This window comes from Miniopterus schreibersii, assembly GCF_964146895.1.
Source record: "Miniopterus schreibersii genome assembly, chromosome: 10".
Lineage (NCBI taxonomy): Eukaryota > Metazoa > Chordata > Mammalia > Chiroptera > Miniopteridae > Miniopterus > Miniopterus schreibersii.
The window spans coordinates 11,213,073-11,285,161 of NC_138110.1; the positions used below are offsets into that span (position 1 = coordinate 11,213,073).

Genomic DNA, 72,089 nt, shown 5'->3' on the forward strand with positions numbered 1-72,089 from the left:
GGGCCCAGAGACTGAGGTGTCATGGACTAGACTCTTCTCCCCTCTCCCACCTTTCTGAGGCCACTCACTATGACAGAGCCCATCCAGAGCCACATATAACATTATGTGGTTTTTCAGCACAATACCTATTTTAAATTCAAAAAAATTATGAAAGTTCATCAAAGTATGGAATAAAGAAATAAAGAACAAACAGTAATAGTTTGTGCAAGTATCCTGGAAGTTGTTAGGTGACATTCTTCTAGGCTTTCCACATCAATAAAAAATACATATAATGGAAAAATCACTGTATATCAGCCTATGTAACCTGAAAAGTCAATCTCAGTCTATGTTACCTGAAAAGTCATCCTTTCTCTGTTAGTCTCAGTTTCCCCAACTAGGGACAACAATAGCTACTTGCCACACAGGGTTGTTATGATGTTCAAATACACTAATAAATATTTTTAAAACTTGATAACTCTTGAAATGTCATTAAATTTTATTATAAATTAAACTTCTAGAGGGCAAGAATAGTACCCATACATGTGGTCTCTGTTATGTTTGACTCGTGAAAGGATGAACTCTAAAAGTAATTGTGGAAATGTATGTGTGGTTACCGATGGTAAAGAAGAGACTGTGTATGGCATGTACTGTGTTATTTTAATTTTAATGTATTATATTACTTGAGCCATTACCCACTTTTAAGAAATATGGTTTGCCCAAAAGTGTGTTCTTCTTTCACAAGATGGCAGTTTTCTTGGTGTAAAGATGTAAGTAATTTGACTGACCCACAGGGGGCGCAGGTAAGGCTTCGAGGCTCTGGAGACATCTTTGGTGATTCCATACCTTTTGCATCTGTTCTGCACTGTTTCCTCTGGCACCAAGGAGGATCATACTTAGAGCATAAAGCAAACTCAGCGGGGAAAAGAAGATGTTATCTCCCACGTGGTTATTGTTCAACTCTTTAAACATATCAAGGCAAAATTCAAGGTTTGCTGTGCTGAGGGAATCCATTTTATGCCCAGCACTACCTGAGGACAGAAGGGAAAACAGCTCAGAATATTACTTGGAGGTATAGATAATATATGAAGTTCAGTTATTACATTTCATGAATTAAAGAGCCTAAGCACACTGCTTCAGAAATTAGAAAATGCTAGAGAGGGGAATTCACAGTAGTTTAGATTCTAATGAACAGAAAATTTACTATTCTTTTCAACCAATACCTCAAAGCTATCATTTGTGTACATTTAAAAGTGACCTGTGATTCTTCCGGAGCAAAAGAACAGAAGGAATTAGATCTTTGTGCTTTGAATTTTCATGTTTTACGACACTACTCATCCTGGAATTTGTGGGGAAAAATTCTTGAACTACACAGGCTCAGCCAAATGAGATACTTTCCTGCTAGACTATCCACCAACACAAGGAGAGAACACTCCCATCCTGGTCATTCATAACCGAACAAGGTAAGAATCGATAAGGTAAACTTGGGCAAGCTTCTCTGCTCATTTCCTCTTTGAAAGTAAGGCAATGCTAACAAATAGGTCATGCAAGAGAAGCTGCCCAGAGCCCTCAGCCCTGGGCCGCAGCCATGGGGCCAGTGAAAGTGGTGGACCCAGAAGAAGAAGACCTGAGAAAGAAAAACATAATGCTGAAGTATGTGCCACCTAAGGACAGCGCTATGTCGGGAAGGATTTGTTTTACTCAGCCCCGCAAACACTTACTGATCACCCCTGACTATAGGGGGTTGTAGATACAAAACTTATTGAGCACAGTTCTTGCCCGCGGGAGGTGTCATTTTCCAGGAACCTCCATCGCCTTCAAACACATTTCTTCCTTTAACTTCTAGGTCATCATTCTTTCTTGGTTCACCCCTCGGTCCCTGGGCCACTCCTTCTCAGTCTCATATGCTATATCTTAAATCGTGGGCCTCCGTTCACACTCAGGCAGGTGATCTCATCCAGTTTCAAGCTTTAAGTGTCACTGATACGCTGTTAGCTCCCAAATTTATCGTGCCCCTGAATTCCAGATTCATATATCTAACTGCCTACTGAACATCTCTACTTGAGTGTCTAATATGTGTCTCAAATTTAACACGTCCAAAAACTGACTTCCCGAACCTCTCTCCAGCCTGCACCCCAGCAGCCTTGGTCTTGGTCTCTGTAAATGGCAGTTCCGTTCCTTCATCTGCTCAGACCCAAAGCCGCGGGATCATCCTTAAACATTGTCTCATTCTCATCGCATTCCATCTACCCCAAAAATCCTGTTTGTCTGTCTTCAGAAATACTCAGCTTCTCCCCATTTTTCACCCTCGCCAACTGCCACCTGGGTCAAAGCTGTCACCATCCCTCTCATGAGCTATTGAAACAGGCTTCTAACTCATTTGCGTACTTCAGTCCTTACTCTCCTCCATTACGTTTCCTAGAGAAGACCGAGTGGTATTTTAAAATACCATTTAGCTATGTACTAACTGCAGAACTGCCTACAGCCTCTGCTCAAAAATCCTAGTTGCTTCCCTTTCTCTCAGCACAGAAGCCAGGCTCTTTTCTGTGACCAAGGTTCTTCATGATCTGGCCCCTGCAACCTCTTAGTCTCATCTCCTACCAGTCTCCCACCAGCTCCCTCTGTTCTAGTCATGTCACCTCCCTGCATTCCTTCAACATGCCGAACAGATTCCACCTCAGGGCCTTAGCATGTTCTATCCGTCTTCTGGGATGCTCTTCACAAAGATATCCAAATGGCTCACTCCAGCAGGTCATTTCTCTCTGCTCAGATAGCATCCCTTCAATAAGGCTTTCACTCACCACATCCCTCCAGTAATCATTCATTCTGTTACCCTAATTTATATTTATATATTATATATATACACACACATTTTATATAAATATAAATAAATTTACATTTATTTATTTGCCCTTTATATGTACTTATTTGCCATATATATTATTCATACATGTATTTATACAAATATAAATGAACTATATATATTATAGTGTATGTTATATACTATACATATATTTATTGTCTTATCTCCCCTCCCTCTAGAGTACAACTTCCATTAAAGCAAGGACTTTGTTTTTTTATGCTTCATTTCAGCATCTAGACCAGCCCTGGCTAGTCACTCACTAAACATCTGTGGAAGGAAAAAATGAAGGATGACATTTTAATCCAATTTCTTGGATATGCCAGGATATACAGGTAGAATGAGGTGTGAGCAAAAGCTACACTTGATTAAAGAGCAAGCTGCCCCTCCCTCGGCTCACTACAACCCTGTCCAAATGCCCTATTTTGCTACTCTTACCTGTTCCCCTTTGACAACAAGCACAGCTGAAACCAGAAAGCGGAGAGGCACTCCTCTTTGCCTTTGCTGCTTTCTGGGGTGAGATTGGAGCCGCGTCCCTGAAGAGGAAATATAAAGCCTTCACTTTTTGCCCCTCCCTTTCTATTTGTGTCCTTAGTGATTCAGCTCTGCACCTGCTGGGAGGTAAGTTCAGCCCTGAGAGGAAGTCCCTCTAAATGTCACCAGAGACGCTGGTGATGCCCAGTGCTTTTGGGATGGCCAGTGCTTTCTGGAGAAGCGCCCAGTTCTTGAACTTTTTCTGCTCTGTTAAAGGGGAAACATTGACAAGCCTAATGTATTTTCTATTCAAGAAAATAAGCCAACTGTCTAAAAAGGGTAACCTGAACACATTCAAGTGGGCAGGTCCATATTTCATGTTCTGGGGATTGCCTGTGTCAGCAAGCAAGGCACAGAGCTACCCAAAGGGAAAGATTCCAGCCGGGATGGACGCTTCCTGGCCCGAGGCACACTCTCCCCAAGATCTTTTGGGCTCCCCTGCATGGAACACATGTTTTTACTCGGAGCTTCAACAATCTGTTGGCAGGTAATTCCTGTCCCATAAAAAGAACAGAAAAAGGAGCTCCGGCAGGAGCTATTCTGTGGTTTCTGTTTAAAAGCTTGGTAGAAGCAATAAGCCAGCCCTACCTAAAGTAAGTTCAGAGGTATGATTCAGAACTATTTTAAAAAGATTATAGATTAGGGGTAGGGATGAAAGCTGGAGACAAAACACGTCTGCGGTGTGCAGCAGCCAGAATGAGCACTATGTGACAAGCCTAGCTTCCCAAAGGCCAGTCCTGTCCTTGTTGCACACAGCCTGGCCTCCGGGGGTGATTGCAGTGCCCAAGGTAAGCCACGCTGGCCGAGCGCAGGGCGCGTAGGTTATGAGAAAGTCCTTCACGGCCAATGACTTCTCTCTTCAACCTCAGTGTGCAACATGTCCTCCCTTAGACAAAAGTAAACCTTTTTACTAGACACAGGAACTAGAAAAGTTAGTTTTAAAATGATGGCCCTAATATCCACTGTACCCATAAAGTTTTCATAAAAATAGCTATATGCCACCAACCACAAAACTAAAAGGAGTCCTGAATCTGTCCCATCTTGCTCTGCTCAGAACCAGTGGTTTTGTTTGTTTGTTTAATATGTCTTTATTGATTTCAGAGAGGAAGGGAGAGGGAGAGAGATAGAAACATTAATGATGAGAGAATCACTGATCGATTGCCTCCTGCATGTCCCTTACTGGGGATCGAGCCCGCAACCCAGGCATGTGCTCTAACTTGGAATTGAACCATGGTCTCCTGGATCCTAGGTTGATGCTCAACCGCTGAGCCACGCCGGCCAGGCTCAGAGCGAATGTTTTCTGATGTGGGCCCATTCCAGCTGGGAGGTTCCCACGGCTCAGAAGCCTCAGGTCCATGCTCCGGGCCAGTCCTCTACCCCTTCATCTTGTTTTCGTCTCCCCTGAGATCCAATAAAAAAAAAAGGACTAATTTTCTTAGCTTTTGGGCTATCTAAGAATTGGGCTGATCAAAAGAGGTGTTTTTCATCCTTGGTCCCCATTGTACTCATATTATTTTTCCTGTCAGAGGGGAAGCTCTTGGGCTCATTGGATTTTCCTTTCCAGGTGGAAGGACATCCATTGTATAACACTGTTTGCCTCTCTTTACTTTCTCACTCACTCCTCCCCACCCCGCCTAGTGTTTTAACCTTAGACAAAGTCTTGAATGCATGTAATTTATTTGGGAAATTGTCTCAGGAAATAAAAATAGAAGAAAAACAGGAGTGGAACAGGAAAACAGAGAAAGCTCTGCAATGATTGTTATGTTGGCCACTGGTACCTGTTCCCATAGACCTTCAGAAGACCCTTATAAAATATATCTTAGAACTGTCCTCCCAGGGGAAAAATGAGGGAAGCCTTTATCTGTTGGCTTTCATACCATTGGTCAAGAATGACCCCACAGGAATTAACTCAGGTTGCACTTGTATGCGTGTCAAGCATGCTCAACCCACACCAAGGCATCAGGAAAGCTCTGGAGCTAGAAGCAAGATGTGAGGGGAGGTGCTGTCAAGTTGAAATTATTTAGAGCTTGTGCAGAACTGATAGCCTTGTTAGCAGCTAGGTTAAGAGATGGGACGACAGAATTTGAAGTGACTCAGAAGAAGTGGCCAACATATCTCATCCACGCCATGGTCTGCTGGTGGGTCTGGGAGAGGAGATGCCCTCCGGTTTCCCTATGTGGGTGCCAGCTGTCTGAAGGAAGCACACATTCTAGACTATTCTTCCTGCCCTACGCTTTCTGGGGCAGCACCCTCCACTGAGAGCCCAGTAACCTCTGTGGCTAGGTTGGACGTCTGTTTAACTCTGAGAACCAGAATTAGAAAACCCATTGTTGGCTCATACCTAATCCTCTCTCCCAACCTACCCTTACCTTCTTAAATACAGGGTGTCCCCCCAAAAGTGTACATACTTTGAATAATTGTTAATTCCAATAGGTTAAATATGAAGAGAAAGAAACATCAATCGAGTTAGCAGCTGTGAAAGTGTGTATACATTTTGGGGGGACAGCCTGTATTTTGTTCCCCATCTGCCTGAATTCACTGACTTTCTCTCAAAACTTTTCAAGATTCAAGTGAAGTGAGAAATATTCTTTTTTGGGCCTCATAGCCTATGACCGTCAGCATGGGCTGGAGAGCGGGGTGCAGGCTGGATTCCTGCCCCCAGCTACTCCCTCAGCTGGGTCAGGGCACCATTAACACCACCTGTATTTGGTGGCCTTCGCCAGGAGCTAAGGGGGGGGGGAACCAGGAGGTCCCCAGGAGTGACGTCAGCAGACCTTGCGTGAATGGGTTCGAAGCCCGAAGCCCCGCTGCATGCAGGTCCTATGAGAGAGCACACCCTTTAAGTGAGGTGGCAATCCTAAAGGAAGCATCATTGAAGGATTATTTTATGGGCGACTTTAGCCTATCCTGACTGATAGGTGTCCATAACCTTTCTCCCTCCCTGCTTTCCCAGAGGAAGACTGTCCCGAGGACAGCTGAGCTGGGACCACCTCTGTGATTTCAATGAGATGATGGGGGTGGGAGTGGGGTGGGTGCCAAACGCAGAAGCAAAAGGTTCACTGGGGAACTGAGAACCTCTGATGGGAACGAAACAAAATAGGGTTGGACAAAGAGGAGCCTGTTGAGACTGGGTTCGTTGTTTTGGGCACTTAGAATGGGAGGGAGGGTGAAGGGTATTCCTGGAGCATCTGTCCCGCATGGGGTGCAGGGATGGAGAATGTTGATTTTCTGGAGTTTTCATTTGCATTAGTTTTCATTTGTGGCGTTACTGTTTTATTTTCCAGGAGGCACATAAAGAGCCTTTCAACCATAATGAGCAGCTCTAAGGACTAGAAAAATGAGTATTTTGAGCCTTGGATAGGCCTCTACGCTTGAATGCCATCCCCTTCTGTAGGGTGGCCACATTTAGCAGGTGAAAATGCAGGGTGCTGAGTTAAATTTGAGTTCCTGATAAATGTTGAATAATGTTATAGTATGAGTATATCCTAAATATTGTAAGGGACGTATCTATACTGTGTCTAGGACAGATTTACACTCAAAATAGCATTTGCTGTTTATATGAAGTTTAAATTTAATGGAGCTTTCTGTATTTTATCTGGCAGCCCCACCTATTTGGCATTGCCTTGAGAGACTGTGGTAAAATATTTGCTGACATTTGTTTGAACAAAATACAGAATTAAGGAAGGTCTGCAAGGCAGCCTGGTGTGAAGCTGGCGGCTAAATTTTTGTGATGAAGGAAAACATAAAGTGGACACCAAGTGGCTGTTGTTGAGGGAAAGAGGGAGAAGCACTGATGGGAGAAAACCATTCAAAGAGAGGTAAGGGGGTGGGACACAAAGCAGCAGGAAGAACCAACTTCACACTGATGACAGATGGCTCTTCCCAAACACAAGAGCAGAAGAGGGTGCATACTTATTTAAATAAGTTTGCATATATAACAGTTAAAAGTTTGGTCTAGACTGTTAATACCTCCTGGGCAGGGGCTATGCTTTGGCTAAATGCCTGGCATGTAGTAAACACTCAGTAATCACGTGTTAAACTCAACTGGCCATCTTTTTATTGAGTGGAAGGGAAAGGGTGCACTTTAGGCTGGGGTAAGACAAGAAAGGAAGGGTTGGAAATGCCCGTTAGGAAAACTGGAGAGCGGCCAGATCAGGAGCACACCAAAGTCTTCCCCACTGACTGCCAGGTGAGGAGGGTCCACAGGGGATCAGTAACATAAAGTGAGAATGGCATTCCAACAAGTACATTTTGCTGTGATTTGCACCTCCCAGGCCTTCCAAGTCCTAGGAATGCCATCCTCACAACCAACTTGCAGAAGTTTCCATTTTCTGAAAGGATGTTTTCAAAAAGGCAGCACTTTTTTCAATGAATCCCTATAACTCTTATTTTCCATTACAGATAACAATTCTTTCAAAAGAAGTCATGCCATGTGAAAACCAAGAGTTTTGGAAACAACACTTAGGGAACTTTCTCCTTAGTTAGCTCTTGACAAAGACCCAGTTGTGACAAACTGGAGTGTGAAGCACAGACCCAAGGAAAGTAATCAGCTATCTCACTGTTTTATTTTCCAGGAGGCACACAAAGAGCCTTTCAGCCATAATAAGCACTCTAAGGACTAGAAAGATGGGTATTTCAAGACTTGGATGTGCCTCTATACTTTAGTCTGTACACTTGGAATATATCCTTAAGTAAGTCAAGAGGAATTCACTACCTAAAACCGGTCTTTTTAAAAATCCTGTAAGTTTTATCAAAAGCCACTATTAAGAAACTAGGCAAGCCACAGTTTGGGAGAACCATTCACAACACATATACCTGAAAAAGTGTTTGTATATAGAATACACAAAGAACTACAACCCAAAAAAGCTAGAAATAATGGACAACATATTTGTGCAGGCATGTCACTTAAGATTATGTATACATGGCCAACAAGTACATAACAAAGTGCTCAGCATGATTAGTCATCAGAGAAAAGCAAATTAAAACACAAAGACATACCACATCACACCCACTAGAATGAGGAAATAAGAAAGATTGACTACACCGAATGTTGGCGTAGTCAAGAGGAGGAACCACCAGGACCCTCCTACCCTGCCGGTGGGAATGCAGAATGTTACAAACACTGGGAAAAGTGCCAGCCTCTTAAAAATAGTTAAACATGCATCTCTCCTGTGATCTAACAAGTCCTCTCCAAAGTACTTATCCAAGAGAAATGAAAACATCTGTCCACAATAAGCCTTGTTCAAGAGTGTTGGTAGGAGTTTTAAACGTAAGAGCTAAGCACGAGGTGTCCATCAAGAGGAAAAAGCGTAAACAAACTGTGGTGCAGTCATACGTCGGAACACTACGCAGCATTAAAAAGGAACAAACTGCTAATACACGTGATAACACCGGGTCGGCCTGAAAAACATTATGCTGAGTCAATGAAGCCAGGCCCACCCCCACCCCTCAAAAAATAAGACCAATAACTACATAGGCAAGTACATATGGTAACAAAAATCAAAGCAATGGTTGTGTCTCACGGAGCAAGAAACTTCCTGGAATAAGAGAAATGTTACATTTCTTGATAAGATTATGGGTTATGTGAGTACACACATTGGTCAAAACTGATTAAACTGACTGATCTGAGCATGCAGTTGTAAGAAATAATAGAGATCCCGTGTATCCTTTGCCCAGTTTCTCACAATAACACCTTGCCAAACTATAATACAATGTCACAACCAGGATATCGGCATTATCAAAGTCAAGGTACCACCACAAGGATTCCTCATGTTCTCCTTTTAAAAACACACTCACTGCACCCTCGTCTCATCCTTTAACCCTGGCAACCACTCTGTTCTCCATTTCGATACTTTTGTCATTTCAGTAATGTCATATAAACAGAATCGCATAGTACATGATCTTTTGGGGTTCACGTTTTTTCGCTCAGAGTAGTTCTCTGGAGTTCCACCAAGTTGCTGTGTTCTTCAATAGTTCACTTTTATTTCTGAGCAATGCCCATGGTATGAATACACCACCATACGCTTAACCGTTCACTGGTTGAAAAACATCTGGGTTGTTTACAATTTGCAGATATTACAAATAAAGCTGCTATAAATATTTATGTACAGGCTTTTATATAAACGTAAGTTTTCATTTCTCTGGGTAAATGGCCAATTTCTGGACCATATGGTAATTTCATGTGTAGTTTAGTTTAGTTTTTTGTGGGTTTTTGTTAAGAAACTGCCAAACTGTTTTTCAAGTGTGGCTGTACCATGTTACACTCCACCAGCAATGTGTAAGTGACCTAGCTCTCCACATCCCCACTAGTATTTGGTGTTGCTGCTATTTTAGCCATTCCGATAGGTGTGTAGTGATATTTTGCATTTCCCTAGCATTTAATGACATGGAAGATCCTTTCATCTGCTTATCTGCTATCCGTATATGCTCTTCCTGTATATGTCTCTTCATGTCTTTGCCCATTTTCTAATTGGATTGCTTGTTTTTTGATGTTGAGTTCTGAGAAGTCTTTATTATTCTAGATACTAGTACTTTGTTGGATATCTCGTCTTTCCACCCTCTTCACAGGGGTTTTCAAAGACCAAAAGTTTTTAATTTTGATGAGGTCTAATTTATCAACTTCTCTTTTTATAGATTGTGCTGTTTTTGTCAAGCCTAATAACTCTGCCTCCCAAATATTTTCTCCTGTCCCTCTTGCCCTCTACAGACCCTACAGCTTCTTTCTTAGAACTACAATCTCTCATTCAGCTGCCTTTCTGCCTATATCTTGGCCAGGGCACTGGGAGATTGGGTCCAAAATAAAATGGAACATCCATGGTGCCAAACCTTGGTGTCTGTGGAACCCCATTAAAACCCTCCTCTGATAGCCGCAAGCCTGAATTTTAGAACATTCTCACTGGTTTGACTAATAGGCTGATCTGCTTTCTGGGTTTCTGAATCTCTTAAAAAATCCACAGCCCTCCACCCCAGCCTGGTACCACTCTCAGTTTCCAGGTTCCTTGGGGACTGGATTCCAGTGTTTGTATTGGTGACTTAGGGGGACAAAGTTCAGCTTCCCAAAGAGAGGCTTACCCAGATCACACACAGGTTGGCAGTTGGGAGTTAACTGTACAGTTGCCTTGTTATTTGCAGATTTCTAACCTATGTCCTGAGTAATGCTGAGAGCAGGAAATAGTAAATATTATGTGCTGCTTTTATCTGAGGTTTGTGTATATTACTGAGCCTTATTTGGGGAGTTAAAAAGGAAAGAAATTTTTCTAGGGCTTGAACCCAAGAGGGAGCTTTGGGAGCAGGGAGGGGCGTATTCAAATCACAGGGTAAATGCAGAGTCACCAAGCAGTTTAATGAATGTACTATTTTTTAGAGAGATAAATATAAAATATTTGACATATCCACTTGTCAAATAAAATAAAAAAGGTTCGAAACAGAGTACTTGAATCTTAATTTAATCATTACAAGGATACTAAAAATTTCTAGAGCATACCAGACAAGAAAAGGGTAGAGTTAAATTCAATGTGGGGGGATCTAAGTGGAGGAATAAAAGGTGAGGAAGAGGGAAGGAAGGAGCTGGAGAGCTGCAAAAGAGGAAAGCTATGACGACCCCAAGAGCTCCAGGAGGGCTCTGGGGGTAGAAACCATGTTCCTTAGGCCCCTCTGACAGTGGTCAAATTACTAACCTTCTTTCCTTGGCAATCTTGAGAAAACCCTCTGGGCCGCCTTTTTTGCAGTTGCAAATCAGGCCATTGAAGCAAATGATTTTCTGGAGTTGATTCCCCATCCCGTCCAGGTATCTCACCCCTTCCTTGAGGCCTGAAGCTGGCCCCACGCGGTGCCACAGCTCAGCCGCCCCACCAGAGAACTCCTGCTGCCGTTTCTTTGGCTAAATGTTTAATTTGCTTGCATATTTTTCACCCTTTAAGTATATTTTATAATTTAATTTATGCTTGCTGCCGATTTGGCTTCAAGGGCCCTTTTTAGATCTAAGTCTAGGATCCTGGAGCCTTGGGCTGTTTGGTTATCCGAGGTTTTAGTCCCAGCGCAAGGCCTCAGGGCAGTGAGATCCCGCTGTGCTCGGAGCCAGGGGAGAGAGCCCAGAAAGCATTGAATCTTGAGATTCAGTAGCCATCCCGGGTACGAATGTCAGGACACTGGCCTGTTGCCTAACCAGTTTCTCCACCAGGAAGAGGCAAACCGCTTTGAGTCTTCCAACTGCACCACACAATGAATAAAGGCAAGATAGCGGCCCCTTTAGTTTGTGTTTGCTCAACTTTTTAAAGAACAAGAGCTTGTGAAATCACTGGAGCTTGCCCCTGGGGTGCAGACAGTGCAAAGAGAGCGTAGGCTTTGAGATGCTTTGTGTTGAAACAATGGTCCCAGGTTTCCTAGGCCCTCCGCAGAGACTTCATGCAGCCCGCCTGCCCATTGAGTTTCGTCACATTCTATGTCTTGGCCTCTCAAGTTACTCATTTGCACTGTTTAATGTGTTTATTGGCAGATGTTGCCAATGAGTGGCTGAGCACAGTGAAGGTAGAATCTTTTGCATTTTCCTTTTTATCTTTTATAGAACCCAGGACAAAACTGGCACAGAGTGAGCATGAAAAACACTCATTTCGAAGACAGCAAATTTTTCATCTGAAACCATGGAGAAGCACAGGTAACAACCTGGACTTGCAACTGGCATCCAAGCCCTAACCTGAGGTCCTCACACACACCCTCTCTACCTGAAACCTTGTTGTTTACCCCTCGGGCATGCTGTGTAAACTCTAGGAATTTTGAGTAAAAAATCTTGTTTCTTAAAGTTCCCTGATAGTTTTTTCTGAAGTGCACCATTCAATCATAATAGGAACTACAAAGGTCAGGCCAGCCACAACCTTGGCCCCTGTGCAAAGACACACATGGGCAAGGAAAAGTAGATTTCTTTAGGATCTGGAATCCTGTACTAATTTTGGTCATGGTTGAAAATAATTTAATTTGATAATGCATAGTTCTTGATAAATTACTCTTAATTCCTTAATTTCTTAGTACATTGATTGAGTTCATATGTTGATCTATCCTTGCATTCCAGAAAGAAATCTTTTTTTTTTTTTTTTAATATATCTTTATTGATCTCAGAGAGAGGAAAGGAGAGGGCGATAGAAACATCAATGATGAGAGAGTCATTGATCAGCTGCCTCCTGCACGCCCCCCGCCTGGGGATCGAGCCCTTGACCTGGGCATGTGCCCTGACCGGGAATCGAACCCCCATCACCTGGATCCTAGGTTGACACTCAACTGCTGAGCCACTCCTAGCCGGGCCAGAAATAAATCTTAATTGGTCAGGATGTACAATCCTCTTAGTGTGCTGCTAAATTCAGTTTGCTAATATTTTATGAGGACTTTTGTATCGGTGTTTATAAGGGGTGTTGGTCTGTAGTTTCCTTTTTCGTGTCTCTCTGGCTTTGATAACAGGGTAATGCTGCCCTCATAGAATGAATTCGGAAACGCTGTACCCTCTTCAATGTTTTGGAAAAGTTTCAGAAGGATTGGTGTCAAGCTTTTAAATATCTGATATAATTCACCAGTGGAGCTGTTTGGACCAGGGTTTTTGTTTGTTGGTAGAAAGACCACATTCCTCTTCATGATCTGCTGAAATGTAATCCAGCCACGTCCTGTCTACACTGATGTCATTCTCTCTGCCTGGATCCTCCCTCTCTTAATAGCCTTCAGAACCCGGGGTGTTTACCTAGTTAGTGTATGACAAGGGATGGTCAACCTTGCCCTTATTTTAGAGAGGAAAAGCCAGAAATCCATGTTGTCCTCAGGAGGAGTGTACTATTGAGTTGCTGTTGCAGCCATTGCCACACGGTGTCACCAGTGATGTAGCCTGGAATGTGTGAACTTGGTAGCGCAAAGCACCATTGTGGCCTGGGTCTGGACCCTGCAACGGTGATCGCCAAACCCTGCGGCCTGGGCCTGGACCCTGCAACAGTGATCTCCAAACCCCGTGGTCTGGGTCTGGACCCTGCAACAGTGATCTCCAAACCCTGTGGTCTGGGTCTGGACCCTGCAACAGTGATCACCAAACCCTGTGGCCTGGGTCTGGACCCTGCAACAGTGATCGCCAAACCCTTTGCTCAAGAACAACTCATAACTTCTTATTAAATCCTCCCACATTTTTTGGTTGACATCTAAAATTTTTGTCCATAACATACGTAGTTATGAAGGATACAATTTATGTCCTATTATGAACATTGCTCTTTTAAAATAAAACTCTTACATCACTCTTTTAAATGCATCCAATGGAGTCTAACGATATGATACCCACTGTCATTGCTTTTTAAAATCTTTTTCCAGTTTTATTGAGAAGTAACTGACATATATCACTGTACACATTTAAGGCGTGCAGCATGATGGATCGCTTTACATATATTGTGAAGTGATGTCATCCATTTTCAAAATGCATGAACAACCCCTTTTACTTTAGAATATTTTACATCATTCCTTTTTACATGGAAATTACATTTCCGACCCACTTTCTCCAAGGAATTTTATTCTAGTTAAATATTTTTATGTTTTAAAGTCTCTTACTGATAACTTTATCATCCTTCTTGCCAATGAAAATATGAATATAAATTTAAAATATGAAATATTTAAAATGGAAATCTGTAATATTTTGAACAATAAAAAATGAAATAGTTAAGCAATAAAATAAAATAAGAAATGTTTGTATTCTTCATGACCATATTGCTTTAAATGTTTAAAAGGTCTCTTTTAGATTGAGTTATTACTACACTTATTGTTAGTATAAAATTGGAAAATATAATAAATACATTACAATGTTGACAATTATTAAACACAAAAGCTAATGGTTTTTATTGAAGCAACATCACTCAACAAGACAAATCATTTTAAAAAATTATCTGTGCTTTTTAATTTAAGATAAAAATGTATGCTGCTAAAAATTCATAGGTCTTCATCTAACATAGAATCTTGGACTTTGTTGATAGAAGACTGAACTAGTAATCATTTTAAGAGATGAAATAAAATAAAGAGTAACTTTATAGGAGGAAATATCCATGATGAGACATGATGAAATCGACCTTATGTATTAATTGAATACACGGCAAATCGGAAAGAAATTTCATAGGTTTTATCCAATGTATCTTGAAAATATATAGTGTAGTAAAACATTCCAGCTAGTTTGGGATTTTCCTATGCCTGCAATAACTATCAGGAAGAGCAGAAAAAAAATTTCTCACATGTAAATTCATGGGTAGAAAAATCACATGTAGCGTTCAGTAGCTCCTGTAGATGTTTTTCTGCTCTGGTCTCCAGAAGAACATGATCTTGACAGTTGTGTAAGCTTCAAAGAGCTTGTATTGTTATTGAAAATGTGTCTTGACTCCAACCACCACGGCCTTAATGTTTATATATTCTTGTTCAGAACAACCCAGTCTGAGCTAAAATACTTTCCTCTGACAGTCCCTTCCTCAGTTTCCAGGGCTCGCTGCAGCACAGGGAAAGCAGGAAGCCCTGCGGGCCAGAGGGTCTTGATGAATCGGTGACTGAGAGTTTGCCTGTGTTACTCCCGGGCATCTCACTGGATGGAGTGAGATTTGAGGTAGGTGACAAGTTTGCTTTTCTTTTGTGAAATGAGGGACCATTGGGAAACCTACTGCTGTGAACATGGGACATTTCCGGCAGATAAATTTTGGAGAAGAGAACACATGCCTTTGAGACTTAGAAATTTTCATACAACAGAAGAGTCTCTGTGGACACCTTTCGGATTAGTCTAATTTGAAGACCCCTTTTTAGACGATGTTTGGGTGAGGACAAGCCTCTGCTCCCACACACAGTCAGCTGCCGTGGCCCCATGACCCACTGTCCTCTTCAGTGGTGTCATTGTCTCTTTCCCTGCCCCTGTCTCTCTGTCTTCCTCCCTTCTACGCTGTCTCACAGTCTCTCTCTCTGTTTCTCTCTCTCCTTTCCTCCTTACTTCCCTCTCTGCCTTTCTTCCCCCCCTTCTTATTGTCTCCCCCCCCCCCATTTCCCTTTCCCTCTCTCCCTAATCACACACACACCGCCTGACGGAGGGGCCTGGGTCAGAAGTGGCCCATCATTAGCACGTCTTGCCTTTGGAACGATCCCCCCTTTCAGGCCTTGGGAAGGGCTTCTCAAGTGACATGACAGTTTCTTGTGTTGTCCTTTTAATCCTTGCTCTTGAAACTAGGACTTTACCTCTATGGTCTCTCAATTGCTGCCACCAGAAGTGACACGCCCCTCTCCCCCAAAATAAAAACAAAAGCAATGGAGAAACTAGAGTGCAGTTCACCCTGAGCTCATTTCATGAGGTCTAGAGGGGGTAAACACCCCAGAAGACATGACCTCGGGCACCCTATCCCATTCTGGCTGGCCCTTCAAGGCTGCTGAATGTCCCGCCTACTGCAAGGGCCATGGTCTGCCCATTTGCTGCCCCAGGATGATTGGCAGTCCTAATGCCAACCAGCTTGGCCCCATTGCTCTCAATAGGTCAGCATGAAGAAGTACACTCTGGTGTCCATGGATTTCCCCGTGTCTGGGCTATTCCGGCTTATTCATGATCACATGGATATAAATATATGTCTTATTTAATTAAAAAAAAAAAAAAGCTGGGTGGTTTCTCCTCAAACTGTTCCAAGTGATTAGTTTGATTAGTTTGACTAATGAGATTGCTGGTTATAATGGGTTGAATGGTAGCCCTCAAAATTTCAGAATCTCAAAGTGTGACCTTATTTGGAAATAGACATAATTAGTTAAGATAAAGTCACACTTGATTCAGGGTGGGTCCTAATCCAGTGACTGTTGCCCTTATAAGAAGAGAAGAGACACACAGAAATGTCGTGTGAAGACAGAGACCGAGGCTGAATGCATAAGTTGAGGAACACTAGGAACCCCCAGAAGCTTCAAGATGCAAGGAAAGATTCTCTCCTAGAGCCTTCCGAGGGGGAGTGGGCCTGAGAACACCTTGAATTTAGATGTCTAGCTTCCAGAAGTGAGAGAATAAATGTCAGTCGTTGTAAGCCCCGGCCTGGGTACCTTATGACAGCAGTCCCGCTTGAGAGTTCTGCTTGTAGACTTCCCTGTCTGCATTTCTGAATCGTCTTCATTTCTATGGCAGGGATCTAGTATTTCAGCAATTTAAAAAATACTTTAAAAAAAGTAAAGATAAGCATCATAAGAATGATATAGTAAATCAAAATGAATATTGGCCGAGTATTCCATTTAATGCCCTGAATTTCAGAACAATTCTTTTACGTACAGTACAATTAATTACCATGTTTTCTCAAGTGATCCTCATAGTGTAGAGAAGAGATCACTGGGGTAATTTCAAAAATTGGACTTTCTCATGCAATAACAGATCATTACTGGTATGTGTGGGAGTGGATATTATTACGCTTGGGCCACCAGAAGACTCAAGGAAGTGACAACTTCTTTGACAAGTCGGGAGATGCAAATTAAGGGCAGGATTCTTTCCAGGAAGACAGAGGCTGGTTTCAGAGGTAATAAGATGGGAAGTGTCTGGTGATCAAATGGGCTCAGAAGTTTGGCTCAGGGGATCAGGCTTAGCAAATCATCTCTCCCCAAAAGCAAAGCAACCTTGCAAACCTCCGTTGTCAGTAAGTCCCTTCTCTGGCACTGTGCTAGACACACATTCTATTATTTGATGCTTGAAGAATCTTCTTCACTAACAGGTTGTCCTGTAGACAGGTACGACTACATTCTTGGTAAAAAAAGAAAAGAAAAAAGGAAAGGAAAGGAAAGGAAAGGAAAGGAAAGGAAAGGAAAGGAAAGGAAAGGAAAGGAAAGGAAAGGAAAGGAAAAGGAAAAGGAAAAGGAAAAGGAAAAGGAAAAGGAAAAGGAAAAGGAAAAGGAAAAGGAAAAGGAAAAGGAAAGGAAAGATATTGTCCCCTATAATTTACAGCTTAACGATGCTTTCAAATCTTCATGCCCTTCACAGGGAAGTGAGGTTCAGGAAAAACTAGGAAATATTTCTTAACCAACCTATAAAGATATTAGAAATAGCAGGATGATTCCTGAAACTTAATTTCCTCTTGGGTTTCATTGGGTTCCAAATTCCTGGAATCAATGATGCCGGTGAATATTTGGAACATACTCAAAGCCAGAAGCTGGCAAGTATTAATATGCAAAAACGTCTGAGAATTGCTGACTCTTTGGTGACACTATGATCAGGATGTCACAATCCTGTCTATTATATGCCAAGAGTATGTTTTGAAAACAAGAAGAAAAAAAAAACGAAGTGTCTGCAATCCAAACTCTATGTTTATGCAAACTGCTGGTCCTTATCAATTAGTGTCTTCTCCTCAAACCCAGCCTCTGCCTGAGGGATCTCGGTAGCTTAGCCTCAGAAGAATTCAGCCTGAGCTAGAAGTTCCCTTGAAGGCCAATCTATCTACCTCGTCTTATTTCTTCTTCTACCTCCAGGCTGAGCTACTTGCTTCCGTCCTAGGAGAGTCAGGTTGCTTTCTTTTTGAGCCCAAATAAATCCACCCTTCCCCTGCTCCAGGAACTTCTGCCCTATCTGGTGACAATGCCTGTGATACCACCTTGCCTGGGAACTTATTCCTCATGTTTGTAATTTTTTCCATCCTGGGTCTTATTTCTTGTCATGTTCTTCTGTCATCATCCAACGTATGCCTTAGTTAATCAAAACTTCACTGTCTACAACCCCCCTCTCACCCCTCCCAGTTTCAACTCAGGGATCATTTCCACAACAGTGCCATTCTGGGATCCTATACATATAAGGATAGAGGGCGCCTGGGGGTGGGGAGATCAAGCAGGGAAAATCTTTCCGTTTTACAAAGATCCCTTTCTGCCCCTGAACCCATCCTCTCTGCTCCTGGAATCCTGTTGGAGGTGAATCTTCTTATGAGTTCTTTTTATTTTTTTTACATTTTCTTACTTAAAACATTTTTTTCAATTAGTTTACATTCAATATTATTTTGTGTTAGCTTCAGGCGTGCAGCATAGGGGTTAGACAACCATATACTTTACAAAGTGTTCCCCCCTGATATTTTTAGTACCACCTGGCACTGTGCATAGTTATTACAATATTATTGACTGTATTTCCTATACTGTACTTAACATTCCCGTGACTATTCTATAACTACCAATCTGTATTCCTCAATCCCTTCACCTCCTTCACCCAGTCCTCCAGCCACCCACCCCCCTCTGGCAACCATCAGTGCATTCTCTGGATCTGAGTCTGTTTCTGTTTTGTTTGTTCATTTATATTGTTCTTTAGATTCCACATATAAGTGAAATCATATGGTGTTTGTCTTTCTCTGACTGACTTTTTTTGCTTAACATGATACCCTCTGGGTCCATCCACATTGACGCAAATGGTAAGATTCTTGACACGCTGGGACTAGAGACCCTGCTCGTGGCTGATGTTAAAAGAACCCAGGGCAGTAACAAATGTTGGAGGGATGTAGAGAAATCAGAACTCTTGTGCGTATTCCCATCATATTCTGGTGGGAATGTAAGACAGTCTTGCAATATGATCACACAGATAGCATCTAATGATAATAATAATTTCTTAGATAGATAAAAAAATTTAAAAATGAACTCAGAGATACATAGAACAAATTGGTAGTTGCCAGAGGTGGGGCATAGGGGGGGTAAAATGAGTGGAGGTGGGCAAAAGTATATCAACTTCCAGTTATAAGAAAAATAAGACCTTGTCGGTATTAGCGTTTCCTGAATGTGTTTCAGGGACTGCTAGCCTAATAAGGAACTAAATTTTTTTTTTAAGTGTGAAATATCTGGAAAATTCTGCATACTTTATCTGATTTTTTGGAAGGTTTAATGAACATCAGCACAGAGGGCTCTGAGAGGTCCCACAGTAAAAGAATGTGTTTGACATTGTATAACTCAGTAGTTTAACCTTAGAACTATCCCCAACTCTTTTCTCCCTTCCAACTCTTGACATTCCATTAAACAGTTGTTCTGTCTCAAAAAACAAAAACAAAAAACCAACAACAACAAAAAGAAAAAGAAGATCTGGCCTTCATGTACAACATGATGAATATAGTTAATAATACTCTATGGTATATTTGCAAGTTGCTAAGAGAGTACATCTTAAAAGTTCTCATCACAAGAAAAACATTGTAACTCCGTGTGGTGATGAATGTTAACTAAATTTATTGTGGTAATTGAGGCAGGATAGTAAGAAGCTAGGAAAATTCCTTGGCAAGTGGAATGGGGAAACTAAGCTAGATAGCTGAACAAACTGGCCGAGCAATTTACAGCCAGATACAGAAAGTCCCCAGGGCGGAAAGCTCGGGGTGCCTAGCAAGGGGCAAAACTGGTGTAAAACCTCGCCCCCAGCATGGCCTTTCCTCCCCTGGCATATCACTCGTCATGCACTTTAGATTCCCTGACCTTTCATATCGCTGGCCATGAGGTTCTGACCCTCCCCTGACCTTTCCTCCCTAGAAATAACATCTAGGCCTCAGTTGTATTTCAGCTCCAGGCCCAGAAAAGCCGCAAACCAGTCAGGCAATGCCAGGACCAGCTGTGATGATTAATTATCGCCCCCTGGTGCTGGCCATTTAGCAGATACCATGGCCAACCATAAAAGGGCATACCTGAAAAAGCTGATGAATATTCTACTGAGATCTCCCCTGAAAGCTCCCCTAAAATCTCCCCTTTTGGAAAGCAGATAAAACCACTCAATACAAAGAAGTCAGTGCCTGGCCCTTCCTGGGGCAGGCCCACTTCAATCTCCTTTTCGAGTGAATTTTCTTTCTCCTGAACTCTAAGGGACCCCAGGAGACTAGGGGAGCATTGGGCAGTGTCAGCTCATCCCAGGCTATTCCCCTGAACCTGTCCCCAAGGCCCCCTTTTCTCTGACTTCCCAGTGAGCCAAACAGCCCCACCTAGGCTCACTTCTTTCCTATAACATTTCTAGAGAGTCAAAGCAGCCCCACCTAGGCTCTTTCCAGTCACTTCCTCTATGCTAAGCCCTTCCTTGTTTCACTGTCCCCAGCTCTAAAAAACGTACTCTCAAAATCACCTGGACTTGCATTGTGAAATCTTTCCTGCATGAAGGACCCACACTCTACCAGCCATCCCTGCCCTGGGCCTGGGCCCTTTCCAGTGACAGTAATCATTTTGCAATATCTACATATATCAAATCTTTATGTTGTATACTTAAAACTAATGCAATGTTATATGTCAATTGTATCTCAGTTTTTAAAAAATAGAGTAAACAAATAAATTTGTACACAAGACTACATATCAGCATTATTCACAATGACCAAAATGTGGACACACAAAAAATGTCCATTGATTCACAAATGAATAAAAAAAAAAGTGTTATATCACACAAAGGAATATTACTTAGCCATAAAAAGAAAAGAAGCACTAATACATGCTACAACATGGAAGAACCTTGAAAATATTATGCTAAGTGACAGCAACCTGATACAAAAGGCCACATATTATGTAATTCCATTTATGGAAAATGTCCAGAATAGACTAATCTATAGATTTGGGAGGAAGAGAGAACTGTGCAGGAGATTTCTTTGGAGAATGATAAAATCATTCTGGAATTAGATTATAGTGATGGTTGCACAACCTTGTGAATATACGAAAAAACAGTGACTTGTATATTTTTAAAAGCGAACCTTATCGTACATGAATTATATCGCAATTAAAAAGTCGGCCCACAGGACAAACATCCCTACCCCTGTGGGATATGGGCTAGATGCTTGAAATGCCAGCCCTCTCCCTGGCCACAGCCATGCCTCAGGTACAGTGTGCTCTGTGGAAAAGCACTCTCTTTGTCAGCTTCCTTCCCTCTCAAGGTCATTCATTTATATTAAACCCCAGCTGGACAGAGCTGTTTGAGGGATGGGAGGGTTAGGCATGATTGATTCCCTCTCTGAGCTCAGAAGAGGTCATCCCATTCCAGTCCCCATACATTGCTCATAGTTGCCTCTGGATGGAGCCTTAAAAGGGTAACTGAAAGCCAGGCCTCCTCTCTTGGTGACTGTGAGGCTCAGAGGTGAGTTTGGGGGCTAAGTCTTTGACTCATGCCTGTTCCTTTGGATTCCGTGTGAAGACATTTTCTCTTTCATGAGTGTGGAAGAAAAGAGTTCTCTTCATTGAAACACAAGGAAATGCCTCGTTTTAAGCCCAGAGTCTGCCTAACATAGTGTGGGCAGAGGATACATGTGCAGTCCCTGAGCCAGGTTATCTGCCTGGATGTATCACCTATGCAGGTCACCCCACCTGTAAAAACTGGGCTTCCATTCAACCACTCAGTGCCTCAGTTCTATGGTCTGAGAAATGGGTATAACAAAAAAACCTGCCCCAGTAGGTTATTAAAGTCATAAGTGGATGAATACATATCCCAGCTAATAAACATCAACAATTTTTAATATTATTCTGCCTCTGGGAACACCATGCACACAAAGCGAAAAAGGCTCCATTGATAACAGAATTAACCATGGCATTCAATGAACTCCTTTTTCTCAGTTTTTCTTACAGGTCCTTGACTACTTTGTCCAGCCCATGAATCTGAAGCTGGCATACGAAAGGGCAGGGTGACAGAAAAGTGTCATGGCCCTGGCTGCTCAAACAACCTATTTTAGCTTCATAGTTATATCAGAAATAGAATGCCGCCACGATAGGTTATTAAATGGCCCTTTATATGGATTGCTGATGATTCCTGTCCTCCACATATTGCTCAATGCCTGGTGGAAATTCAAGCTGTGTTCCTGGCTACACACTATAACCACTAAGGGACTTGGTAAGTTGCACAAGCCCTTTCACAACTTCAATTTGCAAACGTAAGTTTTTGGTTGCTTGGTGTTTTAAGGGGTCCTGAAAGACAATTCACCACCAAGAGGAGAAAGGGATTTTTGAAGTGTTAGTTCTGAGTGGGTGTAGCTGGGGGAATGTGAGGAAGCTGGGATTTTAACTTTATTCTCATATTGCTATTAGAAAGGCACCTGCAAGGATGTTCTATGACTCAGTGATGGCCTCAATAAGAAAGTAGAGTAGTAGGGCAATAAGCATGTTTTACTCATAAGAATTTTATGCTTATTCAGGTAAGGGTTGGTCTGGTTGAGAAATCAAATGTTGCTTTACTTGAAATAGCAACGATAGAAAGGCGGGGCAGGAGAGGTTTATATTCAGGATCTCACCATTCACCGCACATAGGCTCACAGGCTCCCTGCCCACCTGCTTCCTCCAGGAACATAGGTAAGTGCTTCAGCTGCTCCCGCTGAACAACGTGAATTGTTTTGGGAAATATGCGCAATCATGTGTCTTCTATCATGTATGCATTTCTTTCTGTAAGAGGGAATTTTATTTATTCTGCCAGGGCAAAATTCAAATACCTTCTTCATCTTCATTTGTCCTTTCTCAAATTTATTTCCCAGTAAACAAACACGCTCTTAGGAGCACTTGTGGAGAGATGCAACCACATAGCCTTGCAAGAAAAGGCAGAGAGGTGCCTCGGAGGAGCTGGCTGGATGTTAGCCACATCGACCATGGCCTTGGCATCTGTTATAAAGCCTTTCCTTCACAGATCTAGTGCAGCCAGTTACAAAGGACAGATAAAGATGTTCTCTTTCTCACAAAACTCTTAAAATAGTAATTGTGCTAGTCTTCCAAAATTAATATACGTATTTTATAGAAGGTTTGAAAAGTAAAAAGAAGAAACACTTGAGTTGCCAGAATCCTAAAACCGAGATATAAGTTGTTTCTTTTTTAAAAAAGTCAGTACACAGTAACCTTCTGTTTGGTAAAATCATTTAATGAATCTGCTGCTTTTCCGGGAGTTCCAGATCACACCAACGACACCATGAATTCACTCAGTGACGCGAATATACGCTTCGCATACGATCTGTTCCAGGAGTTCAGAAAATCAGAGAAGGAAAATATCTTCTTTTCCCCACTCAGCATCACATCAGCCTTAGCCATGACTTACTTAGGGTCCCAAAACCACACTGCATCAGAAATTCAGAAGGTAAGTGTCAGCTTTTTTTTTTTTACGTTGACCAGTTTGGGCTGGTCCCTCTGTTGGCTTATGTGTGTGGTCACAGATCCGGCTGCCTGCATGGGAAGCCCAGGAGGAGCCAGTATTCCCATGACTGGCCCAACTGCTTCCTTGTGCCTAGACTTCCTCTGGGAGCTGGAATGAACCCCTACCATTGCCCACCAACCAGAGGTGAGGCTTAAATGGAGAATTATTGGTAGAAGGGACACACTGACTTAAATCCATGGGAAACATCATCACGTGTCCTCAGCAATGGATGAGTGTGAATTGGGTTCTATGAAGTGGCTGGTCATCACCCAGCTTGGCTGTTCAAGGAGCAAACTCTTACTCTAAAGTTTTCTTTATTCTGGTTTCTTTGTGTTGGTTTGGCTTGGGGGTTTTGTTTAGTTGTTTGAGGTTTACGTTTACGTTTTTTCTTCTATTCTTTCTTTGTTTTTGCCTCTTAATTTCCTCTGCTGCAGACAGATCTTTTGAGTAAAGTTTTCTTATTCCACTTCCTGTCTCCTCCAGGTTCTTCACTTTAATGAAGTCACAGGGAGCACACAGGGAGGAGCCACAAAAGCTCACGTGAGTCACACAGCACTTGGGTCTACAGGGAGCACTGAATATTCAAGAGGGTCAAAATTAAACTGGCAACTTCATATAAACTGAAAAGTCCATTTCTTAGGGGGTGGATACCTTTGGGCAAAATAGATTGGACAAACAGAACTGTTTTTTATTTCATATTACATACTTATTTATTTCATATTTTTGTTTTCCTGAGAGGAGGTCAGCATTGTGGTTAAGAGCGTGGGCACTAGCTTCAAATTTCTGCTCTGCTGTTAACACATGGTGACCGTGGGCAAGACACAGATGCTTTGAGCCATAGTGACCTTATTCCAATAAACTAAGGGCAATGAAAGATCTGCCCCTATTCATGAAAATACATTCAAAACATTGCAACAGTGCCAGGATTGCTGGAAACCTTGATAAAAAAATAATGTGTTATTACTATTGTAGAATAACAATAATTCTAGTAACCACCATAGCACTGCTAAAAATCATATAATTTTAATTAACTCATAAATGGGATTTAAAAATAAGCATGCATCCCAGTATATTTGGGGAAATGAGTGTATGAGATACGTGGCTTGTAGCCTTCATAGTCCAAAACTCTTAGCTAGCAAGCGGAAGGTTCTGAGTCAGACAGGCCTAGCTTCAAAAATTGGTTCTGTGACATGTGTCTCCTTGGAGGAGTTATTTAATTCTCTGAGCTTCTTGTTTTCATCTGAATTAGACTGAAGACTTAGATACAGATGGAAAGCCCTTAGTAATGTGCCTTCGAGTACGACCGTTATGAATAAAGCATAGATCATAGTCAATGGGTCTTAGGAGATGATACTGCTGAGGCGTATAATAGGGCTTCATGTCACAGCATATTAAAATATACAAGTTCAACATTCTCACACCACTGGTGGCTGTTAGAAATGACATATGATCTAGTCCTTAAGGAACTGAGGTTTAGCTGGAAAGCTGAGCCTAATCGCTAAGCCAATCAAAAGACAACCCAATAGAGGAACGGTGTTGCCTCTGTGGTTCACAGGGGGAAAGACGAGTATGTTAGAGCAGAAAGAAATAATTTTTGGATGATTCAATGGAAAAATTATGAAGGATATTTGAGGTAAAATACACCAAATATCAGAAAATAACAACAAAAGTCATCCATGGGGCTGCCAAAGGTTAGGTATGGATCTAACAGACTTAAGTACATGGCTTAGTACTTACATTGACAGAGAATTCAGCAAGCTCACTTTTGATGTTTGAAGGTTGAAGAGCCGGGAAGCATACACCAGCAATTTCAAAAGCTTCTGACTGAGCTAAATAAACCCACTGACGCTTATAAGCTGAGCCTTGCCAACAGGCTCTACGGAGAAAAGAAGATTCAGTTTCTTCAGGTGAGTTTCCTGGGTCTGCCACATCCTTCACCTGCATCCTGGGCCCTCTGTCCCCAGTGACCAAATTGGAGAAAGTGAGTCACAAGAACTTGGCTGACCCACCCGGGGACCATTTTCTCAGGTGTGTCAGTCAGGACCCCTCCCCACAGCTCTGACCACTGGAGTGTCCCCAAGCCTGACAACCCACCAGTAAAGTGTGGGTTGAGGGGTGATCTTTTGTACTATATTTGGTCATGATTAAACGTAACTTAATTTGGGAATACATAGTTGCTGATAAATTACTCTCTGCTCCTTTCTTCCTCCTCACATCAAAGGAATACTTGGATAATGTTAAGGAATTCTACCTAGCCAGCGTGGAATCTGCTGATTTTGTAAATGCTGCAGAAGAAAGCCGGAAGATGATTAATTCCTGGGTGGAAAGACAAACGAATGGTACAGTATGAGAGGATCACCCATGAAAATCACCCTGAATCCCCACCGTGCGTGAACCCTGTGCCTGACAGTGCATGAGGTACCAGGATAGGGGGTGAGATGAATCTGCATGGAGGCTGGGGGAGGGCACTGCAGATGGTGGCATGGTCCAAGTAAATGTGGACAGGAACAAGGGGGGCCCAAGAGGGACCGCAGGACCAGCTACATGGAAACACAGCTGGAGACTGATGGCATCTTTGTGGATCGCAAGTCTCTGCTCAGATCCCATCTTGCGTTCACATATTTTACTTTAAATCAGAGGCTTAACTTCTGGATTATGATCCTGTATCCTTCTTTAACTGGGAAACAAACAACTCTCCTATAAATCCCCCCCTCCTACCACCTGCCTGGCCCACTTGGCCATCCCCACAGCTTCTTCCCTAAATGCAACAGAGCGCTTGACAAAGTCTCCATCCTGTGAACCGTAGCCTCCCTCCCGCAGCTTAGGCTAAACTGACAGCATTTCGAAGAGGAGTGCACCCCAGGGAACGGTGGCTGACCACAAGGGCCATGTGCCTCAGGTTGCAGAGCTCGTGACGTTGTCCCTGAAAAGCATTCAGACCCTATTTCCTCTGAGTCATGAGCCTAAACTTGAAAAACAAGGAAGGAAGGAAGGAAGGAAGGAAGGAAGGAAGGAAGGAAGGAAGGAAGGAAGGAAGGAAGGAAGGAAGGAAGAATAGACTAGGAAGATGGGGGGGAAAACAGAGGGAGGGAAGGAAAAGGAAAGGCCAGGAGGGAGGGAGGCATGGAGGAAGGACATACATTTGTTGAAAGAGTAGTGAAATCAGTTCACCAGTATTCAGTGTGAGATGACTGAAGTCGCCCTCAGAGAACTTGAGCACCTTCCTAATCATAACAGGGGGTGTCTTCTCCATGGGGGCAACTCCATCAGGCCATGCACCTTGTGAACTGTTTGGTCATGGAATCCCTAATGTGGTGACTTGTGCGAATAGTTAATGATCACGTTAGTGTCCAAAGCATCTTCCAGACAAACCACTTCTCCCTTTCATGACAGACCTTTGTTTTTCTTCCTTTGGCAGAAAAAATCAAGAATCTCTTTCCCGAAGGTTCTCTTGACCACACCACTGTTCTGGTTTTGGTGAACGCCATCTATTTCAAAGGGCAGTGGAATAAGAGATTTGATCCAGAAGTAACTGAGCCTGGGAAATTTTGGCTGAACAAGGTACTGTCTATTATTTATTTATATAATGCAACGTACCTACACGTGGAATGTTCCATTTCAGCACAGATCTGATTAATGTACAACTGCAGGTAGAGAAAAGAATTTCTCAGAGCTGCACTTTCTTGTTTTTTTATCATTATTATTATTATTTTACTCTATTTAGCTGGGAACACGTAAAGAAACTCTTCTCTCTAATTCACAGATGTTCCAGGTTACCTCTTAGAAGGAGAATGTGTTTGGTATCTCAATAATATTATCTCTCTTTTTTTTTTAACTTATGCCTCTGGTCTTTGTTTTGTTTTGGTTTTTTTTAACTTATGCCTCCCTTGGCTTTTGTTTGCCACACTAACTTACTGCAGGATACAAGCAAATCTGTGCAGATGATGCAACAAAGCGACAAGTTTAATTTTACTTCCCTGGAGGACGTGCAGGCCAGCATCCTGGAAATACCATACAAAGGCGAAGAACTGAGCATGCTGGTGCTGCTGCCAAATGAAATCAATGGTCTTCAGCAGGTAAAACCCTGTACCCCCAATTCTCCCTCCTATTGCCCAGTGTCCTCGTAGTGCAAGGCTGTGTGGGCCGTTCACGGACACGGCGCTCACGGCCTGTGGGTGAGGTCTGACAGGGCGCGAGGATAGATTACATTGTCTCTTCTCCGCATACAGCCCGAAGGAGAGGTGTTAAGGAGAACCTGGCATTCCGTCATGTTCCGAAAAATAAATAAATATCTTAAGTATCACGGTGTGTGTCACATGGAAGAATATATAGAAAATTTTAAGATCAGGGGTTCCATTAATATTCTGATAAAACCATGAATGTCAGTTCAGAAAAAAATATATACCATGGCACGCACATAGAATATTTCACAACCATAAGAACCATGGGTATATGCCAGTTTATTCATTTGAAGACAAAAAAAACTAAGACTTTGATGTAGGTGACGCATGGAAAACATATGCAAGTTTGCCCATAAACAAAAGCAAGCAAATTAAAGAACTGATGGGTACGATTTCACACTGAATCCAGTGAGTTTGTGGACAGTAGACAAATCCATTCATCTTGATGTTCACCTTTCAGTTTAGAAGCTCCTGTCCCTAGGAGATCAAAGGCGTTTGGAGTTTCATTCCTGTGAGAAAAGAAAGAGGAATTTTCCTCTTAGCGTTGTGATAAGTAAAGATAATGTGTAAAAACATCAATCACAATAGCTCACATATTGAGAAGTTGCAAGTATGGCCATCGGCAATTCCTGTAAGCCAATGACACTGCTGGAGTTGCAGTGAGCTCGCCACTCAAAATATATATGTGGCGACCCTGGCAATGGGCAAGCGCTTCGGGACAGGAGCCTGGCGAGGTGTGTGAACAGCCACTGCCACCTCGGCGCTCCCGCTTAGCGGCCCTCCTGATGGGTGACATCAGGAGCCCCGGTCCTGGGGTTTACCCTACCCTAGCAAGTCTAAACAAGGCAAAAACTTTTGGACCAAAGTGGCTAAAATAATGAAAATTCAAAACAAGGAACAATAGTGTAGCTTCGTATTGCCAATAGTTTAGCTTAGAGGCTGACACCCAGTAAATGCTTAAAAAATATTCATTACGGGAAGATATACATGTTGACCATCAATTTAATGGTAGTATTATATAACAATTTAAACTCGATTAAAGAAACATATAGCTACATGGGAAATGTTTACCAGGAGGTCAAGCAACAGAAAAGAATAAAAATAAGTTATATGCTATAAATTGTAAAAAATTATGTACAAAAGGACATTAACTAGAAAGAACAATTTTAAATTGAAACATGCAGCCCGGCTGGGCGTGGCTCAGCGGTTGAGCATCGACCTAGGATCCAGGCGATCAGGGTTCGATTGCTGGTCAGGGCACATGCCCGGGTTGCGGGCTGGGCAGCCGATCAATGGCTCTCTCATCATTGATGTTTCTGTCTCTCTCTCTCCCTCTCCCTTCCTCTCTCTGAAATCAATAAAGATATATTTAAATAAATAAATAAATAGAAACAGGCAGTGGGTGGGCAGTTAAGAAATGGAGATATATAGCTCATCTTTTATGAAATAATTTTATTTAATGTTTCTATTGTTTTATGTATATAATACAGAAGATTCTGTTTATTATATATAATATATTTCAGTATTACTATATATTATATTATCTATAATTATAGATTACTGTATACTGTAGAACTAACTGACTCTCCCGTGTTTACGTTTGCCGTGCCATCCACCCAACGTTCGGTTGTGTCCGGTGTCTGCTGGCCTGGCGTCTGCCCTTCCCCGTCGCCCAGCTGGAAGATAAGCTCACCGCTGAGCAACTGGTCGCGTGGACGCGCTCCCGGAACACGAGCCGGAGAGATGTGCGCTTGCAGCTGCCTCGCTTCACGGTGGAGGAGAGCTACGGCCTCAAGGCCACCATGGTGGCCCTGGGGATGGTGGACGCCTTCGACCCGAAGCGCGCTGACTTCTCAGGCATGACAAGGAGCGGGGGTCTCGTGCTGTCCAAAGTCGTGCACAAGTCCTTCGTGGAGGTGACGGAAGAGGGCACGGAGGCCGCAGCCGCGACCGGCGCAGGAGCTGTTACCACCTCACTCCCCGTTTATACAACGTTCCGCTGTGATCACCCTTTCCTGTTCCTCATCAGGCACAACAAGACCAACAGCATTCTCTTCTTCGGCAGGGTCTCTTGCCCGTAGGTGCGATTAGGGCGCCACTGCTTTAGGGGAACTTTCGCAGGGTTGTTCCGGGACAGTGACTGCACGACACGGGTTCTCTTTAGCTTTCCTTTCCAATCTCTAAGAATGCAACGGTTGAGAGAGCATGTTTGTCTGTCTTTCTCTTTCTACAAACACATGTAAACATACTTTATTCCATCTTTGGGATAAAATGTTCAAGGGGAGGTAAAAGGATATTTCAGCACTCTATCTTCTACGTTTGAAATAACACATTTGCTGCTAAAATTATATCTACTATTCAAATGATCTATAAAAATTTTATCTACTCTTCAAATTTATTAACCTTACACCTACATTTGTTTAAATTTATTTACATCTGCTGTAACATTTCAATCCAATGTTAAATTGGGTTCAGTGTCCACTGAGAATCACATCATTTCTATTTTTCCCTTTGGGGCCCTGGAGTGTCTACGTTTTTTGATTTTATGTAATGCATTATCAATAAAATGGTGGCCTATTCATATTATTTGTTGCTTTTCCTTAGTCATAGATGAAAGCAAGCCTCACAATGTTGTGTGAATGAAAGGATACATACCTAGTTCCCTTATGAAATGATGTTGTCCTGTTCTGGGAAAAACCGTCACTGTATAACCTTGTCAGCGCCATCAGATCGGGGCTCTGTCAGAATTGTTGGTGCTGCATGCCCGGGGCACACACAGGAGTCAGTGACTATGTGACGAATGAATGAATTATTGAGTCATTCCCTTTAAGTCTCTCAGGGGCCTATTATTTCTTCTATAAGAACTCATTTATAATCCTATTATAAAGGACATCATAAAAATCCAATAATGTATTTATTATATACCTCACTGTGAGTAGTGTAGGACAGGCCATTTAACAAACAATTATTCTGCACCTACTATGTGCCATGCTGGATTAGGCAGCGGGTTCTCTGATATAGGGTGACAAAAAAAATACATAAATAAACCAAGCATCCTGAAGGCCAGAATAGGGGAGCCAAAATCAGCACACAAGCAGGTCAGCATTTGGAACAAATGCCCTAATGTTGATGGTCGAGGCAGAGTTCAAGTTCTGGAAAATAATAGCAGTACGGATGCAACACATCTATGTAAGTACCTGAAATCAGTCAGAAAATAGCTATTGGGCAGTCAGAACTCTAGAAATCCACAAAACTTAAGGATCCCATAAGTGAGGCAAACTCAGAAATTCAGGAAGACTTTCACAATAGACCCAGAGACCAGAAGTCACTGACAGTTCTGCCCTCCCAAGTGGCTGTGTGTTATCCCTCAGAGGGTAGGGCCATCCCAGGGCATAGAAACCCAGGGCTAGGCCATTGCCATCTAGAATCTTAACATCTAAGGCTGCATTATTGCCTCTGTTTCTGATAATTATGTGCCTTAATGGGTGGAAACCAGAAACACTCATACTCCAAAATATCGCCTAAGATGATTCACGTTTCATTTGAAACTAAAAATGCACTTGTTTCCTTTCTAAGAAGGACTTCTTTTACTTATATTTTATGTCTAACAATAGTTTTTGAAAAAGCAAAGCTTGCATTCTTTTGAGTACACTCTGAGTTAGATAGTAATCAGACTCAAGTGAAGTTTACCTTTAGATAAATTGCACATGACAAACGGAGTGTTCATTGTCTGCATTTCACCTCCCTGCTATGATGTTTATTCCAGAGGTTGCACATTAATGACCTCGAAGGCAATGCCAGGGCAACTACTGCAGAGGATCCTAGAACTCTGCATCCCAGGACTGGTGAGGCCCATCGCAACATTGGGCTCTTGCTCATTAGAGCATGTCCCAGATTGCACAAACGGTGGTGCCAGGAAGGCCATCCTTTCCAGCCCAAGACCCCGCCCTCCAAATACACATCTGCAAAAATATGGCAGTTAGATCAGTGCTCAGGGGTCCCGGGACCTTCTGCTGACCCCCAGAGAAAGGCATGGAAAGGGTGTTAATTTTAGAACCAGTTATTCTGCCCACACCTTTTGCAGTGAAAGGTTTTGGGTGAGGCAATGAGATAAAATTTACTTGGAGATGCAGAATGCATAACAAATATAGGCTCAGATTCTGAAGCCCACAAAAAGCCATGGTTGCAAGGCAACTACCCAGCCTGAAATGAAAGAAAAGACAAGCACCTCCAAGGAAGGACAGGATGCCAGCACTGACTTGCCTGGGGCAGAACATGGGAAGAAAACAGAGCCCCAGACAAGTGCTGAAGGCCGAGTGTGGGTAGCACCAGGGTATAGAACACCTGAGACCTTAGCTACAGAGGGAGTTTATACCCCGTCTTCACCACAGAGGTTCTTGGGTGCTCACAGAGTGTCTTTAAGCTAGCTAGTAAGAAAGCCCCTGAGCTCCCTTCCTTGGCACCTGCAAGAAGTGCAAGCCAAGCAATTCTATTTTGACCAGGCACAGGAACCCTCACCCAAGCCCAAGTCTTAACCACAGTAAAAGCCCCCTTGGGTCAAGTAATAAACCTCTTCATACCTTCTTGGTGCATGTGTGGTATCATCAGTATCAATGTTCAACCAATTTTTTGTGTGGGGGTTGGGGGAGTCCATTCCATCTCCATGGGATGACCACAGCATCCCACTCTATGACGTCTATTTTTAATGCAATATTCAGATGATATAACATAAAATTGTACACTTGAAATCTATATAATCTTATTAACCAATGTGACCCCAATAAATTTAATTTTTTAAAAACTCACTTTAAGTTTAAGGACATGTCTAAGTTAAAATGAAAGGATAGAAAAAGACATACCATGCCAACACTAGTCATATAAAAGCCTGAGTGGTTATGTTATCAGACAAATCAAAGCTCAGGAAGGACTATGTTCGGGGATGGGGAGATATTGACATATAATAGACATATAGATCAGTAGAGGAACAGAGGATCAGAAACACACCCACACATGCATATGTCACAAAGTTTTCAGGGTGATTAATTCATCAGGTAAGGATGGTCTTTTCAACAAATGGTGCTGGAACAACTGAATGACCACATGAGAAACAATGAGCCCCAAACTTTACTTCACAATAATTAATTGAAAGTAAATCATGGGTCTAAATGTAAAAGCTAATGCCATAAAAGTTCCAGGAGAAAACATAGAAGAATGTATTAGCAAACTTGAGATACGCAAAAAATTCTTAAATAAGACAGAAAAAAAACAGAAATCATAAGAGAAAAAAATTAATGAATTGGACTCTGAAAATTTTAAATTGCTCAATGACACCAAAATTAAATTCATATGGCTGACATAACACTTTTATTCAGAATATATCAAAGACAATTACAAGTCAATAATAAGAAAACAATTTAATAAAAGAAGGCAAAAAAAGGGCAAAAAAATTGAATAGACATTTCACAAAAGAAGATATGCATATGACCAACATGCACATGAAAAAGGTTCTCAACATCATCCGTCATAAGGGAAATGCATAAATTAAAGCCACAATGAGGTGCCACCTTCACACCTACTGGAGTGGGTGTAATGAAGAACACTGGCCACACCAGCCACTGGTGATGATGCAGAGCAACTGGGATGCTCAGACATCGCTTGTAAGAGTGGAAAATGGCACAACCACTTTGGAGAATATTTTGGCGTCTTCTTATAAATTTAAATGTGTACTATATATACCATAAGACCCATCAATTTCACTCCTTGGTGTCTACCCAAGAGAAATGAAAACACATGTCCACACAAAGACTTATGCACAGAAATGTGCATCGTAGCATTATGCACAGGAGCCAAACACTGGAAACAACATAAATGCCCAATGGGTAAATGGACAAACAAAATGTGGTTTATCCATACAAGAGAATACTGTTTGTCAATAGGAAGTAACTGATACCCCAACATCGAAGAGCTCAGTGCTCAGCAAAAGAAGCTAGACACAAAAGAGAACAGACGATACGAATCCATTTGAATGAAACCCTAGAAATGACAACTGTACCCTGCAGTGATTGAAGGCAGGTCAGCAGGTGCATGAGCTGGGGCTTTATGGGGTGGTTGACAGGGAAACAGAACAGGGGACCTTGGGGAACGATGAATATGTTCTGTATGTTGAGTGTGGTGGTGTTTGCACAGATGTATACATTTATCAAAACTCAAGTTGTAGGATTAAAATGAGTGCATCTTTTTTTATGACCACATTGACTTCACAATATCAAGATGTTTGTGCAACTGACAATGAGTGATTTGCTCTGCTAGAGCACAGGGTGGAAATATGGGCATCCTCTCTGCCTAGGACATTGTTTCACTTTGTTCTGGCTTTTGAGTTTTAATTTGTTTCGCCAATGTGTTTCTACATTCTCTTTCCTATGCGCAGTTTGCCGCACTATCTGCAGAGAAAGAAAAAAGTAACACATGAATTGAGTAAATTATTGTTTTATTTTACTTTTCATTATCATCTTTCAAAATATTAGAACTAGAGGGACCCAAAAATCACTAATTCATAGTCTTTACTGACGAGACTGTTACTTTCATTGGTGCATAAAACCACGTCATTAATTTACTTTCAGAAGAAATCAACCGCATTTTAATACTAAGCCTTGATTTAAGTCACTTTATACATGACACAGACAAAAGGACCTTTCCCTTTTAAGGAAAATTATAAACACACACACCCAGCGCAGTCACTAACTCATCCGCTTTGGTGGTAAGATTGGAATGCAAGCAAGGAAAGCAAATCGCTGTAAAGAACGGGCTGTCCCCACAGTCCTATCGATACTCCAACACTGATCTCCCGCCAAGCCAGCGGCTGGCCTAAGGAGAGAAGAATCTGCCGAAGAAGATGATGCTGTCGGACCCATTGTGCCTGATGAAGAACAGGAAGGGGTGGTCGCAGTGAAAAGTTTCATGGCCTGGCACTGATGTGACCCCGAAACCCGCCCCGGTGGCCGCTGCAGCCTCGGTACCTTCCTCCGTCACCGCCACAAAGGACCTGTGCAGGAACTTCTGGGCGTGCAGCCCTGAGTGCGGGGACATGCCCGAGTAGTCAGCCCCCCGCTCGCTGAAGGCGCCCCCCAAGCCCAGGGCGGCCAGCGCCGCCTCCAGGTCGTAGCTGTCCTCCACTTCAAAGCGGGGCAGGCGCAAGTCCACAGGCCTGTCCTCCAGCTGCCCCGGGCTAGTCCACTCTACTAACTCCTCGGGACTTATTTTATTTATCATCTATTAAGGAAAGGGGGGGAAGATTATCAATAAAAGTTTGAAACAGTTTAACACTGATCTGTATCCGTCAGAAATCATTAATTTTAGTAACAACAGTAGAAATTTCATTTCATTAGACCGTTGTCTTTATATAGCAGGCACTTGTCTTATATTTTCTCTATTTAAATTCTCTGTGCCTATGTGAAAAGTCAATAGCATTTAGTGAATTTTTAAAGATAAGAAATTTCTTATTCCATCGATCTACTGCATATTATTTCACATCTTACTATTCCCCAAATGTCTTTGCATATATATTATATATTTTTTATAGATAACAAAATATATGTTTATGTAAATTATATAATAAGCAAATTATAATTAATATATTATATTAATGTAAATAATGTAATGTTTATTATAATATGTAGTACATATCAATACATTTACATATGAATTATGTATTTACATAGTTGCAATCACAGAGAATGTCTGGTTTATTTTTTATAATGTAAACTTCTTTACACTACTGCATATCTCTCCTAAATATCTTTAATCTGAGAGATATTTTCACCAAATTGATAAATTTTCCCCAACATTCACCCATTTATCACTTTACAAGTATCTATGTATCATGCATTGTAATAGATAATAGATTATGTTGATACAAAACATTATGATGATGAATTTCAAGCTAGGTATCCTAGTGTATTTAATGCAGAAATTTTTAATTGACTCAAAAAAGGCAATTTTTTCTCCTGAATTATTTCCCTGGGATAATTTCCACAACTGGGGTGTTTGAGTCAGAGCAGGAATACTCTCAAAGCCTTTAAACATACTCTGATGTCGCTGTCCCACAGTGTTGTCCAATGTGTAACGAATTAGCCATGTTTCACAGCAACGGGACAACATCCAGTATTATAATAATATATGTGATAGGTGCTATATTGTTATAATATTGATGCTGTTCTGTGCATGTTATAGAGATAGAGACAGAGACACAGACAGAGATAGAGACAGGGACACAGTCAAAGAGAGAGAGAGACAGAGAGATAGAGACAGAAACAGAGACAGAGACAAAGAGAGAGAGACAGAGATAAAAATAGAGACAGAGATAGAGATAGAGACAGAGTGAGAGATAGAGTATGGTCTCTAATCGTTACAATAACACTACACATTAAAAACCATGAAGCCCATTTTATAGACGGAAAAATATTGAGTTTCAAGGAAGTTAAATAGCTTGAAAGGACACAACGCTGCTAAAGAGGAATCAGGGTCAGAAGCAAGGCCTTCCTGGTTTCAAAAGCACAGTGCACCGGCCACGCCAATACGTTAGCGGCAAAGTGGCAGGAAAACCTGCAGCCGCCGGCGCCCAGCACAGCCCCTCCTGCAGGCTCACCCGGCACTAGCTCGGGGCGCAGGGCCCCCGGACACCGAAGCGAACACGGGCACCTGCGAGGCCTACCTCCTCCAGGCCGTCGACGTCGTCGGGCAGCAGCAGGAACATGCTCAGGTCGCCGTTCTTGTAGGGAATGCCCAGCAGTTTGGCCTGCAGGTCCTCCAGGAGGGCGAAGCTGCAGGAGCGGCGCTGCGCCATCATCATCACAGGCTTGCTCGTGCCCTGCGACACGCCCGGGCACCCGCGTCAGGGCAGGGCCGCCGGGCCAGCCCCCGGCCCCCGAACCCGCAGGTGCTGCCCCCACGCCCTGACGGAAACGCATCGGGGTTCACATCCCGTGAGCACGTCACTTCTGTAAAGCACCGCACCTTATCCAGCCAGAACGCCTCCTCCTTGGTGTGCTCTTTCTTGAACGCCCTGTCCCACTGCCCTTTAAAGGACACCACGTTCACTAGCACCAGCTTCGTGGAGCTGCTTAGAGTGGCATCTGGAAACAGGTCCTTGATTTTTTCTGCAAACGACAGCAACAGAATTGGCCCATCTTCAATATGATAAGTGATATGCGTGGCAGACACCATGCAGGTGGACTCGATGGGTCCTCAGCCTCGGCCAGGCCGGCACCTGCGAGCCCTGCGCAACAGGCTCACTGCCACCGCCTGTTCATCCCAGGGGACTGAGGTGTGAGGGGTGAAGAGCTCAGGCTCTGCCATCTGATTGCCTCTGTGAGCACCCAGTTTGGCCTCTTATCAACTGAGGAATCTCTCTCTGCCTCAGTTTCCACATCTGTAAAGCAGGAATGAAACCTGCCTCATAGGGCTGCTGAAAGGAGTGATTTAATACATGGATAGCACTTAGATCCCTACCCGGCTCACAATAGGCACTCAGAAAATGTTAGCTATTATTATTTTTACCCACTTGATATGGTTACCACCTGAGATTGAGAGATTTCTTACTTTATTGGAGAAGGAGCTGACATTCTTGTCTCTGGGTTCAGCCCACCTCAAACTCAATTCTAAAGAGTATTATCTTCGACCAACCTTTTGGTAGACCCTTTATTTTCCTACCTTTAAAACCTTTTCATAGACCCTTTATTTTCCTACCTTTAAAACCTTTTATTTCCTTTGGATTAACTATGAAGAAAAATGCATTCTGAAATGACAGATGTCTCGCTGATAACTGGAATAAAAAATGTGATCTGGAGCTCTAACGCTAAAGTATCAGCTATCCCCCCACCCCTGGGTTTTTGCATATCACCTCTCCTCTCGGGAAGTTCTTGAGTGTTTGGCTCCCGCTAGGTGGGTAATGGGGAGGACAGGGTGAAGTGAGGACTTTGTCATGTTCCCTGCTATGGATGGGGCTGAAAGTTGTTATCACCGCCAAGTGATGCTCAAGTGGAGAGCAGGCCCAGGTAGCCCCAGCTGTAGGTAGCAAAAGTGGGTCTTGATGGGAGAGCTGACTGTTTCTCACTTGATAAAGAGAAAGGAAACCCTCTCTGACATTTCCACTTAAGGACCTCAGAAAGAAAGGCTCTGATATAAAGGAAAGGATGTGAACCCGAGCAGACATGAGCCCAGTTTCAGGGCCCTCAAAGTTATTGTGAAGCACAACCATGTGCAAATAATTTTCCACTAAGTGTTTCCATGGAGTTGGCTCCTGTGACCCCCTCTCTGGTTCTCCTTGGCCCTCTTTACAATTTGCAGTGCCTCTTCCCTCCCCTCATGCCCAGGCCTGCCCTTCTGACCCCGTAAAACCCATACCAAGTCCCCTCTCAAAGCTTGTCCACCCTGGCCCCCCACGCAGTGCCAAGCACAGGGCTTCACTCACAGAGGGCACTCAAGGAGCTTTTTTATGATGAACGACCCATCCATACTCTACCATGTGTTTGGCTTTCAACCCAGGAATTAATCTTCTTTCGACTTTCATCTGCTGCATTTATAAAATCAACAGGTTCCAGAGATGCATTGTAATATTTCTCAACATAATCTAAGTATTTCTTTAGGAGAAACAGGGAAGGAATAAAAAGAGGTTGAAATTCAATGTATCCATTGCCAACATCTCCAAATGAGTTTAGCTGTACATCAAGATCCTTAACATTGTAAGCAGGGATTTTGAGGACCTGGACAAATCACTTTGAATACTTCCGTGCATATTTTTATGCAGGTGCAATAGGGTTAAAGCAAAAATCAGATTTAAACTGCCAAGTTTAAAAAGGAGTTCTCGAAGGGCCTGGATGTCTGAAAAACAGGCATGGGGGACAGCAAGTGATCTGGGCCAACCCAGGCAGTCAATGTAGGCAGCATGCTACCAGGACCTACAGTCCCAACAGGGCCACTGGCCATTCACGAGCATGACTCACAGAGGTGGTGGACACAGCAATACTTACTTGAAGGAAAAGGTATGTCTTCTCTCCAAATAGCCTGTTGGCTATTTTCAGCTCATAATAATTATTGAGTTTGCTTAGTTCACTCAAAAGCATTTGGAATTGGTGGTGTATCTCTTCTGTCTTCTCAATCTTCAAAATCAAAACAAAAACTCAATGAGTTATCTTAGCAAAAGCAAGCCTAGGTTCTTCCCCAGGAGGACATGGCTGCTGGGCCTTTCCCTCAGCTTGGCAGCCTTGAGGATGGCTCATGAGTGTGGTATATTCCCTGGATGTCAGGTGGCTTTTACACAAATCATCTGATAAGGTAAGTCACAACTGATCTCAGCTCCACAAAGAAGCCTGCTCCTTGGCCCAATACCACAGATCTTGCTTTTCTGGCTCGGGCTGCATTTTTCATCTCAAATGTAATTGCCCACCAAGTGTTTCATGTGCTTGCTTTTAGCTCCTCGCAATACTAAGTAACTGAGGAAAGTAGATGATTCTTCAGGTGACTCTTATCCACTTTAAATTTGGACATATCTGTTCTATACAGTGGATAAGAAAAGAGACTTTTGGTGGTATAAGTAGCCATTTGTCAGAGCTACACACTGGGCTGAAGTGAGACTTTTTTCCTTATGTCTAGGAGGGGAAAATATCTTATGTCTAGATATTTTTTGTAGAACCCATCAGTTTTCTGATTGAGGGCTGAAGAGTGAGTGCTCCATGGCAGGGCACTCTGACACAGCTCATGTCCCTAAAACAGAGAGCAAGACCGCTCCCCTGCTTGTCAAGTGATGTCTGGCTACTTCCATCTGCGCTGGATGCGAGGGAGAGACATTTTAATTTTGAACTGAAAACCTTACCCTTAATTGATGGCACTAACAGAAAGGCCTTCTTCCTCTAGACTATAAAACCCATGAGTCTTTTGTTTATTTCATCTTTTTATTTCACTAATGGCTACTCAATGGCCAAAGTAGTAGCTGGCACATAAAAGACATTCAGTTGATTCTGTGCATAACCAATAAACATTTGAAGACATTCAAATGGAAAGTGTAAAAGTGTGCTACTCAAGCAAAATATCTGAGGTTGAATTTGACCTTTGGCTCCCTCCTTGTTACTATGAGCCTTTAAATGTCCAGTGATCATTCATGACTGAGGTTGACTGACATGTGACATGAGCAGATCAAGGTATTGAAGCCTATGGGGAAAATGGACTGCTATAAAGAGAAGGGTGTAATCGGAGTATTTCTCCAGTGGGCCGGTTGTGACTAAGTTGACCTGAAAATGGAGAAAGGGAGTAAAAGCCTACAGTCAAACAGGTTTGAGGTCTGAAATCATACTACCTCTGTGGACTGGGAAACCACAAACTAAGAAATTAACTTAAAGTGGCCCTAGGTTGGTAACATTCCAAGATCTTATTCCAGAAAAAAATTATCTATATTAGAAAGGTAACTGCATCTCAGATTTCACCGGACTACCATAGATTACCAACCAAATATTAGTTCATATTCCAAAACTACAAATCATGAGAAAATAAGTCTCACATCAAGAATCAGATGAAAAAAATTGCAAAGAGCCATATTAGGCCCTCAGGACTTTAGATGTTGATATTATCAGATATCACACTTAAAAAGTGGCATATTGAGAAAAGATATTGAAAATATCTTTGAGAAAGAGGAGACTGTTATCAAGTTCCAAGTTGGTTTTATAATCAACTAGAATCTCTATATGTTCAATAAACATTGAAATTTAAAAGCTCAATAGATGAGTTAAACAGCCAGTTAGGCACTGCTAAATTAGTAGACTAGATAGAGCTGAATAATTGTCTCAGAATGCAGCTCACAGACAAAAAGTGATGAAATATGTATGACAGGTGAAGAAATCTAGAAGATAGAATAAGAATTCTAACATTCTTCCAAAAGGCAAGAAAGAATGGAGAACATGCATTATTTAAAAAATTAATTGGCTAATTTTCCAGAATTATGGAAAGTATGAATTTTCAGAGCCCATCTGGTGTGGCTCAGTGGTTGAGTGTCTAGCTAGGATCTAGGAGGTAATGGTTCAATTCCTGGTCAGGGCACATGCTGAGTTTCAGGCTTGATCCCCAGTAGGGGGTGTGCAGGAAGCAGCTGATCAATGACTGTCTCTCATCATTGATGTTTCTCTTTCTCTCTCCCTCTCCCTTCCTCTCTCTGAAATGAGTAAAAACATATTTTTTAAAATTACGAATTTTCATATTCCGAAATCACAGTAGATCTGTCTTAGTAAATAAAGAAATCCACATCTAGACATACTATAGTAAAATTCAGAAACAACAAAAACAGACAGCAAAACTTAAATGCAGCCAGAGAGATCACCTACTAAAGACTGACAAATAAACCAACTTCTTAACAACAACATTGGACATGGAGAGTAGAATGCTATCTTCAAAAAGCTGGAGAAAATTTCAACCTAGAATGCAACATACAATTCAATATTCATTCGAGAACAAACAAAGCCCAGTGCAACCTGACAGCATCTACCATGAGCTAATCTTTACTAAAGAGGCTTCCCAGGAGTGATGTCATCAAGATGAGCAAATAAGAAGCGCCAGACTAGAGATACTGACTTAACAACAATACAAGAAACAAATACATTTGTAAGATATCCGGAAATGAGTTAAGAGGTTTTTGTATCCCATTGAGCATGAAACCAATTGCACTGAATCCTGGCCAAAAAAATTCACGGCATTTATTCACCAGAATCCCTACACACACACACACACACACACACACACACACACCATGATATGATTAGGGGAAAACTCCCAACTCCCAAATTATCCCTGGGGAGAGAAACAGAAGAGTGCAATGTACATCCAACATTCTGACTTTCCCAGAAGCTGCCTGAGGGCTTGGTTCCTGTCTGGCCTGAACCTAAGTGCCCATAGGAACAGGGCACCAAGAGAGCCCCTGAGAACAAAGGCAATTAACATTCATGAGTCTGCAGTACCACAGGCAGACACCAGGGGTCCTCCTGAGTAGAAATCTGCAAACTTCTTCAATCAGGAGGTTACCCGCATTTACCCAAAGGGAATTCATCCCCAGAAAAGGCTTAGTGGTCTCCAGGATCTCTAGTCAGCAGGAATTTTTTTGTTTGTTTTTTTAAATCCTTACTCGAGGATATTTTTTCCATTGTTTTTCAGAGAGAGTGGGGGGGGAGAGAGAGAGAAACATCGATGTGAGAGAGACACATCTATTGGTTGCCTCCCGCATGCACCCCAACAGAGGCCGGGGATGGAGCCTACAACTCAGGTAAGTGCCGTTGGCTGGAACTGAACCCAGGATCCTTCAGTCCGGATGCTCTAACCACTGAGTCAAACCGGCTAGGGCTCTAGTCAGCCTGATTTTTAAAAGATATTCTTGTGTGGCTGAGTTTCCAATTGCCAGATCACAACAGAAGACAACAAGCATGCAAAGAAATGAGGAAATGTGACTCAATGAAAGGAACAAATTAAATCAACAACCTAACTTTACATCTCAAGGGACAAGGGAAAGAACAAACTAACCCAAAAGTTAGGGTTACATTTAAAGCAGAAATATGTGGGACCAGGAGTGGCTCAGTGGTTGAGCATGGGCCTAGGATCCAGGAGATCGTGGTTGGATTCCCGGTCAGGGCACATGCCCAGGTTGCGGGCTCCATCCCCAGTTGGGGGCTTGCAGGAGGCAGCCGATCAATGACTCTCTCATCATTGATGTTTCTATCTCTCTCTCCCTCTCCCTTCCTCTCTCTGAAATCAATAAAGATATATTTTTTAAAATAATAATAAAGCAGAAATAAACAAAATAGACAGTAAAAAAGACAAAAACAAGAGTTGTGGGGGTTTTTTTTAAAGAAGATCAACAAAATTGGCAAATCCTTAACTAACTAAGAAAAAAATAGAATAATAACAAAAATTAGAAATGTCTGGAAATAAAAAGGACTATTAGGGACTGCTATGAACAAGTATATATGTGAAAGTAATGAATAACCTAGAATAAGCAGATAAATTCCTAGGAATATACAACCACCCAAGACTGAATGATGAAGAAATAAAAATGTGAACAGACATAAATAGTAAGAAGACCATAATCAAAGACCTCTAATAAAGACAGATAGTTTCATTGGAGAATTCTGTCAAATATTTTAGGAAGAATTAATACCAATCCTTTGTAAAGTCTTCCAAAGACTTGAAGAAGAGGGATCATTGTCAAACTCATTCTATGTGGCTAGAACTACCCTGACACCAAAACCAAAGACATCAGAGATGAAAACTATGTACCAATAACCCTAATGAGTATTGATTCAAAAAACCTCAACAGAATACTAGCAAACCAAATTCAACAGCACATTAAAAGGATTATACACCACAACCAAGTAGGATTTATACCTGGAATGCAAGGACGATTTGACCTAATAATTCAGTCAATGTAATACAGCACATTCATATCGAAAAATGAAACCCACATGATTGTCTCAATTAATGTAGAAAAAGCATTTGACAAAATTCAGCACCCTTTTATGATTAAAAAAACACACCCAAAAGACTAGAAATACAAGAAATCAACCTCAACGTAATAAAAGCCATTTGTGCAAAATCCACAGATATTATCACACTCAGTGGTGAAATGAAAGCTTTTCTTCCAAAATCAGGTAAAGACGTCCACTCTCACTACTGCTGCTTAACATATTCAACATAGTACTGCACATCCTATCCACAGAAACTAGAGAAGAAAATTAAAAAGGGGAATGCAAATTGAAAGTAAAAGAAGTAAAATAATGTCTGTTCGCAGATGACATGATCTTATATGCAGAAAGCCTTAAAGAGTCCACAAAACGAGTGACAGCTAATAAATTAAGTCAGCAAGTTTAGATACAAATCTACATTCAAAAATCAGTTACATCTCTATACACTAACAAGGACCAATCCAAAAAGTAGTAATCCCATTTACTTAGTACAAATAACCCCATTTACTATAGTACCAAAAAGAATGAAATACGTATGTATAACTTAACTAAGGAAGTAAAGGACTTGTATACTGAAAACTACAAAAATTTGCTTTAAAAAAGTTAAAGGAGATACAAATAAGTGGAAAGACATCCCATGCTAGTGATTGGAGAATGCAATATCATTAAATATCTGTATTACCCAAAGTGATGTATAAATTAGGTGCAATCCTGATTGAAATCCCAGTGGCATTTTTTAAAGAAATAGGGGAAAAATCCTAAAATTCATACAGAATCTCAAGGGACCCTGAGTAGCCAGAGCAATCTGGAAAATAAAGAACAAAGTTGGAGACCTCAGACTTCCTGATTTCAAAACATACTACAAAGCATCAGTAAGTAAAATGCCGTGGTACTGGCATAAAGAAAGATATATGTACCGATGGAAATAATAGATAGTTCAGAAATAAACCGTTGCTTAAATGGCCAAATAATCTTCCACAAGGGTGCCAAGACTACACAATGAGAAAAGGACAGTCTATTAAACAAAAGTGCTGGGGAAACTGAATATCCACATGAAGAAGAATGAAGTTTGACACCTTACCTTAAACCACATACCAAAAAAAAAAAAAACAAACTCAAAATAGGTTAAAGACCTGCAATAAGACCTACAAATATAGAACCACTAGAAGACATAACGGGAAAACTTTAGGACACTGGATTTGGTAACGATTTCTTGAGAATGACATCAAAAGCAAAGGCAACAAGGCAAAAATAGACAAATGGAATTACATCAAACTAAAAAACTTCTGATCATCAAACAATCAACCAAGTGAAAAGACAGCCTGCACAAAGGGAGGAAATACTTGCAAATGATATATTTAATAAGGGTTAATATTTGGAATATACAAGGAACTTCGACAACTCAACAACACCACCACCACCAAAAATAAACCAATGACAAATATGGGCGAAGAACTTGCATGGGCAATTCTCCAAAGAAAGCATACCAGTGGCCAACAGCATCTGAAAAGATGCCCAACATCACTAATCATAAGGAGAGTGCCAATATCAAAACCACAATGAGATATCGTCTCACACCCATTAGGAAGGCCACTATAAAAAGAACAGGAAAGAGCAAGTGTTAGTGAAGATGTAGAGAAGCCAGAACCCCTGTGCATTGTTGGTGCAAATCTAAAATAGTGTAGCTTTTACGGAAAATAGTATGGAGGTTTCTCAAAATTTAACAGTAGAATTAACATATGATCTAGCAATCACACTCCTGGGAATGTATCCAAAAGAATTCAAAGCAAGATCTCAAGGGATATTTGCACATCCATGTTAACTGCAGTTCTTCATTCACGACACCCAAACACTAGAAGCAACCTAAGTCTCCATCAACAGATGAATGGATAAAGAATACGTGGTCTATAAATACAAAGGAATATTATGCAGCCTTTAAAGAGAAGGAAATGCTGTTGCATCTGTCAACACGGGTGAATCTCAAAGACATTATGGTGAGTAAAATAAACCAGTCACACACAAGCACACAAAAAAACAGATACTGTATGCGCATATGAAGTATCTAAAGTAGTCACAATTATAGAAACAGAAATTATCAATCATCAATCACCAGGCCCAGGAAGTTTTAAATCCAAATTCTGAACAGAATACTCGGTGTGTTTCTAAATTTATAAAAACTCTTCCAGAGAATAAAAAAAAGAGGAAACATTCCCCACCTTAGGAGTCTAGTGAGACTTTGATATCAAAACTAGAAAAGGACAAGACAAAGAAAAATAGTACAGATTGATTATGTTTATAACATAAATTTTTTAAAAACGCTTAAAATATAACCAAATCCAATTCGATAATGTATAATTTTAAAAATCATGATCAAGTTGATTATCCCACAGATGAAAAAATGACAACATTAGAAATTCTATTAATGGGATTCACTCTTTAACAGAGAAAATAAATCATTGATCACCAATAGATACAGAAAAATATATACTTATTTATATGTGTATGGAAGGATAGATGGATGAAAATGTATTGCTGGGGATTGTAAGGCCGGTGGGATCTCAGGTCTGACTTTCTTCTTACAACCATATGAAATGGGCCTGTATACACTGCTGAGAGCAACAGATGTTGGAATCAGCCCTTTTGCAAACATTAGGTAATATTTAATAAAGTGGAACCTGCATACACCCTACCTCCCAGATATATGCTATAGACCAGCGCTGTCTCATAGAAATAAAATGCGAGCCACAAATGTGAGCCACATACTATCTTAAAATTTCTAGTATCTCTGCTCTATTTTTCCTAATTCCCACAAAGGTTCTATTTGGGAGGGTAAGTGCTCTCAAACCACTGTGCTCGTTGACTGAGTGGACAGCGGAGCAGCTACCTGCCCCAGCTCTCATACAGAGCCTGGGAGGAGGCCTGACTCTCCACGCAGGCACTGGAGGAACCCAGACGACCTGGCCGTGTGGGATGTGAAATGAACAGCCCGTATGACTGGGTGACTTGACCCCTATTTTTAAGAGGGTCTGGGACTGAGCTATAACTACTGTCAGGGCAGATGTTCCCTTCCTGAGAGCTCTAACCATCTCCAAATGTCAACCCCAACCTTCGGACTTAACCTCTCTCCCATGTTTGCATACTCTGTCCTTTGCACGAGGCATATACAACCCTAGAGCTGGAAGAGACCCCAGGAAGTCATTAATCCTGTGCTAATATTTTTTTTTTAAAATAAAACATCAGAGCAGGGATAGGGGGAACGGGGGACTTAAAATAAAAATACAGTGTAGAGCCCGGCCAGGCGTGGCTCAGCAGTTGAGCATCGACCTAGGATCCAGGCAATTGGGGTTCAATTCCTAGTCAGGGCACATGCCCGGGTTCCTGGCTAGGCAGCCGATCAATGACTCTCTCATCATTGATGTTTCTGTCTCTCTCTCTCTCCCTCTCTTTTCTTCTCTCTGAAATCAAAAAGAAATATTAAAAAAAAAAAATACAGTGTAGTAACAATATCACCTATACCACCATGCCACCACTGGGCAAGTCACCAGTGTGTTCCAGGCACTCTACTGGGCACTCTACAAGGCCCAAAGAAGATGAATAATTTGCCTAAAGCAGCACAGCTATTAACTGACTGGATCAGGATTTGAACCCATGTCTGTTTACCTCCAAACCCATCCACTCTGCTGTAGGGACTCCTCAGTCTGCTGGCCTTTACCAGTATCTATCATAGTGGTTAGTGTGCATTCAAGATAAGGTCTCCTCTTAACACTAAGGGTTTGTTATAATTGTATAACCCTAGTGACACTGTTTCACTGCTGTGATTATTACTGCTTAAAAGAAAGTGTGAGGTAGTCCCTCTTCCACACATTTCCCCAGTGAGGCCACATCTGCAAAGCCACCTTAGTGACGTGGTAAGGCAGGTCTCCCACCTCTTTTTCCTCGGCTTTCGTTCTTGAGTTTTCTGTGTCTTTTTCAGAGAAGAGCACCTGAAAGGGACAGAAAATACGGTGGTCAGAGCAGGGAAAACCTCCCACAGAATCAGTCAGGGGATCGTGGGCGTTTGTTAAAGTCTCCTCAGGGGCACACAGATAACATTGGTCTCCTTGCAAAATCATGAACAGTCTGATTGTCTTCAGAGGAGCCTGCAAATGCTTCTCCCGTGCATGTCTTCATCTTTGATGTGTCCTTTATAGCCTAGTGGGGGTTATGCAACTTCTCCTGATAGGTCTTTAATTATCAGGTTAATGGTTTTGGACGGGGCCTCACCCAGCCCTCACCCGGAGGAATTTTGAGTGCCAGGGAGCAGATGGCCTGGGGAATCTGGAGAGGGAAGAGGGCTTTACTGATAGACCTAAAGCCGCTTCATGTCTTCACACGCTTTCTTTGTTTCCTGGCCCATGGGTCAAGAGGAGCATGTTTTCCAGGTAATTCTAGAGGGCTCACCCCCAAAAAAGGCTGCTCGAGAAGCAGTGGCAGCCCCCCACCTACCTTCTGCAGCTGGGCAGCGGTGGCCCCTCGGGCCCCCAGGAGGAGCATGCCGATGGCAGTCGAGATGCTCGCGGGGGAAAAGAAGACGTTGCCACTGTTTCTTTTACTCAGCTCTTTGAAAAGATCAAACCCAAACTGAGTGGTCGCTGCTCCAAGCGACTCCATGAAGATTCTAGAGAGATCTAGAACAGCAACAGCAATCAAAACCAATACAAATTAATACTGAGTGTGAACTGTAATTGAAAAATATTATTTCTCAAAAAAAAAGAAACAACAAACCAAATGAACACTTTTCACTTGGAATTGCTTTGGGTCATGGGAACCCTCCCTGCTTCTCTCTCTTGCATTGATCCATAAAAGAGGGTTTATGGACTATTTCAATAAACAAATTAAAGTCAGACACAGAGACAAGCCTGGACTTGAGCTGCAGAATTCTCAGGAGGCGTTTCAGACTCACCTCCTCTGACAACGATAATGGCCACCAACCCCTTTGGAGGTGATGGGTATGTTTATGGCCTTGATCACGGTGATCAAGTTGTGTACCTTAAATATGTAAGCTTTGTGCATATCAATTATACCTCAATAAAGTATTTTCTTAAACTTAAAAAGAAAGAAAGAGGGATTTCCCCCCTCTGGGTGGAAGGTCCCTGCTGCGTGCTCTTCGCCCCTTCGCTCAGCCTTCTCTTCAGCAGAGACGCGCACCAGCCGGGCACCGCCCGGTGCTTCTCGGTTCTCGGTTCTCCAGGGAGCAAGGTGACCGCCTGGCGCTTGACTCTCCCTTGCTCTCTGTCAGGACCTGCCTGCCCGCCACCTCCTCCCTGAGGTAAGCTCCCAGGCAGGCCCAGTCCTTGCCCTCCTTGCCCGGCTTGTCCAAATGAGGGACCCATGGCCAGGCCGGGGGAGGCGGGGGAGCCCCATGCCGCCGGTCCAAGCATTGTTCCCCCGGCCAGCCTTAGAAATAATCAAGCCAAGAGTCATCCTTCTCTGATACTTTCTCAATTGATTCAAAATCCTGTGCAGAGGCGGTGGGGTAAATTAACTCTCTTAAACCCCAGTCCCTAGCTGCATGAAAACTTGACTCTGGGCTCAATGTTTCCTCCACAATAATGACATATAGATTATTAACTGAGAGTGAAAGGTTTTCCTTTTTATAATTTTCTATATAGTTTTGAGTTTGTACAGTGAGTTCATATTACTTTTGTTATCTCATCAAAAAAAAATTTAAGAACAATTAATATTTACCCAAAATAAACAAAATACATTTTATATTTTCTTCACTTCCAGCTAGCTGTGTTATAATTAGTTAATAAAGGCTTTAAGAAAAAAAAAAATCCTAAAACAAGAATGAGATTAGGCAGAATAAAATTTTTTGACAGCCTACATACTTAGGGGAGCAGGGTGTCTTTGCCATCAAGGACCCACCGCTGCCTGCTAGGGCATCCGACATCTGCTGTGGAGATTTCCATTTCACCCCAGGTTACCTTGCAGGTTAACCCAGAAATACAATGAATTAACTTGCTGTGAAACAACATGAAGAAGATACAGTCTCATGGCTATGTAGACACTGAATTAAATCAGATCACCCCAAGGAAAGTTATGCACAATAAAAGGTCTTCTTTCAAATCAACAAACATTCTCAAAACACAAAGAGTCTTCAGTTGGAACTGAAGAAAGAACTTACCTGGCTTCTGGAGAGACAGAGGTGGCTGAGCATGGACCCGGGAAGCACGTGTAACATGAGTAATTGAGATCTTTAATTTATATCTCTCTCTCTGCCTCTCCCTAGTCATTACCATTTTTGCATTTCCAGTGAAACAACCTTTGGTTTCTCAATGATGATGTCCTTCATAAAATTAGCATGCAAGATTTATGACAAAATTGAGGTTGAATTTCCTATTTCTTTCCGTCATGGCCATGCAGTTATGCACTTGAAGTTGTGGGAAATGCACTGTCAACTGTAGCTCAAATACAATACACTTTAGACATAGAGGAGGAGGGTTGCAATTTCTCACTTCTCTCAAATCCCTTAGAAATCCTTTTAGGGTGTCCAAGTATAAAGAGATCTAAATTAACAAGAAAACAAAATAAAACTAAAAGCAGGAGCTCAACTGAGGACCAAGGGCAGCATTAGAACAGTCAAGTTAAATGAATCATGACCCAAGCAAGGGGAGACCTTAAGAGGGTCTTCAACCCTAATGATATTGGGGATCCTCTGAGAAGAATTGGTTCTCCACGTTGGGTGCACATTAAAATCTGCCAGGGAACTTTAAAAAAAAAAAAAATCTATGCCCAAACCCACGTAACTGAGTCAGCATTGCTGGGGTGGGAACCAAGCACCAGAATTTTTATCACCCCAGGTGACTTAATGTGCAGCTGAGGTTGGGAACCACTGGTTTGTAGCCACAGGAAGCTCTGAATCAATGCATACTTCATTTACCACAGATGTACAGAGCTATGTCCTAACAAGCCCCATCTCTATAATTAAGTTAACTTTGGGGTTGCATTATGTGGGGGATGCCAAACGCAAAGAAGAAAATGAAAGAAACTGCCTCGCTAGAAAAGTAGTGAGAAAAAGTCATGAGAAAAGTTTAGGCAGGCAGCTAAACACACACACATACACACACCAGCTCTTGTTCTCAAGCATTCTGTTCATTAATTATGATCTCTCATTTTAATTCATTCGATAAACATTTATTGAGATTCTACTATGTATCAGACATTGGGCTAAGCGTCAATAATTCGTAAATATCCAACAAGCTTGTTGATGCCAGGAGAACAATACTACTGAAAAAAACCTCAACAGGAAGTTCCACCTCCAAATTCCAGTTTTTCCTGCCAACCCTGGGGCACCCCTGCTGGCTCTACTAGTTCATTAAAGGAAGCAGCTCGTGGACTCAGGGCGTGGAGATCCCTCACATTAGCCAGCAGCAAACCCTAGAAGGACATCTACATCCATCCCTCCATGCGAGTGTCTGCCAGGGAAGCCGCTCAGCTCTGATGCAGTTTCCAAGGGCTGCCTGATGTCTGTGCCAATCTCAATGCTCACAGTTTGCTTTCTAAAAAAATATTTTGATTACAGCTCTTTAAGCAAACTCAAAGCAGTATGTAATTAACTTTGTTTCTAACTGTCTCTGAGAAATATGTAAACTGAGGAAGTTTGGAAGGAATCAGCACTTAGTTGTGGAGTTAACCCTGGATGCCAATGAAATGAAAAAACAAACAAAACCTCATAGATACAGATTGCCAAAGGGAGGGGGAGGGGGGGAGGGTAGTAAAGGGGTCAAACATATGGTGACAGAAGATTTGACTTTGGGTGGTAAGCACACAATGCAATATACAGATGATGTATCGTAGAATTGTGCTCTTGAAACCTATATCATTTTATTTATCCATGTCATCCCAGTAAATAAATTTTAAAAAGGAAGTAAGTATGACATGGAATCCTTGAGTTGGCAATAATGCTCTATGTTTTAATCAGTTTGTCTTCTAATTTCTTTCTCTGGGACCCTAGACTCCAGTTCCATTGCCCAGCTATTTTCATTGCCCTCCGCTTCTCCTGAAGCATTTCTCTACCACCCGACTTTCACAGGGATGCCTGGCTTTCCCCTGAGACCACCACACCCCACAAAGTCTTCAGCGGGGACAGCCACTCAGATCTTGAGATCAGGAAGCAAGGTGCCCATTTGTCACCTCTCTCCCGCTCTTGCTTTTTCCAAGCCATTCTCCCTTCAGTCACTTCCAATGTCCCTTTTTGGGGTCACAACATCTCGCTGTGCCACACTTCCCCTGACCATAGCTTCCCACCCCAGTGCTTGGCACATAGTCCTCCTGTCGCCCTAACCACTACCACCCTCTGGACGTCTTCACAGCCCAGATGTGGGCATCCCTCACTTCCATGGCCCTCCCCTCCCGTCTCCTCTAGAAGCCCACATACATGGCCATGCTTTGGGCGCTGCCACCAGGGCCTGCTCCTGCCATAAATGACTGGACACCAAAACTTCTCCGTCTGGTTACAGGTGCCCATCCTTGATCTTTAGAAACCTAATTTTCAATATCATCACAACCTCCCATCATTGGACCCCTCCTCCTTTTTCTTTCATCAGTCCCATCCAGTATCAAAACTGTCCCAAAGGTAGATAATATGTTAATAATTAGAAACTATAAAAGTGGTTTCTATGCTTATGAGTGAGGACAGAAAATAATTAAGCCCTGAATCAGAGTACTAATGAGCTTCGCACCCCATTCCAAGTTTGGCACAACCCCTGCGTGTCTGTTACTGATTCTGCCTTGTAACATTTTCGTCTCCAAGCCTGTAACGTTGTAGTGGATGCTGCTGGGGTCCTACCCAGTTTCCCTTAACCAGCCAGTGTTTCTATCACCTGCTTGCTGGCCTGGCTGGTCGTTCACATCTGCCCTTGTGTCTGTCGAATGACTCAACTAAATGGAAACCACCTACCTGGGAATACACAGTACCCCACGCCTGCCAGGGCACACCTCAGGAGTGACTCACTGGCATGAGGATATTAAAGGACAGGACGGTCCCCTTACATCAAAATTGGACTCATTTTGTAAATGCAATTTGTCATCCAGAGCTTTCCCCATAGGATCCGACTGAAGCCAATCTCTTGCTGAGGCCACATGAGTGTTTAACATGTTTTTCTTACCTTGTCCTGCTTCTCTCAAAGACAAGCCCCGATCACCTCCCCGCCCCCCACCCCCCCAATACCTGAACAAGAATCCCTGTCTTTGGCTCTGCTTCTAGGGTAGCTGACCTAAGACAAATGTGCTTTAATGGGGGAGAGAAATTGTCATCTTTACATATTGAGCCAGGAACGTGTTCACCTTACAAGTCCTTCAATAGCATTTACAGATAGAAAGAAATGGAGAAAGAGAGGGACTTCTCTCTGTGCTGGAAAAAAACAAGCACGCCCACTATCACTGCCTCCATTCAGATGGGACCAGAGACAATAAGGCAGTTGATTAATTCATTACTTAATTAGTTAAGAGTTTCAAGATTCAAAATGGAAAAAAAATTATTCACAAAGGAATTGACACATCCATTATAAGAATTAAAAAGTGAGTTTACCAAGATTGATGAATACAAGGTCAGTATAAAAAAAATCAAATTATTTTTTATATACCAGCAATATACTGTTAGAAAATGGAAATTTTTTAAATATATGATTTTTAAAAGTACCAAAGAGCATCAAATATTTATTAAAAATGAAAGAGATAGTTTATTTGTGGTTTGGAAGACTTGATATTGTAAAGATGTCAGTTCTCTCAAAGTTGATCTCTACAATCTCAGTGAAATCCCAGGAAGTTTCTTTTTTTTTTAAATCAAAAAATTGGCCAGGGATTCCAAATTTATATGAAATAGCAGAGATCCTAGAATAACCGAAAACACTCTTAAAGATGGAGGAAGAGGGCCTGTCAGATAGTAAGACCTGTCCTTAAATAACTAAGTGCGGTTTGGGCAGAGGAGAGGCCAGAGCGCACACCTGCACGCGCGTGCTCGCCGGACCCTTCCGAGAAGCGCGGCTTAAGGGCGGTGGGAAGGGGGTGTTTTCAGTACATTGCGCCGAGTCCTCTGGATATCCATACAGGTGAAAATAAACCTTCACTACTGCCTCACACCATATACGAAATATCCACTCTAAATGAATTGCAGAGGCAAATGAAACAAGCAAAACTGTTAACATTGATAGTAAATATTACTATTAATTACTATTACTGGCTACATAAACATTAAAAGTTTTCATTAACCAAAAAAAATATATTATTAAAGTTGGACATATACATACCCTGTGCCAGCAATTCCGCCTCAGGTGTATGCCCACCAGAAATGTGTGCTCCCGGGCACCACGAGACATGCACAGCAGGGGAGCGTGCAAATGGAATGTGTTATAGTCACACCGGGAAATACTACACAGCAATGACAGTGAAGGGGCTAAAGCTTAAACAGGGAGGGGGCTAAAGTTTAAACAACAAAATGGGTGCATTTCACAGTGCTGAACAGGAAGGGCCAAATGCACAAGAATATATACTATCTGATTCTATGTATATAAAGTCCAAGAGTAGGCAAAACTAAATTATAGTGCTACATATCAACAGACTGTTCTACCTTAAAGAAGATGAAGAATGTAATAACTGGGAAAGAATGCAAAGGGGGATTTGGGGTGACGACACTGTTACATTCCTTTACCTGGGTGGTAGCTGCATGGATGCTCTGCCAGAGCAGAAACGACAAAGCTAAGAAAGTGGGAGAAGATGCTAGAAAGGAAAATGAGAAGATAGATAAAGTCCATCTATTATTGCCTAGGTCATAGATGAAAGTCAAAATCTATTTTAAGTACTAAAAAGCTAAGTAAGAAAAAGAGTAGTGTAAAGTCATTATATAATGCTATAGTATAAAAGCAACATCTACAACAAGCAAACAAAACAACTTCCCTAAATGTCACAAGGAAAAATGAAAAAGAGGGAAAATTTAAAAGAGTGAAATGAGACAAAATGATTCTGATGTTCATATGGGGGGGGGGGGGGAAGCAGACAAGAATAAATAGAAAAACATCAAAAATTTAAAGCAATAAAGTCTCTATAATTAAAACACTGTGATGTTGGCACATGAGCAGACAGGCCAAGGAACAAGATAACAGTCCATAAATAGACCAAGGCACATATGGAAATTAGTATATAATAAATGCGGTATCTCAGATTCCTGAGGGAAAAAGAGGTGTTTTAGTCAGTAGTGTTGGACAAATGGAGAGCCATTTGGAAAAAGATAAAAATTGGATCCATACTTCGCCTCACATGCCAGAACAAATTCCGTTTCCATCAGAGATCTAAATTTTTAAATCTGAAATCACACAAGTAATGGGGGAGAAGGAATGAGTAAATTATTTTACAACCTGAACATGAGAAAAGCCTGATTTAAAATCGAAACAATAAAAGATTGATCAATTCAACTTACTAAAACTCAAAAAATAACTTCAGTTTTTTGGGGGGGGAGTTTGGCCAAAGAAAAAAATAGACACAATAAGCAATGTCAAAGAGAAATGATATTTTTTTACTTGAAAGGTTGGAATCTAGAAAAGATATACTAAAGTTATCCACTATTTTTGTAGATTTTTTCCCATTTCTTCTTTTATGTATACTTCCTGGTATTTAGAAATTATACTATTAAGTGATACTAATTTTTCTTTTTTAGATGGCATCTTTTATCAAAGTGAAATATTTATGTTTGTCTCTATTACTGTTTTGGACTTTGATTTGATTTGATTTTTTTATCTGATATTATTGTGATTCTCACTTCCCTCCTGTTAATATTTCTCTGGTATCTCAATTTCTCTGTCATTATTTTAATTTTCCCTTTGTTTTTGCTGTCTCCTACACATAAATCTATGTCTTTTGAATTCAGTCTGTCTTTTAATTGTCCAAGTTAACTCATCCGTACTTCTTGGGACTAGTCATATTTCAACTTATTTGCCCCCTTGTATACACCATGCTGTCTTGGTGGTTTTCTCTTCTTTTTTACATTTCTTCAAATTGAGCAAGAGTTTTTCATTCTTTTTCCCCAGAATAGTTTTAAATTATTCATTCTCTCTCCATTCAGTTAACACAAATATCCAGACATAAATTTCTGTTAATGTGGAAGATCACTCCGTTCTCCCTTGCATCCCCTAAAATATAACAAGGAGTTTTATTTCTATCTAATTCCCTCTTCACTCCTCAACTCCACCATTTCCCACCTGTCATATCGACATCACCTGAATCTTAATTTTTAAATTATTTATTCTAATTTAAGCTTAAATCATGTATTAACCTTTTTTTATTTTGGGGGACACACTGTTACACATATCCCACATTTCTTCTCCAATTCGTCTTTTAAATTCTTTTAGAGCAGAACTTCTAGGTATTCTTGCAGGTTGAAATGTGCAGATAGTACACTTAGAGTCCTTGCTCACACTTGAGTAATAGTTTGTATGGATACACGTTTTTGTTTCATAATTTTTTCTCTCTCTCAGAACTGCAAGTATTGCTCTGTGTCTTCCTGAAGGATCAAAGAGAAGCCCGAACACAGTCTGATTCTCACTCCATTGTAGGAGCTTTTCTTCTTTTCATGACAAAGCTCTTAGAAAGCTTCCTTTTTCCTTGATCTTCTATAATTTGTGCTACAGTGTGGAAGTGTAGGTCCTCCATGGGCCCTCTCAATCGCATGACTTTTTTTTCAATTCTGTACATTTTTCTTTCCTTATATCTTTGAGTACTTCCTCCCCACCCCCTCAGAACTCTATTCTTGAAATCTTCCTTGATAAGCATTGGAACTTCTTAAACTACCTTGCATGGCTCTTAACATTTTTCAGTACTTTATCTTTTTTTCTATGTTTTGTAGAATTCCAAGGTTCAGTCTTCCAGCTGACTTATCAGCTGTGCTCATTCTGCTACTCAGTCAACTTACTAACCTTTCTGTAATAATTAAGTTTATTTCCAAGAACTCTAAAGAGATATTTAAATAATTCCCTGTTCTTATTTTATACTTTTAATGTCTCTTGTGTGACCTATTACTCTGTCGAGGTTGATGTCTTTCTTTCAAGAGTTGCTTCCTTTAAACATTCGGTAATCTAGATTATATGCTTATCTCTGTATTTGAGATTCCTCATTAGACTGTATGAATGCTGTTTTACAGTTACCACAGCCTACCTTGGCAATTTAGGAGTGGGAGGGGCCAGCGTGCTTCCAGGCCAGGGTACCAGTTGCTTATAACCATTAAGCGGGAACTTGTCTTTCTCTTTGACAATGGCAGTCACCTGGGGCACTGCTGTGCGCCTATGACTCAAGCAGACACACCTACTGCTCCATCCTGGGGGCAAAGACCTCTGTGGCTCACTGCCTCTCACAAGGCAGGAAGAGGGAGACGCACACCTACCTGGCTGCTCCTACTGAAGTGCTACTCGAACCTGTCCCCACAATGGTTGCCCGCCTCATAACTCCTACTGCTTTCCGAATTTTCCACCTCCAGACTTAAAGGACACCGGCACTCTCAACTCTGTTGGCCACCTAAAACTTGATGTTGGGGAACCCTCGGCCCTCAAAGTTTCCATGTGCAAAATAAAGAAATGGATATAAATGACCTCTTATTCTTTATTTCTCCTTGGAAGGATAGACAGAGCCATGGTTAGAAATCCACTGTATAATATCCAGCCAGACAGCCTGGTTCAAATCCTTGTTCAACCATTTGCTACCTGAGTGACCTTACACAAATGACTTCATCTCTCTGTACCTCAGTTCCTCATCTGTTAAATGTGGCTAATATTAATAACACCTCGTAGGATGATTGAGAGGATCAAATGGGCTGACACCTATCAAGGTCTTCAATCAATACCGGTTCACAATCAATATTCAATAAATATTAGGAATTATTATTGTTCCAATTCAGAGATTTCAAGGCTGCAGTCTCATTCAGGATATCAAGACTCACCCCCTACCCACTATAAAAAAAATAAATAGTGCTAAAGAGAAGAGTCACACAATTTGAGGACAGCATTAGGGTTCAAAATTAAGAATTTCTCTTCTTCCTTTGTCCATTGAAATCACATTTTCACTGAGGGAAATTATTAACTTTTCGGAATGTTTGACTGCATTGGATTCTGCTCAAAGCAACAAGAATTTAATTTCAGTTCCTATGATGTTTACTAGGTGCTGGGGGTTAAACATATACTCAACATGCAAAAATATATCGGAGAAGAATTTTCTGTTGCATTTACAACCTGACTCAGCATGAAATTCTTTAATCACATATTTTCCCCTCAAACTTTTACACTAGATTTTATTTTCTTCAGAAATTGAACACAAATATCTGAGGGCCATCTGATTGTTTATCCTTTTAAGTAAATTTTCTTTCCTGCCCAAATGCTCATAGAATTATTTTCTCAAACTTTTATTTTTTTAAAGTTTTTGGGATGTTTATCTTTGTTTATTTTTCTTGGAAATCAGTGTAATCAGGTGACTAAGTTAAGAAATTTTTTGAAATTATATCTTTGGCTATTGATTTCATACCAATTAATCTGCTTCTTTTCTCAGAAACACCATAATTCTTGGGTTTACTTTCTGCTCTCTCTTTGTATCTAACAATTTCTCTCCTACGTTCTAAGAGAGACACTCAAATACCCCCCTCTCATCACTAACTAAATTTTCCAGTGCATCAGTTTTGCTGCCTTATTTCCTCTAAAATCTATTTAAATCCTGCTGTTGCATTTTTAGTTCCCTAGAAGCCGTTTTTAAAAAAAAATTTTTTTTTTTAATGATTTTTGAGAGAGAAGGGAGAGGGAGAGGAAGAGAGAAACATCTATGTGAGAGTGAAACATTGATCAGCTGTCTCTTGCATGCTCCCTGCTGGGGAGAAGCCTGCAACCTGGGCATGCACTCTGACCAGGAATCAAATTGGCAACCCTTCAGTGCACAGGACGACACCCTACCAACTGGGCCACACCACCCAGGGCCCTAGCAGTCTTCTTACAATTCATTCAGTTCTCTCACACCTTATCACAGTTTATCTTCACGGATGTCCCTTCCAATTCCACAGATGTTCTTCCTTCTTTTTTTCCTTCTTAAATCCTATTAATCTTCTAATTCTTGCCATAAATCTTTCCCTGAAATCTCACTTTTTGTCTCTACCATGATGTATCCCTTCCTCATTTGACACTATTTTTTTTATAACCCTATAGTTTTTACCCATTTATTTAACCTTGGCTATGGATTGATGTGTTCAGAATCTATGTTTGTCAGCAAAGGGTGTGTGGCAACAGCAGGTTTCTGTCGGCCCCACTGTTGTACATTTATTTGATTGCTTCTTAAATCCTTGTCACCCATCTGTAGCTAAGACATTGTTTGATGCATATCATGGATAACATTATTTGTAAGGGAAATGGTATATTAGAGAATATTTAAATTAAATATTAAGTATAGAGAATACATTGGCGAAAGGTATGCATTTGTGGGCTAAGTTTTGTGTTATTTTTACTGAGTAAAAGAAAAGAATAAGGCGCTGGATTGCAGAAAACAAGAATATAAGGTGACTAATGTGGATGAAGTTGGCATCCAACTGAGGAACAAAGGAATCATTCCACTGAGGCCACTGCACACCTTCCTTGCACAGTCACCCCAGCTACAGGGCCTCCGCCACAAGTTAATAACAGTGTAATAAAACAATATCATGCGTGCCAAAGAAGTAAACAGCATCAGGGATGAAGCAATAAGTGTTCTGGCTCGTCCCAGCTCCAGGAAAAACTGGGGAGGAGTCTGAAAGGGAGATATGCATGCATTAGATGATGTATGAAATCATCCGGAGAACTTGGGTTGAAATAAAACAGAACGTCCTGAGAACTGTGAGTTACGAAGTACTAGAGAACCTGCTGACTAGTCAGCATAAATGAGTAAGTTGTTTTGAAATGTGCATTGCCTCACTTGTCCTGCAACATTGCTGGATGGAGGGAATTTCGAACTAGACACCGAGGAGTTCACTCCCCAGTTGGTTTGCTAGCAGTTATGGCAGCCTACTGATCTGTATGCTTGCCTGCCTCTGCCTGCCCTACTGGTGTGAAAAGACCAGCAAGAAGAGTCGAGAGCTCCTCATTTTGAGCATGAGTCCCGCAGGCCCATAGGCCTCCGCCTAGTTAAGTTCTGCTGGACTGCAAGAATGCATTTCTCCACGGATGGCCTGACTGACACTCCAAACAGAGCGTGGATGAAATACGCAACCCAAATATTGCCCCCAGGGTTCTTTCTGTCCTGGTCCTGCAAAAAATACTTTACTCATGATGATTAAACTGCTAAGAGTGGAAAGTGCCAATGCCTGTCCTCATTCTCCTCTACTTGGGGACTTCCATCCGGCCTTCACATGGCTACAGAAAGAAAACAAACTGATAAGAAGGACAGAGGCTAGGAGGCAGGGGCACGTGCAGTGCAGGCGGGTGTCCAGAAGTCAGGCTGGCAGAGACCTCGTGCTCCTGACCTCGGGAAGGCAGCCGTGGCAGGAGCCCAGTGGCGGCATGACACAGGCAAGCCCTCAGCTGGACCTCTCCACCCAGCCCCCTGAACTTGCAGTCAGCAGAAATTTCTTCCACATTCTCATGATCCCTTGGCAATCTCTTAGGTGTTAGAATTGGTGTGAGTTTTCATTTCTTTTGTATGCCTCCCTGTGTAATCATGGTGTAAAGCTGGGAGACTTTGTGTGGTGCAAGATATATCTTTCCTATGTAATGGAGATGAATTGTTAGTTTTAAAGATTATGTATTTCTATATTTTCGGATGAAAAAAAATTTAAGTTAGATTTATATCACTAAAAAGTCCGTTGGCAACACACCGTATGCATTTTAATGACAAAAGTACTTTTATTCATTAAGAAGAAACATTTCAATCAGTCTAAGATCCATAAAGAACGTGCTTACTGATTTACAGAAAGATTTAAGAATCTCACTTTCTCTTTTTTGTAAATAGATACATTTTCCCCCTGGAATTATAATTTTGAGAAATCACAATACAAATGAGAAGATTTGTTCACCAAGGAAAATAATAAGAATGTAAACAATGCCAGACGATGCCAAGTCTACGTTTAGGTCACGAACATCCAGCTCAGTGCCCAGCAGTGATGCAGGTCAGTCCACGCTGATAAACCCTCAAAGTCATCAGCCCCAAAAGGAGCCACAGGAGACACTAAGTAGTTGATTATATGAGATAAATTTGACCTGTGGGATGTGCATTATGGGTAAAGGACTTGCAAGAGCTGCCTCCAACGGCCTCACATTACCGAGAAAAATTTCAATACTATAAACGAGCTTTAATGATCTGCAACCTGTATGAAGAACATGGAACTTGTCTCTCACAGCACAAAAAACTCGCCAGTGTGGAAGAATATTGCGGGGGTGGGGAGGCAGCATGAGAGCAGCTGAAGTTAACCTACTTTCACCTGCAAAAACTGCTACAACCCCACTGAACCAACACGGTGGTGACTGGGCGGAAGATGGACATATGGCAGAGCGGGGAAGTGGGCCACACCAAGACCAGAGGTTCACCTCCACAGAAGAACCACTGACCAGTTCCTTGAATGAGACATGTCGGGATCATTCCAGAGCATTCAGCTAAGGCAGAGGTCAAGAACTCAGGCGGACGCATCAGAGAACAGAGGACACGGGTCCTGGAGTCTTGAACATTCAGGCATCAGGCTTTTGGTAGATTGGGGCTGGATATGAAGCCAGTGGCCTTCCTGACAAGGGTTCCCACATGTATTGTGCCCAGGCCCAGACCTGAGGCCTCTGGGAGGACAAATAAGTTCATGTGAGCAGAGTAAAGAGAGAGGGATGGGGAACCCAGCTCTCCACAGTGGGGGCTGTGCTCCCCTCTCCCACCTCACCATGTTGGGCATTTAGATGAACATTCTCTGAGTAAGGGAAGGGGGTGCAGAAAAGACAGAGAGCAGTGCTTCATGATGATGGCCTAGGACACTCGATGAGAAAAACTAAGACTAATCTCTTTTCAATTCACTTGTCACTGTCCTGGGTGAATGTCAAATTTGCAAGACAAATTCTCTGTGCAAAATGAATCCTGGTTGGTGCAGTTTTACATCTTTGAGCTCTCGCTGAGATCCACCCCCACACCCCGCTCCCTCCCAAGTGAGAAGCCCCTTACAGGCATCTTCGGGCAGTAGAAGATGGAAGAAGATGGCATATCTCGCCCACTGGCGCACCGCAGTTTTAACTGCCATAGAAACAGAGCTGGGTTTCCAAAATACATTCCACTGAAACATGTTCTCTTGTTGCCCATGTTAAAGTGGTTTCTGAGTTTGCCATCTCCTAGAAATGGTCTAATGATTTGAACTTTCACGAGTCCCTCATAAGAAGGTAGGTAACTTAAAGTCAATATCATTCTTAATGATATTGACCTTCAGGTCACACAGGGAGAATTTTTTTATATGCTTGAAAGTTCAGGGTGGTGAGAGGTGAGGGAGGCAGCAAGGGTCTTTCAGTACTAAGGGATTTAGATGAAAATCAACTATAGGATGAGACAGAGAGCAGGACAAGCCCAGACCAATGGCTGGAGGAAGGGAGCGTGGCACTGTGATGAAATTCCATCTGTTTTAGCCAAAACTCAAAAGCCCACGTTATGCCAGGGTAAGACTGCATTGACATTTTCTTCCAGCTCCCAGGTACCACACACTGTGCTCCTTTCAAGGAAAGCAGACCCTGCCATAGAAGAAAATGGTTTGGTTTTTGTTGTGTCTGATGAAAAAGAGAAAAGGGTGATCGACATTGAAGGTCTCCCAGGATGGCGCAGACATTACGCTGCCGGAGGCCCCACTGGCTCCGACGGCCTGGGTGCCATTTTCATCCACTTCCACAAAGGTTTTATGGACAACTTTTGATAGGTACAAACTGGGATTTGGAGAGATTCCAGTAAGATCAGCCTTCTTTTCATCAAAGACATCCGTGATGCCCATGTCTTGGAGGATAGAATTGAGATCGTAGCTATCTTCCAGGGTGAACCGGGGAAAGGAGACAGCTACTTCTTTTTCTGGCATATTTTCTGAACTGCTCCAGGCCACTATTTTTTCATAGGTGATATTCCTTTCAAGCTGCAAGATGAAGAAAATAATATTGAGGGTCAGATTATGAGCCTGCAAAGAATGTCCCAATTCTTTCTCAGGGCCCAGGTCTACTTCAACAGTTGGTAACAATCTTTAGGTTCTTTTCCTACACCTCAAAATACTCCACTTTCATTTAAAACTCCTCCAAGCAAATCTCTTTTCTCTTTCGAAGTTGTAGGACAAATTAAGTTCCAGTGTTCTTTGGGGTCTGACAGCCTAGTGTTCAGAGCCCAGCAAAGCTCAGCTGATTAAGTTGGGTAAGCATGGCCAAGACTTGACATTGGAAGTTCAATCTCTTCTATAAAACAGAGATAATACCATTAAGCTCTTCAAGGATTAAACGAAAGAATGTATTTAAAGTACTTAACGTAGTCCAGGCACATAATAAATTTTGAATAATGGTTGTTATTGTGTTTCTCTCGCTTTCTCCCTCCCTACATCTCTATCTCTTTACGACCACAGGATGTGTAGCTGAGCTTCCTCGGCCTCTATTAATTCCCACCTCACTAGCAATCTATTCCAGTATCAGCATCCCCACTGCTGTCAAAGCACAGGCACCTCGAAGCAGGAGTCAGCTAAAGAGTCTTCAACTGAGCTATAGCAAAATAGCCTGAGTAAGAGGCCAGCAGTCAGGATATTCAGGGCAAAGGAAAAGCTATTTTATCTGTAGCATTTCTCAAGTGACTCCCCATCCAGATTTGGTGGTCTGGAAAAATATGATGACAGAGAGCAATGAGCTTAGAGAGGAAAGCCCTAGCCTACATGTTTGGCATTTGTTCTTTTCTAAAGAAATGAGGAGTAAATAGCCCATTGAATTCAGATTCTTACATACTCTTTGCTTATCTCTGACAGCTCGGGTACCACCCTGCCTTAGAAGGTAGATAGATGGAGATGGCGCTGTTCCTCACGGATCTATAATGAAACATTTTGGAGAGACAGGAAAGTGAAGCTTTACCTCCTGCAGGCACTTTAGATTATCAGCAGAGTCAGGTGGCAGCAGGACAAACATGCTGAGCTTGCCTTTGGTGTACGGCATCTCAAGGATCTGTGCCTTCACCTCCTCTATGAAGCCTATTCTGAACATACCCACCTGATACATCATCTTCACAGTCTTCTTTTCATTCTGTACAAAGCGAGCAAAGCAGAAAGTCACAGGACTGCCATGATAAGCTCACAAACTCACATGGTCCCCAACTTCCCTGGGAACATGAGCGGGATCTTCACCAGAAGTTCTGAGCCACACCAGTGACCCAAGCTAAGAGTCATCTGCCCACTGGCCCTTACTTTGTCAATACTTACTCTTCCTGTGGTTGCAATGGGTTATTCAACTCCCAAGACCATTTATTGGTAGATTGTCTATCCAAGGCACCTACCCACAGCCTAACCAGCAGAAACAAGCCCTGCAGCTCTCTCTATCTTTTATGCCTCAGCCACCCCAGCCCCATGGCCTCACCCGACCCACTGTTTGAGCTGGACTGAATGACTCCACCGCAGGGCCAGTGGAAGCCTTGGTTAAATGACAATCATCTACATAGTAAATAACATCCTCTGTTCTGTAGGCTTCCATCAGAGGCAAGGGCAAGGCCCCAGACACCTCAAACCTCATGATAACCTCACAGTATGTGGGGGACCAGCAATTTACAGGTAAGGATGCAAAGCCCTTGAGGGTGACGCAGCTAACAAGTGCTGGGCTGAGGCCTGACTCTCCCCTTCCCCCCCTCCCCCCATAGCCTGGTGGCCTAGAACATGGGTTTTCCGGGCAAACACAGATGTGAATCCCAGCGCATGGATTTGTCTACATAGCTTAACCTTTGCATTTTTCCCCCTCTGCTCCTAAGTGGAAATGATAATAACACCCATTTTCATAAGGTGACTTTAGGAGAGAAATGAAATAACAAATGGAAAATGCTCGGTGCAGTGCCTGGCACAAAACATGCTCAATACACTTCGGACGCTGATTTTCGTTAATAGCAAATGTGTTCTTATAAATGTAAGGTGTAACCAGAGGCCTGAATTTTAAATTTGAGTATACATGCCGCAAACCATTCTTCTTGGAAACTGTGGTGGAATATTTAGAAAACCACGCGCTCTAATGTAGTACCTCACTTAGAGAGAAAGGTGCGTCCACCGTGTTTTTAACGTCAAAGTAATTTTCCCACTTGGCCTTGAAGTAAACAGCGTTCACCAGCACGAGCACCGTCCCGTTGTTAATGGTGTCCTTGCTGAAGAGTTCTTTGATTTTACCTAAAAAGAAAAGTTCCAGAGAATATATATATATTTTAATTATTATTATTTTTTTAATCTTCACCAGAGGATCTTTTTTCCATTGCTTTTCAGAGAGAGTGGAAGGGAGAGAAAGAGAGAGAGAGAGAGAGAGAGAGAGAGGGAAACATCGATGTGAGAGAGACACATCGATTGGTTGCCTCCCACATGGGCCTTGACCGGAGCTGCGGATTGAGCCTGCAACCGAGGCACGTGCCCTTGGCTGGAATCGAACCTGGGACCCTTCAGAATGAGGAGCTGATGCTCTAACCACTGAGCAAACTGGTTAGAGCCCAGAGAATATCTTGAATATGAATTGTATCAAGAGTATTCATGTAGACAGATTTTTTAAAAAAAAATTCAGCTTAACATGCCCAGGATTAGAGAGTGTCTCATTCAAGAACTAACCCAAGAAAACGAAACCACCCTGAGTCCTGGGGGGTCAGGTGGAGTGTGGTGCGGGGAGAGTCCAATTCAGAGCCCTATAACTGCAGCATTTCCTCTGGTTCTCCACATCACGGCCGTGGGAACTCGGCATCAGACATCTACGCCCTGACTTACCCTTCCAAGCAGAGATCCTGCAGCCTGATTACACTATCATGCCCCTGAGAAGAAAGGCTCTTGTGTAAACTTTCTGTCTGAAGCGCTCATCACAGCAGCGTGCACATGCTTACGTATAAACAAAAATGCTTAGAAATGTAAACAGCAATGAGTAAGACCTGTCTTCTAGGGACTTTCACATGCCCTCCCTCATTCCGTCCCACACCAGCCATGAGAAGGAGATATTGTCGTCCTTTCTCTCTAGCGGAATAAACCACAGCCCACGAGAGCTGAGGCCACACAGCCACAAGGCAGGAAAGCCGGCTGGGATGAGTCCTGGCACCTCCTCACTCTTGGCTCAGCTCTGGGGCTGCTCCACCACGACCCAGCCCTGCAGCAGGCTGCGAACCCCACGCTCTCGGGCAATAGTTCATTTTCAGTCCGCATCCTTTCCTGCCTCAAAACACCAAAGCAGCAGTGCCATTCCTGGAATGCCTGCCTAAGCCTTGGCGGAGAAACCCTTCCACCTCAAGAATATCCCCACTTAAATCTCATCATAACGTGTTATATTGTCACCGTCTGCACTAAAATACTCTGGGACAGTTAACTAACTAAGGAGAAATTAGATACTCATACCTTAGGATAAAGTTTTTCTTCTTGGCAACTGAGTGGAACCTTGAAGATATAGCACTTGGGTTTTTTTGGTGGAATGTGGAAGAAGTGAGGAGAAATAATTTTGGAGTTTGGGTGTTTCCCCCAAGGAAAGGCCAGGCAGGGGTACCCCAGCCCTAAGCCAATGTGAGGAGGACAGGAGACAGGGAGGGGTTAGGGCATATTCCCATGTAGGAAAATCTTTGCTTGAAAAAGTACATTAAAATAGTTGACATCTGTTATAAGGAGGCATAAATGGCATGTCTGAAAGGTGACTTCTTTATTTGAGCTCATAGACTCTGCTTTTCATTTCGAAGAATTAGGATTTCGTGTTAAAGTGTTATGGGTCATTCCTGATGACTCTCATTAAACAACCCATCATCTACCCAAGTATTTGGTAAAATCCTTCTGGTCTACATCTTAATATCTCTCGAATCCACCCGCCTCTCGCCATCGCCACAGCCAACACCTGGTCCAAGCCGCCAGCACCTCCCTTTTGGTCTATACCTATGCTCTCGCTCTGCCCCTGGCACCTCACCCCTCCGCTCCTGTCCACCTCCGATCTGTTCTTCAGTCTACAATCAGAGACGTCTTTTTAAAGACACACTCCCTGTCTTAAGCCTTTCTAACTTCCTTTTGTCCTTGGTTCATAATGTAAATCAAATCTGAAAACTTTTATACTTGGGTGGGTTCTTAAAAAGGCAATGTGACTTTATATATTAATTATAAGTAAATATAAGTCACTAAAATAGCTATTGCAGGTGTGAAACTCCCTACAGCTGAATTAAAGAATAGATTTTAAATACGCTAAATTGTTTTTTTGTGTGTGCTAGATATTGTAAGTCCAAGAAATGGGGTCCCAAGTATTTCTGATACAACAGAAAAACTCCAATATCAGTGGACATTTTAGAGGGAAGATGAGTCTGATTCTACGGACAAATGAACATTGAGTGCAGAAAACACTGGTGTGGTTCAAAAAATAAGTGATCAACACTATCAAAAGGAAACACTAAACTATAATGAGAGCACTCGCAGCATTAGCAATATTGCAACGAGAAACAGAGCCTATGTGGAGAAACTATTTAGAATGCGAAGTTGTGGGTACCATTTACTAAAGAAAATATGAATTGTGGGATTTTAAGGAGGTGAGACATCTTCTCATGCCTACTCCATGATTTTACAAATGTGGCTACTGAGAACCAAAAAGGTCATCAACACCAAGGTCATCTGAGCAATTTGGCTGCAGTAAGCCCCAGAATACACAAAGATTGACCCTATTGCGAAGTAGCACAATGTATATGTTTTTTGAAACAGCCACGGAAGTGGGTTACATTGAAGAAAATATTAGAAGGTGGACAATAAAGTGGAGAGTAGATGACCCCTCGATGCTCAGAGGAGCCATGGCTGGGGACCTGGTAACGAGGCAAGTGTGTTTGATGAACTGGGCTGCCAGCGAGCAAGGCATGAGGCCCACTGCATTTCAATGTGAAGGGGGGGGGCTGTTTTGGGAGCTCCGGGTTCATGCAGTCCATTTAGAGACTTCCATTTCCTGGGAGCTGGATAAAGTTGGAAGGGGAGTTTCATATTAAAAAATCATTCCATTCATATTGAAATTTCCAGCACTCATCACTGTCCGTAAATCCCCCTTCACTCAAAAGAACACCTATATTTCCAGCAAAAGGTTGATAAGAATGAGGATTTTATTATTTCCATGTCCTTCTGAATAACTAGATTCTCTTTACAATCATTTTACTGACGCTTTAAAAGAAATGGAAAGAGTCAACGCCCTGTTGGCATTGTGCTTGGCTAAAAGGCACATCACCTTATTGGCGGAGCAGAGGAGCGGCAGTAACTGCAGCACCTACACATTTTAACTGTTCCACAGGCGCAAAAGAAGCTTTGGACCCAGTCCACACATGTGAGCGTCTGGTCCCTGACAGGCAAGCAATCTGAAAAGCAGGCTGACCTGTTTGCTTTCAAATGGGAAGGACGACCAGCGACACCGTGTGCGGCCTTGCTTACCTTGGGATTGAGACTCAACCCAGAAGTTAATCTTCTGTCTAGACCTTTCAGTGTCTTTCCGGAAGTCAACACTTTCGATCGTTGTGTGATAAAATTGAATCACGCCATCTAAGTACTCCTGTTAAATTAAAATAAATAAAAATAGTGGGACAAAATCATATAATTATGCTAAAAGCCAGGAGTGAAGCAGTCATGTGCCTCATCATTCAAACTGGATGCCTGTCAGTCTCTATCTACCCCCAGCCTTTTATTTTAAATTTATCTTTATTGTTTGAAGTATTACAGATGTCCCTCTTTTTCCCCCCCATTGACCCTTCTACCCCGCACCCACCCCCCAGGCCTGCCACACTATTGTCTGTGTCATGGGCTATGCATATATGCATATACGTATCTCTTCCCGCCCCCTTCCCTCTGAGATTTGTTAGTCTGTTCCATGCACCTACCCCAAGTCTTAATTAGCCAGAGACTTTTCAACTGCTGCAGTGACAGGGTATAGAAGGCTTGTTTTATGGAGCAGCCCTCAGTTATAATGGCACAAGCCTCTCCTACCAGACAGCCTTGTATTTGGACATTCCATTTAGGGAGACATCGCAAGAGAAATATGAAGTCAAGTAACTTGAGCGACTTAGCTGTAAAATGCTTCTATTTTTAAAAATCAAAACTGCTGAATAGTTACAGAGTTTCTGTTTGAGGCGATGAAATGGTTTTAGAAATAAGGTGATGATTACACAACACTGTGAATGTAATTAATGCCATTGAATCGTATGTTTTAAATGATTAAAGTGGAAACTTTTATGGTAAAAATATTATACAATTGTTTTTAAAAAATTAGTAATGTAATATACCCAAACCATTGATTCATACAATTTTATTAGGTGGATTGTATGATTTGTGAATGTATATCTCAATAAAGCCAGTTTTTTTTAAAAAAACAGCATATGAAAATCTCGTTTCCATTGTGAGAAAGCTACTTATTTTGGTCCAAGTAGATGGCCCCTCCCTTCTAGGCCAGCCCTAACCAGCTGTGAGGCACATTTTCCACTGGTCACACCCTTCATGTTTAATGCCATGTACATGGCTCCTTCTAGCGGTGACAGAGGACACTTGAGCCCAGATTCAGATGAAGCTTGCTCTAGGGACAAAGCAGTGTAGCCCCAGAGACAAGACACGTGCCTTTTGGCTCCAAATACAGTCTCCATCTGCTGCACTACTCTGCTCCTTAAGTGAGCACAGTTTCTCTGGGGCGTGGCTGGATGGTGGCACCAAAGGTGATTTTAGAGAAGTGCCTTGGAAGGCAGGGGTTGGGAGGGGTCAACAGGAAGAGCAGCTACCAAGTGCCTCTACCAGGCACCTTGATTGGGAAGAGGTCACAGGAGAGAACAGCATTACCAAGCCCACACAGGCTCCGAAGGCTGTGAGTCAGGGGACCCTCTTCCCCCCACTCTGGCCCACTCACAACCGCTCCCGCTGCACAGTGGCAGGAGGGCACAGAAGGTGCGGGAGAGGGGATGGGTCCCGGACACCCCACCAGTCCACAGTGCGCAGCCTGTCAAAGAGGCCTGCGCGCCGGCTGGCGGGTGAGTTTTCGATAGTTTCCAACAGAGAGCTGTAAACACTATTCTTGCCCAACTCACCGGACGGATTGGAAATTCCTGCTCTCCGTAAAGCCTGTTCGCAATACTCAGGGTGTAATCGGCTTTGATCCTATCTAGTTTGGAGAGAAGCTGCCCAAAGTAGCAGCTGAGAAGTTCATTCTGCTCCTTTGAAGACTCCGCCTGAGAAAGGAAGAAACAAAATGTGATTTTAATCCGTTCCAAGCAAGTTGTCATTCGGCTTTGTCACCAGGCGGGGGAGCGAGACGAGAAGCCGAGAGGGAGGAGGAGCGGAGAGGCCCGCAGGGCTGGGCCGCGGAAGGAACAGGCCGGGGCTCTGCGAGGCCCAACATTTCAGGTCGGCGCTCAGAAGCTACAACAAAGAGACAACCCCTCTCCGCTTTCCTCTTAAACTGTTTCCGGTCGAGGGATTTATAACCTGGAGAATATCCTTCCTGCTCCTGGTAAGAGACAACCAGTATAAGTTGTGTGTGCCAGTGCAGCTTTCAGCAGGAAATAAAACAGGCAGAAGTGGAAGCGAGAGAGTGACACCCCCACAGCTGACCCTCCCCTTAATCAGGCTCCATCCTGGGACCCGGGCCTGTAAAAGGAGGTAAGTCAAGAGCTTTGAGCTAAGTGTTTTTTTTTTATCATGAACAGAAGATGCTAGATCTTTAGGAGAGCAGCTTACAGCCAAGAACATAAACAGAAAGGGACTGTGCACAGGTCACATGGGGTTATTGCTGTTGGAGCTGTGGGTGACAGCCAGGACCTAGTGTGTGGGGACCAGCAACCGTCAGCACCGACGGGACGGCCAGCATGAGCAGTCAGGGCGAGGGGCAGACTACAGGTGGCTCACCTGCGGACTCGGAGACTTGGCCCCTCCTTTCTGCCCTTCCGGGGAGCTGTCGGTCAGCACCCGGCGTTCTCTGTACTTCAGACAGGGGTCGGGCGCTGTGCTTTTCTCCTGGGATAACTCGTCGAAGTGGAGTACCTGCGATGACAGTGCAGGGTCTCAGCCGATGGGAGTAGCTCGGGGTCAGGAGAGCTTCAGAAACGTTTTTATCATGTGACAATGGCAACGACTACATAGTGCAACGAAACAATCAACAGTTTAAAGGGAAGTGGGTATTTCTTTTGACTTGGGTGGTGAGGTGGGAGGGAGGGGAAGTCCACTGAATGCTACCCACACCCCCTTGGGACATGTAACAGTGAATGTGACCCAACGAAGAGAATCAGGTTTCTCCGAGCCACAGTGTGGCTATTGACCAGTCTGAGTTAACTTTGAAAATACACGCCGGATTCTGAAGACTTGATATGAAAAAAAGAAGGTAAAATGTCTCATTTAAATTGTTAATTGATTGCATGTTGTATGATAATATTTTGGGTGTACTGAGTTAAATAAAATGTGTTACCAAAATTAGGCTCACCTATTTCTTTTTACTTTCTTAGTATGACTACTACAGATTTTTTAAGTTACATACGTGGCTCAAATTCTGCATATGTTAGACGGTGCTGATCTAGAGCTTCAAAGCGATCAAGTGAGCGAGGACAGGAGAAGACACATTGTCCAGGGCGTGGCAGGTAGGAGGCCAGTGGTGCCTCCTGCACTGCTTGGGGTAGGTTTGCTGGCAGGTGACACCCAAGTGCCTGGAGAAAAAAATGCCTGAAACCTGACCTGGAGGACACCAGCCACACTCTAAAGCTAAGTTTTGATAAAGGAGTAATGTACCAAATGAAAGTAAATGAATAAAGTAGAATGACCCTGAACGCATTCTGCCTTAACCCAAGAATTCACTCCTCTGAACTGGGGACAGCAGCCGGGCTCGGACAGCCCCTGTGCTGTGTGCTAGAGCCGGGGAAGTAGAAGACCAACCTCAGGAGCCTGTGCTTTATTTGGGGAGTTCTTCTGGTTGCTTTCGTTCATTCAGTCATTCATTCTACACGTTGGCTACTAGAAGCCAAGCACTGTTCTAGAACACAAGGATGCCTGCCCTCTAGGAGATTATATTCTAGTGGGGAAGGCATACAAAAAGCCAGCTTTAAAAAAAATAGCAGCAGCATATAAAATCTTACATATACCCTAAGTAGTTACTGTACACAGTATGTTAGAAGGTGAAAAATGCCATGCAGAGCTGGCAGAGCTAGGATAAGAGGGGATCTTTCAGGACTGGGGCCAGGATGCGTTAGATTAAGAGGTTAAGGTAGGTAAACTCTGCTCAAAGTCCTGAAGGAGAGAGTAAGTTATAGATCAGTTACCTGAGGGGAGAGCCATCAGGCAAAGGGGATGCAGCAGGCCCGAAGGCGGCAGGGGCAGGCTTCCCAAGGAAGTCGGGAGGCCATTGTGACTGGAGTGAGCGAGGACAGGAATGGGGAGAAATGGTGTCACCAGGTTACCTGGAATTCAGACCCCCAGACCATCGTGGGCCATTGTAAGGACTCTGGTTTCTATCATTAGTGAAATGGAAACGTGGGGTTTTAAGCAGATGAGAAGCAGGATCTGACTTAGGTGTTCAAAAGATCTTTCTGGCCAGGCCAGTGTGGCTCAGTGGTTGAGTGTTGGCCTATGAACCAGTGGTCACACTTTGATTCCTGGTCAGGGCACATGCCCAGGGTTGTGGCTCCATCCCCAGTAGCGGGGTGCAGGAGGCAGCCGATCAATGACTCTCTCATCATTAATGTTGCTACCTCTCTTTCCCTCTCCCTTCCTCTCTCTGAAATCAATAAAAACACATTAAAAAAAAAAGAAAAAGGTCTTTTTGGAAGCTGGCTGGAGAACACTG

General features: G+C 42.4%; 4 protein-coding genes across 4 annotated transcripts in view; 1 reads left to right on the forward strand and 3 right to left on the reverse strand.

Annotated features, from left to right (window-relative positions):
• Positions 1 to 993, reverse strand: part of SERPINB11 (serpin family B member 11) — an 11,245-nt gene extending 10,252 nt beyond the window's left edge. Inside the window, exon 1 of the mRNA XM_081149061.1 lies at positions 823 to 993. Coding sequence (XP_081005187.1) covers positions 823 to 990 — 168 coding nt within the window. The 5' untranslated portion in view covers positions 991 to 993. The remainder of the gene's footprint in view (positions 1 to 822) is intronic.
• Positions 994 to 23,222: 22,229 nt separating this feature from the next.
• SERPINB3 (serpin family B member 3) lies at positions 23,223 to 29,706 on the forward strand (the record flags this gene model as incomplete). Its single annotated transcript, XM_081149060.1, has 7 exons — positions 23,223 to 23,387; positions 23,928 to 23,984; positions 25,223 to 25,351; positions 25,666 to 25,783; positions 26,863 to 27,005; positions 27,365 to 27,520; positions 29,302 to 29,706. 7 exons carry the CDS (start codon positions 23,223 to 23,225, stop codon positions 29,704 to 29,706), a joined length of 1,173 nt encoding a protein of 390 aa, XP_081005186.1.
• Positions 29,707 to 34,489: 4,783 nt separating this feature from the next.
• On the reverse strand, positions 34,490 to 49,391 carry SERPINB13 (serpin family B member 13; the record flags this gene model as incomplete). Its single annotated transcript, XM_081149059.1, has 8 exons — positions 34,490 to 34,894; positions 36,336 to 36,491; positions 36,638 to 36,780; positions 38,145 to 38,262; positions 38,653 to 38,781; positions 47,043 to 47,099; positions 47,602 to 47,783; positions 49,283 to 49,391. 8 exons carry the CDS (start codon positions 49,389 to 49,391, stop codon positions 34,490 to 34,492), a joined length of 1,299 nt encoding a protein of 432 aa, XP_081005185.1.
• Positions 49,392 to 59,975: 10,584 nt separating this feature from the next.
• The window catches only part of SERPINB12 (serpin family B member 12), a 19,168-nt gene continuing 7,054 nt past the window's right edge, over positions 59,976 to 72,089 (reverse strand). The window contains exons 4-9 of the mRNA XM_081149423.1: positions 70,166 to 70,300; positions 69,349 to 69,489; positions 67,715 to 67,832; positions 64,341 to 64,483; positions 63,195 to 63,362; positions 59,976 to 62,227 (exon numbers count right to left, since the gene is read on the reverse strand). Coding sequence (XP_081005549.1) covers positions 61,823 to 62,227; positions 63,195 to 63,362; positions 64,341 to 64,483; positions 67,715 to 67,832; positions 69,349 to 69,489; positions 70,166 to 70,300 — 1,110 coding nt within the window. The 3' untranslated portion in view covers positions 59,976 to 61,822. The remainder of the gene's footprint in view (positions 62,228 to 63,194; positions 63,363 to 64,340; positions 64,484 to 67,714; positions 67,833 to 69,348; positions 69,490 to 70,165; positions 70,301 to 72,089) is intronic.